We start from the raw sequence: 71,417 nt of genomic DNA on the forward strand, positions 1-71,417 counted from the left end.
AGTGCACAGCCATGATCTTTCTTTGTGCTTCATTGATAAGTGGATAACACACTATTTGCTTGAAGTTGGGAATATTCGAACTACAGCGTAGATCAACTCGGAATTACCCCTCCCTTATGACAGCAAGTGGCTACAGGCTACAGCTTATCATGCTCCCTGGCTGCGCTGGGCAGCCAAGCTCTGTGGAAGTCTAAGCAAAATCCGCTGTGGGGACAAGCTACGTATGGTAGGTGGTTGTAACTGGCAAAGTTCCAGTTTCTGTGCTAATCCATGGGGAGAGCACCAATACCTGGTAGCCATAGACCCCAGAATGAACAGTTCTACTGCAAGAGTAACGAGGTGGCTTCTACCTTCTGCCTCCCAGTCCAGCGTCCTAGGGACTGGCCCTTGCTGCTGGCCGTAGTTAATGTTGTTTGAGATCCTCAGAAAAGTGTCTGTAAAAACAGACCTCGCTGCCTCAATAGCCCAGCACCTTCAGTGTCCCCAGTCTGAGCAGCTGCTGGGTGCCTCACCGAGTAACGGAAGGTGTTGGCGCTGTAGAACCAACTTGCCATGGGGAAAAGGAACTAGATTTTCCTCTGGTTCCCACCTCCACCGAATTGCTCACTAAGTTCTGATGCACAGCCAGGTACCCCCTAGTGTGCCTTTCATATCCAGGTTGAGTTTGCTTGGGCTGCCAGTTAGAAAGCACATCACAGCGCATCTAAATGCAGGAAACAGGGCCGACCTCTGCCTTCATTAGTGTCACTTTCCAGACCATAACCATGATTTAAAACTAGCTTTGACAGAGCATTACAAACATCTGAAGGAGCACTCAGAGCAGTTGGATTAGAACGGGATCTTAAACTTCCTCCATAACATGGACCACTGTGTCCTTCTAAATGAGCTGTCATGGGGTAAGTGCTACCACAAGCTCAATGAGGATAGAGAAATTGTATCGTGGAGCATCTCTACTATTCATGACTGCACAGACCCCACCTTTCTTCCCATTCATGAGTGAATGGGCCTTACTCCCCCTCCTGCCATTCACCATCATAGGGGCCACCTGCCCACCCCCTTTACAAATATATAGTGAGCCTGTTGCTGCAACAGCAGCTGTTCCTTAAAGGGAAAAGTCAAATAGAGGCGGGGAAATGTATCCTCAGCTCCTCTTAGTGTGGTAAACAGCTGGAAATAAGGAAAACCACCATCATGGCATCAGCCAACTCTCCATCATCCATAGATGACAGCATCATGGGACCAGCCAGCTCTCCACCTATAGATCATAGCTGGGACCTTCCTCTGCCATTTAGATGACCTTAGACATTTCTTCCTTTCTCTACCATCTGTAATGTGGCCACAAGGTGGCACTGTCCTCTGGCTTGTTAGACTTCTTGCAATTGATGTGCTAGCTCAGTTCAGGTTGGCAGGCAGGATGCATTGAATAACTGGGATTTCCTAGCTGTAAATGTGGAAATAATTAGTTTTGTTTTGGCAACATTTTAAACAAAAGGAGCATTGATTCTCCATTAGCTACTGAACCTCCCATGTGAAAGAGTAAGAACATAAGAACGGCTATACTGGGTCAGACCAATGGTCCATCTAGCCCAGCATCCTGTCTACCGACTGTGGCCAGGTGCCCCAGTGGGAATGAACAGAACGGGGCAACTTATCGAATGATCCATCCCTTGTCCTAGCTTCTGGCAGTCAGAGGTTAAGGGACACCCAGAGCACAGGACTGCCTCCTTGCCAAGTAGCTGACTCTTGTTTGTTTGTGCAGTGCCTAGTGCAATCAGGCACCAATCTTGGTTGGCCTCTTTACACTCCCATGAGATGAACACTGAATAATAAGAGATGAGAGAGTTTGGTTCCAATGGCCATGTTTTTCAAGATGTGCTTTTTTCCAATGACTTTCCACATCTCCTGGCTTGACTCATTGTCACACGTGGGCCTAATCCCTAGGGACCCGCACTACAATTCTCAAAGGGAGGCTCTGAAATCTGGATTTAGGCACCCCGGAGAAGTGACCTGATTATTTTTTTCCAGCAGTGCTTGGCACGCCTGATCGCATTGCAGCCAAACAGGAACTGGGGGTGCTCACCAGCACTTCTAAAACCCAGTCAAGTCCATTGTGTTGCCTAAATACGAACTCCAGGAGCCATCTCTTAAGCACTTAGTTTTAAAAGCTTTTGCCCTGGTTTCCGAAGGGGCTGAGTACATCTAGCTCGCATTGATTTCTAGGGGGAGTGGTAGTTGCTAGTCCCCCTGAAAATTAGCTCAGGTGGTTAGACATCCCATACTGTCTTAGGAGGACATGAGGTCTGGTAGCTGGCTTCCAGCAGGAGCCTAGGCTGGGAGCAGACCTTGGCCAATGGTGCAGTGCTATGGAAGCCCTGCACTGATCAGCTGGTGCTGCGGAGGACGGCATGCGATCCCCATCTCTTAGCAGGTCTAACAGCACTGCGCTGCCGTCACTCCTGCCCGTTACAGTGTGGGTGGCTTGGCACAACTGGATTTTTTTCACAATTCTGAGCTAGATCAATGTTTATTTTAAGCATTTTTTAATCTGTATCCATTTTAAATTTTCACAATGGAGCAAAATTAAGGGTTTTAAGCATTATTTTGATCGATTTACGTGTTCACAGTTGCAGGAATCATGCAAGGCTCAGACAATGGGAGGGGTCAGACCATAATTATTTAATGACAGAAGAGGGTGGGAGTCAAAAAGTTAGTTTTCTAACTAACAAAGGGTAGGAATTAATGGTAAATTCTCAGAATGGAGAGGGGTAACTAGTGGTGTTCCCCAAGGGTCAGTCCTAGGACCAATTCTATTCAATTTATTCATAAATGATCTGGAGAAAGGGGTAAACAGTGAGGTGGCAAAGTTTGCAGATGATACTAAACTACTCAAGATAGTTAAGACCAAGGCAGACTGTGAAGAACTTCAGAAAGATCTCACAAAACTAAGTGATTGGGCAACAAAATGGCAAATGAAATTTAATGTGGATAAATGTAAATAGATGCACATTTGAAAAAATAACCCCAGTATACATACAATATGATGGGGCTAATTTAGCTACAATGAGTCAGGAGAAAGATCTGGAGTCATTGTGGTAGTTCTCTGAATCCATACAGTATGCAGAAGCGTCCAAAAAGCAAACAGGATGTTAGGAATCATTAAAAGGGTATAGATTAAGACTGAGAATATTATTGCCCTTATATAAATCATGGTATCCACATCTCGAATACTGTGTACAGATGTGTCTCCTCACCTCAAAAAGATAGTCTAGCACTAGAAAAGGTTCAGAAAAGGGCAACTAAAATGATTAGACGGTTGGAGAGGCCCATATGGAAAGATTAAGAGGCTAGGACTCTTCAGCTTGGAAAAGAGGAGACTAAGGGGGATATGATAGAGGTATATAAAATCATGAGTGATGTGGAGAAGTTGATAAGGAAAAGTATATTACTTATTCCCATAATACAAAACATAGGGGTCACAATGAAATAATATGGCAGCAGGTTTAAAACAAATAAAAGGAAGTTCTTCTTCACAACAGCGACAAGTCACTTGTGGAACTCCTACCTGAAGGAGGTTGTCCGCAAGGCTGGACGTAATGCAGTGAGGCTCTGTTTAAAAGAGAACTGGATAAATTCATGGTGGTTAAGTCCATAAATGGCTGTTAGCCAGGATGGGTAAGAAATGGTGTCCCTAGCCTCTGTTTGTCAGAGGATGGAGATGGATGGCAGGAGAGTTCACTCCCTCTGGGGCACCTGGCATTGGCCACTGTCAGTAGACAGATACTGGGCTAGATGGACCTTTGGTCTGACCCGATAGGGCCGTTCTTATGTTACGTTCTTAGTTTTGAAACACAAACTGTCAGCATCACGGGTCAAATTATACAAAGGAAATAGCCTTAAATCAAACTCTAAGAAGTTCTCAAGCAGCATTATTCTTACTTTGTCTCGCCATACATTTCAGTTATTAGTGATGAAAATAATTTTCGTTGGATTGTGTGTATGGTGAAACACATGTTGTGACACTCTGTACCCCACTGCAACACCCTGGCACCCCCATATTCACCACTGTCAGACTATTGTGATATGTTTTGTACAAAGTACGCCTTGAGAGGTATCATTCTAAAAGTCTTGATCTGTTGAACATTAATATCCTGTTGGATTGGCTGTGCTATCGTTGTTGTGAAGTTTTGCTGCGTGTGTTACTGAAATATGTTGTAAGATTGGAAACACCCACAACCAGCCTTTCAGGTACAACAGTGGAGAAACCAGACAGTCCTTGGTAGTGTGGATTCCCCTTAATGGGCCATCAACACTATCACAGGAGCTGTATACAATGAAGACTTCTCAGAGGGAGCACGTAGACAATGAACACTGATTGACTCAGGTCATAGCAAAAGATTTTCCAGCAAGCTGGAAGAATCTGTAAAGGAGGGGAAGCGACATCATCCCTGGTCCTCATTCCCCTTACAACTCAACACCTGGAAGCAGTGTCTGGAGGACAAACATTTGCAACAGGGGAGGTGGTCCCAGGCTGGAAAGGAGAACCCTAGCCTGTGTATGAAAGAACAGTCCCACCAGCATGAGACACTGCTTGATTCAAATCCTGTCTAGTTTATAGAACTCTGATTACAAGTCTACTTTTATTTCTTAGGTGATCAACTTTGATCTGTATGCTTACAACTTGTAATCACTTAAAATCTATCTTTCTGTAGTTAATAAATCTGTTTTATATTGTACCTAAAACAGTGGGTTTTGCTTGACGTGCTTGGTAAATCTGCTCAGGAGCAAGACCTGGTGTATGTCCTCTCTACACTGAGGGAGGGGCAGACTGGGTAATAATAAATTTACACTGAGCAGGCTTCTAACCAGGACAAGACAGTACAGCCCTGGGGTCCTAGGCTGAGAACTGTGGAGAATTGGCGGAAGCCTCTCTATTGTTGGTTCACTGGTGGCTGGTGAAAGCATTCATGTAACTCATCTGGGTGTGTCCCTGCCTGTGGATGTCTGTGTGAGTGCAGTTCCTGGAGACGTTTGCAGCTTGCCACAGCGTCACAGTGTGAGAGGGAGCCCAGGTTGGTAAGACAGAGGGCTCAGCAGTATCCCAGTTCCAGGTTGCATCCCAGGGAACCCCTCACAGACATTTACTGGCAAAACTCGGATCCTTCCAAGCCTACATGTAAGTAACAGGACAAGCGCATGGGCCTGAATGCAACTGGGCCCATCCACAGTGAGACACATGATACATGCAATGAAAGGTCCAGGCTGAGCAGCTGTCTTCTGTGATCAGTAAAGCTACAGCAGGCTTGAGTATAAATTTATTCTTGTAAAAATATCTGCATGAGAAGCAGCATGGCCTTGTGGACAGAGCACTTGGCTGGGAGATCTGGGTTCCAAAATAAGTGTTATTGTCTATTTGCCCCTAGCCCAATGCCTCCCTCTGTGGCTCAGTTTCCCTTTCTCACCCTTTCCCCTTTTTGTCTGTTTCGCCTGTGAGCTCTTTAGGGCAGGGTGTTTGCTCAGTGCCTAGCACAATTGGGCTCTGATCTCGGTTGGAATTCTACGTGCTCCTGGTTTTGAAAAGGGGCTGCGTCTTTTCAACCCCAGTTGTGTTTACACCACACATCCCTGACCAAGTGCTTTACCAATCTCTGGCCTAGATTCTTCCTTGATGCTTCAGTAGAATTACACCAGTGATGAAATAGACATTACTAAGCAAGCAGCCCTCCCATTGCTTCTGTGGTGGAGACAAATACCATCATCCCTGTGTACAGAGGGGCAGGGGCGACTCTAGGTATTTTGCCGCCCCAAGCACGTCAGGCAGGCTGCCTTCGGCGGCTTGCCTGCCGGAGGTCCCCAGGCCCATGGATTCGGCGGCAGCCTGTGGGAGGTCCCCCGAAGCTGCGGGACCAGCAGACCCTCTGCAGGCATGCCACCGAACCTGCCTGCCTCCCTCACCGTGACCGGCAGAGCGCCCCCCACGGCTTGCCGCCCCAGGCACACGCTTGGCATGCTGGTGCCTGGAGCCACCCCTGCAGAGGGGACAGCAGATCAAGAGAGGCCATGAGCCAGCCAGAGGGAGGCAGAGTCAAAGCCTGTTTGTTACCCTCTGGAGGATGGGGATGCTAATGAAACTGACCTCCCAGTCCTGTGTGATCCTTGGCTGCAGAACATCAAAGGCTGATTATCCAGCCATCTCCAGGGGCGTTGCAGGTGCTAATTAGTCCAGAACCAGCCCCAAGAACAAGTGCAGGGCTGCAGCAATAACTGCCAAAGGTCATGGAAATCTCTGATTGGCCTATTCAGTCACATGAGATATTGCAAACCATCTACATCATAGGCTGCAATTCCCACTGTCCAGCGGCAGCTCCAGGCACCAGTGCTCCAAGTGCATGCCTGGAGCGGCAAGTTGCAGGGGGCGGCCTGCCAGTCCCTGCGAGGGCGGCAGTCAGGCAGGACTCCGCAGGACTAGGGACCTGCCGCAGGCACACTGCCGAATCCGTGGGACCAGGGACCTCCAACAGGTGCAACGCTGAAGCCGCGGGATTGGTGACCTCCCGCAGGCAAGCCGCCGAAGGCAGCCTGCCTGCAGTGCTTGAGGCGGCAAAAAAGCTAGAGCCGCCCCTGCCACTGTCTCTCACCAGACTAAAGAATGCCAACAAAATGAAAGCGAAGACTGCGGGGGACGACCTGAAAGCAGAACAAATACCCCTGTGCTTGGAGGGGGAAGGACTGCTCTGCTCCCGGCTCACCTCTGTGGTCAGCCTGCAGCAGGCCCGGGGACCAGCCCACCTCTGAGGTGCAGGCACCGTGATCTCAGTCTACTGGGCCCAGCTTGCTGGTATCGGAGTCGTGCTGCCTGACCAAGGGAAATAAAGGGACCCCCTAAAGAACAGGCCAACCCCCCTGGTTTCTAGGCCAGTCCTGCAAGGAGAAGTTACTCTGTGAGACCTTGATGGAGGAGTAGGAAAAGCTCAGGAAGCCTATGGGCAAATGGGGTAATTAAGACCAGGCCCTCCAAGGAGCTGAGCCAGGGAGGGTACGTGGCAGAAGGGGAGGAGTTAGCAGAACAGGGGAGTGAGGCTAGGAGGGAAGGGAAGGCTGGAGAGGAACATGGGGGTGAGGGAATGGAGGGAGGGGGAGAGAGGCAGCAGGCAGACTGAGAGGGAGTGTGGCTGCTCCGCACCTTTGAAAATCAGGCCCCTTGTTTAGGTGTCTAAATGTGCAACGAGGAGCCTCAGCGCGAGCTCTGGCGTCTGAAAATTGTAGCCTAAGTGACTTGCCCAAGGTCCCGCAGTGCGTCGGTGGCAGAGCCAGGAGCAAAGCCCACTCGTCTCTGTCCCCTACTCTCATTATATAAATGTTACCGGAGCCTTTTAGCACCTGCCGACTTCCAGCTACTGGGGGCAGGGACAGGTTCGCCAATCGCTGCCTCTACCAGGGGAATCTTCTTGTGCTGGCTGCTGGTGGCAACAGCTTATCTGGACTAGATGAACCAGCCCCCGCGTGCCCATTCCTCTGCTCCTCTGGGGCTGCAGAGAGATCTCTGGCCTGGCTCAGGCAGGAGGCCAGATCCGGTGATCAGAATGGTGCCTTCTGGCCTTGATATCTATGGAGCGGGCCAGAGCAGGCCCTGTCATTGGTACTGTGCCTTATAGCAGCCTGGCTGGGAATCCTGAGGAACACAGATTTTCTGACTCTAATGGAACAGACACTCAGGACTACAGAATCGTATCCACTGACCCATCCCAAACCTCGGCCAAGGGCCGGCGCGAGCTTTACGCTGTGCTGCCGGGCTTTGACTGTAGTGATCAAGGGGTGAGCAGGATTAGCTGCCCTCTCTGTGCATGATGATAAACCCAACACCTTTTTCAACTTTCTTCAGTGCCCTCTAGTGTTTCCAAATATGCATTGCGCTTGCTCCCATCTGCTTTGTTCAGTTGACCCTGGACACACCACTTCAGGTGACGGCTCGTTTTATCTGAACTGGGACTGGTTGCTGACCACCTACAGCCCCCATTTCATTCCAGTGCAGTGGTAGTTGCCGGTCACCTCTGCAAAAAACAGGCCCACTGAGTCTGGAAAAACAGGGGCTAGTGAGGTGCTCCCAATCCCTCTCATCGGCCGGAAGCCAGCACCGCTCACCCCGACTGATCAACGTGCCTGTTGAGCCGGCTTGGAGCCCTGTGCTGCCCTGTGTTAGAGGGCAGCCCAGCCTCAGTGAGGGTTGATAGGCCTTCTGGGCGTGCAGGCAATGCAGGATGGGGCCCTTAGGAATCTGCTGCATTACAGCCAGTCTCCTTACCCAGTCACCAGATGCTGCTGGGGAACCAGCCTTGTGGCCTGCCTCCCTGCTGAAGGCTCTTTTACCTTCCAGCCACACATTCGCAGGTGCTGCAGCACGGGCCAGAGAAAGGGATCTTGTATCTGGAGCCCCGTGGGAGCTCAACTCTCATACAGGCAGCGTTGAATTCCTCTCCGGGCAGGCACAGAGCCAAGAGAGAGCCCGCGCCGCTGGAATGCAGGAGGAGCGAGTGCCTGTCTGGTGTCTGCTCCGTGGAGCGTCTCTGTTTCTTGATCCCGCTCTCACACACACGCGCGCACACACACACAGCCAGACTCAGGGCCAGCCTGGCTGCCCAGTTTCCCCTTGTGAGCCGGTTTGTGAGAAGCTATTCTCTGCAGGCTGTCTGATAATGGTTGCTTGTCAGGATTGGAGTGAGGGGCTAAGCCCCCCCGTCCTCAGAACGAGCACACATCTCCTGCTCCAGCACATGGTGCTAGGTTAGAGCCCAGAGCGCTGTTCTTCCTGGCTCTGCCACTGCTCTGCTGGGTGACCTTGGGCAAGCCACTCACTCTCCATGCCTCTGTTTCTTCCCCAACCCTTTGGCTGTCTTGTCTATTTGGATTGTAAACTCTTTGGGGGGAAAACTGCCTCTTACTATGTTTGTGTACAGCACCCAGCACAGTGGGGCCCCGATCTCCCTCAGGCCCTTTTTCAAACAATGTGCTAAGAGCTAGCCGCTGCTCACTGAGGACAAAAGACGGGGCTGGCTGGACAGCGGGGCTTGGGCTTGATCCAGCAGGTCCCTTCCAGTCCGGTGGAAAATGTGCCGCTTCATTGTCTAGTATTAGGAGGTTCTTATGGAGCATTATTATGTATATTATGGTAACACCTGCAGGCCCTGATTAGCATCAGCCCCACCCCCCAGTACTTACCCTGTGGCCCTAAAGCACTGTGCATACTCCAAGCTCCGATAGGCTCCACAGGTCTGATGGCACAGCCTTGCGCTCCGCCCGGCCTTACAGCCGCAGATTGCTGCCCAGGGTGATGCAGCCAGGTAGTGCCTTGGCATAGAGAGGAGACATTGGGGCACAGAGTCCCATGAAAGAATGCTTGTGATCCAAGGACCTAAGGCTGGGTTGAAATAAAGTTGCACGTGCTGTACAGGGGGGAATCTTAGTACCTACACCAGACAGTCCACTACCAGCGCTGGGGATACGTCAGCCACACACAGTGGTATCTAGCTGCTTTGATGAAGGGCAGGCCCTGGGCCCATAGTCTGAGACAGGATTTAGGATTCCCCTGTAAGCTCTTTCTGCTTGAGCTGCCCAGCTGTAAATTAGGGACGATAATTAACACTCCTCTGTTTCTCAGTGGACGCCTGAGGCTCTCTGGGCTTCATAAAGCCCTTTGTCTCTGGAGCGTCTTACGCAGCAGCCCAATTTAGGTAGTTATTTACAGCTCTGTGTCCCATTCATGGTAAGTTTTGGCATAGCCTGTGGCCATATCAAGCCAGCTCCCTGGCACTTCACAGATTGTCCCATCAGCCTCTGCAGATTCATTAGCAAGGGCTGGTAAGCATCTAGCCCTTCTGACTGCGAAGGAAACCTGAATGCAGTCCAAGGCCATGCTCTCCTGCTGAGTCTGCAAACAGCCTATTTAAACGGCCCCCATTCATCTCAAGGAGATGTTAACCCTGGATCCTACTGATTGGTATTGAAATGCATCCTTAACTATTTCAGTGCTGATCCTTTTAGCAGACACACACAGCTATTCTGGGGCTGGGGGGACAGATTTGGGGATTGTGGGTGGAGCTTGAGCAAAGTACTGCCTGCCTCTTTCTTTTCTTTCTTTTCTCTTTCTGAACCCTGACACTGAAAACATTCTATTACTCTCTCATGTACCAAGTGTTGGGTAATAACAGAATCACAGAAGTAGAGGACTGGAAGGGACTTCTATAGATCATCTAGTCCAGTCCCCTCCACTCAAGACAGGACTAAGTAGTAACTAGACCATTCCTGTTCTTAAAAACCTCCAATGACAGAGACTCCATAACATGCAAGGACTCCATGTTTCTAACTGGCTCTTTACTAAGGCCTGGTCCACACTAGAGAGTTAGGTCGACATAAGGCAGCTTATGTCAATCTAACTCTGTAAGCGTTTACACTACAGTGTTGCTTCTGCCAACGTAAGTCACCCACTGCACTGACCTACTAACTCCACCTGTGCGAGAGATATAGCACTTAGGTCAATATAATTAGGGTGACACAGCATCCATGTTGACGTGGGGCTGACAGTTGGCGCCAGAGACAAAATATGAACTAATAGCAGCTGTGAAACTGACAAGAATGTCAATTTCACCGCTGGTAGGTTCCCTGCTGTAAAATTGAGCCGGGTGCTGGGCTCACAGCTTGGGCTGTCAGCTCCAGCTGTGAGCCCACACAGCTGTCAGTGCCCCATAATGCCCCACTTCAATCAGCACAAGTGCTTCTGGTGAGCATGTGCACCACCGGCAGAAGGAGGGTAGTTGTGGACACCAAAACTCAATTTAGTTGCTGCAGTGGCTGTAGGTCAACCTAACTTAAGTCAGCCTAATTTTGTAGTGTAGACAAGTCCCTAAGAAAACTATTTACAGAGCTGCTGCAAATTCAGCTTGCATTCCAGCCATGTGCGCACAGACTGACTTCCTGGTGCTGTGCTCCTCCCTCCAGGTTCCAGGTTGATTGTTACAATTACTATGGTGGTGGGTATGCTGCAGAAATCTAGATAGAATAGACCCTGAGCTCAATAACGGTAAAAGCTGGTGCTGGACTGACTGGTGTAGTTATTGAACGTCCTACTTATGCACTGGACAGGACTTAAGACTCTCTGAAAATCTTTTTGGACGCACCGCAGAACAATCCCACTGAGCCACTGGTCTACCAGCTCAGCAGCTGCTATGGTGCCAGCTGGTCTGTTTTTTTAAAGGCTACTCATGAAGCAGCTTTTGCAGCGCAGGCTGAGCCATCAGTGCATTCAAGGCTTCCAGAACAACCATCACCCTCTCCTGTGATTGCTGCCAGAAAAAAACCCCAGTGTGTTATTATGCTGGGACAGGGGGTGGAGAAGGGAAATCCATCTCTGCGCTGGTTAACCACAATGGCCATTCCTCAAATATTAACTCAGTTGATTTCACACTGCCTGGGAGGTGGGTGTGTGACCCACAGCTCCATGGAAAATGCTCCTTTCTTTTCCTCTTCTGTGTCAGTCTGGCTGCCAGGGCTGAGTGCCAGAAAGATGTCGGACCTGAGGGCTAGGAAAGGCAGCTGAGGAACTGGAGAACCAGGGGTGGCCTACTGTGGCTTTAGAGGGGGCTGATGTTAGCGAGTGTAGGCAGACTGAGCACAGAGAGGGATTATTTGGAGTGGCGCTAGCAGGAATGGGATGAAGCTGAATGAAGAGAAGGATTCTGTTTAGGGTCCTATACTGAGCCCATCCCTGGGGTATCTGAGTGCTTGGCCTAGGCTGCAGAGCAGGGGAAGTGAAAGGTAAGAGACTGTGCAAGAGCCTCCCAACGGCTAGGGATGGGAGCCCAGTCACATGAGTAATTAACGAGAGCAGGCAGAAGACTGGAGGACATGCCATAGGGAACAGATCTCCAGGGCCTTGGGGCATGGACTGATTGAGTGGCCTGGTAGGGTGTTGCTCACCCCAGTGGATGGGTCTGCCTAGAAGGACCCCTGATTACTCTGGGGCAGAGACACAGGGCAGAGGAAAACAGTGGGAGCACAGCAAGTTGCATGACCCCAGCTCTGTTCCCCTCCCTGCAATGTGCTACCAGGGCTTCAGGATACCGTGAGGGGTTCCTGGAAATCCACCTGCCTGCTGCCTCCCGCCGTTCCTAAGGCCACCATAGAAGCAGCTGCAGGCTCAGGTGGAAGCCCCACAATCCCAAGCTTCTCTTTGCTCATACAGCACTGAGCTAAATGTGATCAGCCTGGCTCCCAGACACTAACCCCGCACAGCACACGGCTTTCTGCTGGTGGGGACCAGGACTGGGGAGCCATGGAACTGCAAAGCAAAACAGACCCAACAGCAGCAATTGGCAGAGAGGGAGGATGAGAAGAAGAGAAGCAGAAAAGGACAGACAGGAGAGAGAAAATAGAACAGAAAACTAAGCTTTTCCATGGCACTTTTCATCCCTAGATCTCAAAGCAAGTGTGTCATTATCCCCATTTTACCGATGGGGAAACTGAGGCACAGAGCGATGACGTGACTTGCCCACAGTCACCCTGCACAGCCAGGAGCAGAATGCAGCCCAATCCATCTCTAACCACTAAGCCACCCTGCTAATTCTGGGCCAGGGCCTGGTACCGGGAACCCACGTGGAGCTTGCACAGGAGACAGGTGAGAGCCGCTGGCCTAGCATAGCTGTTCCATTGTGGAACCCTATGATTCTCGCTAGCGACCAGTAATAGTGCATCTGAGTGGAGCAGACTGAGGCTGGGGAAAGGATGGCTGCACAGGAAACTCCTTCAGCCAGTGAGTCATCTGGGAGCCTATGCATGGGGTAGGGAAGCAGGAACTCCTGAGTCCAAATCCCAGCATTGAGAGCAGTTGGCTGCGTGGCCTTGGCTAAGTGATGTCACCTCTAGCTCGAGGCATCAGTGTGCCCAGCTAGCCAAGGAGACTGAAATCCTTCTCTGTCTCACAGGGCTGGGGTGAATTGACTATAGAGCATTACACAGTTTACTACGCTGATTGACTAGTCAGTGTGAGTCTGCTGTCCTCTGCTGGATGGAATGTGAACTGCTCTCCTATGTGTCATAGACCCTGCAATGCTAATGGCTATTCTCCTCTAGCTCAGCTCACTGGGGTCTGTGCTGTAGGATCTGAGTTCTAGCCCTGCTGCCATTTCCATCTGGCTGGGGTATGCAGTATAGTAACCGGCTGTGGGGTTTATTGTTATACCCATGCCAGTATGTTTAAAGGAAGTCTCTTGGGGTTTGTCCATACTGCAGCTGGGAGCTCTGCTAAGCTAGCACATTAAAAATAGCAGTGTGGATGGCACTGCCTAGGGGGGCTGCCTGGACTCAGGTGGGCTTGGATTCAGGTGGCTAGCCTGAGCCTCCACCCGGGGGACACGTCCACATGGCTACTTTTCGCAAACTATATCAAGAAGAGCTAGTGTGTGCCTGCCTAACTATGCTGGGAATCACTCCTCCCAGCTGCAGCAGAGACATACCGAATAAAACCAGAAAAACTGGCTAAGAGAGGAAGACATTTATACAGAGCCTTTGAGTATTTGTCCTAACTCCACAGCGTTCACTTCTGCCCTGGGACTCACCACCAAAGTGCTGGGTCTTCAGCGGCAATTCTGGGTGGCCCTGCAATCAATGAAGCTATGTCTGACAAGCGAGGAAGAAACACAATTGTGAGGCAAAGGAATGCTATTGTGAAAGGAATGCGATTGTAAGAAAGCAACAGCGTAATACAGGAAATACACTAAAGCTGCACATATCACAAGGATTTGACAGCCCCTTTCAAAGTTCCCCAGAACTTGCTTATTAGACTTGCTTGACATTTTTACAAATGAAGGGCTGGAGACTTGGCAGGAGGCGGGTTGCGAAATTTTTCTTTGCAAAAAAATGGCTGCTGTGTTTTGGTTTTTGTTAAAATATTTGTGACTTTTGTCAGCTTAAGTTTTACTGAAAAAAATCAAAATGTTTCACTTCTCAAAACCAGCAGTTTTTAAATGAAAAATGTCCATACTGTTTTCTATGTAAGCTTCGATTTCAAAATGTGTAATAAAAACAAACGACTAATGGATGCTTTGGAGGCTTTGAAAAGGAAACAACACTGAGATGTCGAACTTCTGGAGAAACCTACACCGCTACCCTGATATAATGCGACCTGATATAACACGAATTTGGATGTAACGCGGTAAAGCAGCGCTCCGGGGGGGGCGGGGGGGGCGGGGCTGCGCACTTCGGTGGATCAAAGCATGTTCGATATAACGCGATTTCACCTACAACGCGGTAAGATTTTTTTGGCTCCTGAGGACAACGTTATATCGAGGTAGAGGCGTAGTTTCCTACAAGCTCTATTGCTGGGCACGCTTCCTCTTTAAGGCAGGCGGCTTTCCTGGGACCTGCTGGTTCTGCTGGTGCACTGGAACCTTTGCATGCTGGGATAGAGCCAACACAGGCAACATTAGCACCGTCCTCTCCTCCTGGGCCGTGCTTCTTGGCAGATTGACATTTCACTGCAACAAGGGAACGGAGCACAGTCTTGGAAGTGGGAGCCAGCCCAAAGCTGGCATACAGGTAGCTGTCTGGTTGCTATAAATCAGTGGTTCTCAAAACTTTTGTACTGGTGACTCCTTTCACACAGCAAACCTCTGAGTGCGACCCCTCCCTTATACATTAAAAATGCTTTTAAATATATTTAACACCATTATAAACGCTGGCTGCAAAGCAGGGTTTGGGGTGGAGGCTGACAGGTCACGACCCCCCATGTAATAACCTTGTGACCCAGTTTGAGAACCCCTGCTATAAATTGAGGGTCTGCCAGCGGACACAGCAAATCAGCATCATTCAGCTCCCTGCCACAGCAGTGTTACTAGCAGTGACTTGCTCTTCTATCCGTTTATACCTACTGCCGAACAGTGGGCAATACAGTAAGACACCAGTGTTGCTCCTTAGCTGGCTGTGTTGTCAGAGGGTCAGTCTCCTTCAGTGAGGCTGTTTGACTAGGCAGAGCTACAGACCGGTGCTGAGGCTGTTTAGTTTTTGTTTGGGAATTTTACACCCGGGTAGTACGGTAAAACCTAGAGGGGAAGAAGCCCCCTTTGTATTACGTGCGCTATATGCACATCTCCACCGTGCTGAGAGGCTTCAGCTGGAGTATCGTGCCCAGTTCTGGGTGTCACATTTCAGGGAAGATGTGGACAAAATGAAGAAAGTCCAGAGAAGAGAGAGAAAAATGATTAAAGGTCTAGAAAAGAAGACCTAGAAGGGAAGATAGAAAAAATTGGATTTGTTTAGTCTGGAGAAGAGAGGACTGAGAGGGGACATGGTAACAGTTTTCAAGTACATAAAAGGTTGTTAGAAGGAGGAGGGAGAAAAATTGTTCTCCTTAACCTCTGACGGTAGGACAAGAAGCATTGGGCTTAAACTGGAGCAAGAGCAGCTTAGGTTGGACATTAGAAAAAGCTTCCTAACTGTCAGGATGGTTAAGCACTGGAATAAATTGCTGAGGGAGGTTGTGGAATCTCAGCCATTGGAAGTTTTTAAAAAGAGGTTAGAGAAACCCCTGCCAGGAATGGTCTAATTATTATGTAGTCCTGCCTTGAATGCAGGGGACTGGACTAAATGACCTCTCTGGGTCCCTTCCAGTCCTGCACAGCCAGGGCCGGCGCCAGGGGTTTTGCCACCCCAAGCAGCCAAAACAAAAAAAAAAAAGCTGCGATTGCAATCTGTGGCATTTCAGCGGGAGGTCCTTTGCTCCGAGTGAGAGTGAGGGACCCTCTGCCGAATTGCCGCCGAATAGCTGGACCTGCCGCCCCTCTCCGGAGTGGCTGCCCCAAGCATCTGCTTGCTAAGCTGGTGCCTGGAGCCGGCCCTGTGCAGAGTTATGACTCTCTAGCAAGAGACACTCTGTGTGTTGAAGAGCTAAACTGTTGATTCCCAAACTGTGGTACGTGTGTCACTGATGGCACGTGAGCTTGTTGGAAGTGATACACAGTAACAGAATGGTCTGTCCCCTTTAAATGGTGGGGATCCAGCCAACTCCTTACCCATCACATGGCTCTGTACATTTTTTGTCTTCTTCTGCAGCATTGGGCATGGGTCACTTGCAGGTTTAAACTAGTGTAAACGGTGGATTCTCAGTGTCTCTGCCGCTGGACTTTGCCCTTCTGAAGCAAAGAACATTCTTGATTCAACTGATGAATGTGCCTTTCAGTTAGAAATTGTAAAGCTCCAGAGCTCAGCTGTCTTGAAGGCAAAATTCAGAAAAGCAGGACATGGTGATTTCTGGACTCAATATGCTGCCCAGTTTCAGAACAGCCAAAATCCAGCCATCTATCTTTTAATGATGTTTGGATCAATGTACCTCTGTGAAACTGGGTTTTCTATCATGAACTTCATAAAAAAACAACCCCGGACAGAAGAGCATCTTGACTAGTCCCTGACCTCCTACAAACCACTCCTCATAAAGCCTGCCAGAGTCATCCATGTCTCCTCTCCCATTACAGACTGCCACAAACACAGGGAATAATGTTGATTTGTAGACTTGGTTAGAAGATAGAAACACTAATACTTGTGTTGCAGTCAAGGTCTTTATTTATTGGCAGCTGAAATTTTTTTTTTTTTTTTAAATGTCAGTCTTCTGCGCAAACGGCCTGCCTCAGGTCATAACATTCTCCAGTCAGCCTGGATCCAGGTAGATCTAATTGAGTACCGCTGCCTTACCCTCACCCAATGCAACACTGATTCCTCCAGCATATTGTTCAGGTCAGAGTCACCCCATTAGGGGACTGCCCCAGCTATTCAGTCTCCCTTTGCTTTATTTTCCCCTGATAGACCAAACTCTGCTCTAAATGACACTGGTGCCAACCAAGTGTTGAAGTCAGTGAATAACTCCAGACTCAACACAGTCAGTGTAACTGAAATCAGACTCTGGCCCTCAGCCTAGTTCCTCCCCCTTGGCCATGGAAACGTCTAGGAACGGCATCATGCCCTTTATGCTGTTCTTGTTCCACAGCTGAGCAGCCCCAGCGCAGCCAGCAGCCTCTCTCTCTCCTTACAAGTTCCCTGCTCCCCTCCCACAGTGACTTTTGTTCCATTCTCCCCTCCTAGATCCTTAGACTCAATACGCAGCAGAGGAAGCCTGGCTGAGACGTGCCTTGGCAGCAGGCCATATTCCCTTGCAGCCAACCAGCTGGCTTTTCCAGGTGGTCCCTGCTTCCAGCTCTGATAGCGGTGGGTTTCCATTCCCCACCTCCTCCCATGCCTTTGGATTGGGTGGGGTGCTCACGCTCTGCTCCGGCCCTTAGTCGTCTGGGTCGGGGCCGCACCGCCTTCGGAACTCCTGCCCATGTTCGTGGATCCATTTGTTTGCCACTGTAAGAGAAGGGGGAGACACACACTGAGAGGGGGCTGCCCTGGGCATCCAGACGTGTTAAACAGGAGACAGTCTCAGAGGGTGGAGGTGGAGGAGAAGCTAAGCCAGTTAGGCTGATCACGCCCTGCAGCAGACAGGCAGCAGGGAGTGGTCAGGATTAAGAGCCAGGGGTTTGTTCTAGTCCTGGCTCAGACACTGACTCAAGTTAAGCATCCAAAATTGCTCAGGGCCAGATATTCAAGGGCTCTGCCCCACAGCAGGCTGAGCTGTTTTTGAAAATCTGGCCATTTATTTGGGTGATTCCATAAGGGCTGAAAATTCTGGCATGAAGTGCTCCCTGCCTCAGTTTCCCCAGTTCTAAAATAGCGAGAGTAACAGAGATGCTAGGAAGGGATACGGCCCCTCCTGAGGCAGCCACCCACTGACTGAAGAGGTCAAAGGGAGAACTCCCCGATGAGCTGGTTATCTCTTAGGCCTTTCTTACCTCTTCTCCTGAAGCAGCCGGCTCTGGCCACTGCCAGAGATGGGATGATTGAGTGTAAAGCCACTAATGCTTGGAAAGCCCGTGGGGAGCCTCCAGCGGGAGGCATTCTCCCAAGGGCAAAGGGAGGGTGTGTGTTGCTGGATGAGCGCATGTCTGTACTGGGAGCAGCAGCGAGTCCCGGAGCCTGGGGCAACAGACTGCAGCTCAAGGGCTCAGGCTACAAAGGCCACATAGCCGCTGTGGCTTGGGCTCTGAAGTCTGGGGAGGCAGATGGCTTCAGAGCCCGAGCTCCAGCCTGAGGGGCTATTCTTAGGGTGGTAGACCAAGCCATGTGAGCCCCAGTCCACTGACCCAGGCTGCTTGTTGCGCAGAGACACCGAGACGGATCGGTCTGGGAGGGAGCTGGCAGCGCGGCACTCACTCCCCGGGCAGTGCCAAGCTGCTGCAGCGGCTGGTGCTCGGGAACCTGGCAGGCGACGCGCTCAGCGGCTGGAGAAAGCGGAGCTGGAGCTCTGGCGCCCTCCCTGCGACAATGCAGGACTGCTCCCTGACCGGAAAGCATGGCCCGTAGGATGGGAAGGAACCTTCTGGGTCACAGTCCCCTGCTAGCGCAGGCAGCCCCGGCACATCCTCCCTGTCAGAAACTGCTCCAGACTAAGGGAAGGTCCAGAGCAGGCTGAACTGAAGCCGGAGCAGGCTCCAGGCTGGGGCGCCAGGGGTGCTGGGAAGATGTGGGCCCCAACCTCCGGTCTGGCCGCCATCTTCACCGGGAGGGAGCTAGTTTGGCTTTTACTTACACCCCCAAACTAGCTTTATTTTTGACGCCTTCTTCCCACTTTGAAGGATACTCGTTACTATGGCAACAGGAACTGTCCCAGGCCTGGGCAGAGCCACAGGCCAGCATGAGGAGAAGCAGTAATCTCTGATGCTTTCCTAGCACGTGCCATAGGGCCATTGCCAAGGGCTGAATGAATCAGGCATGAACCCTCAGCCAGCCCCTCTGTCCCAGGGCAGGATTAGCTCTGCAGCTGGGGAAACTGAGGTACAACAGGGAGGTGAAGGGACTCATCCAAGGTCACAGACACAGCGGGGACTAGACCCCAGGAGTCCTGACTCCCCAGCCGCTCTATTCTAACCACTAGACATTGCTGCCAATTGGCATATAGGTCATTTCTGTGATTGTTTGCAGCTGAAACCATCCCACTTTTGCATGAGATATAAAATTTGCATGTTAGACATCACCCATCAGCAGGACTGATTCCCCATTGGCCTGAGCACCTGGTTCAGACGGCCTCAGTCCATTCAGAACAAGAGCGAATACTGCCCAGTGGGAGCATCCAATCACAGCTCAACGCTGACAGTCAGCTGAGCACTGGCCATGACTGACAGACACGGTAAATGCATCCAGGCGGCATTCTAGACGCACGTCTGCAGCTTGGGCCAAAGGCCACACGTGGGAGTCAGAGGAACTGTGTGCTAGTCTTGGTGGTGCATTCATGTTACATGGGTCCCCGTACAATTCATGTCGCTGCTCTGTGCCTCAGTTTCCCCACCTGTAAAATGGGGATGAGGCCCTCCTTTGTAAAGTGCTTTAAAATCCAAGAACATTATCTTTGCTGGGTTTAGTTTAATGTGAGCTCTGCGTGTTGTGAGCCTCCCTGCTCTCAAAAGCTAAGCAGGGCCAGGTTGCCTTAATACATGCATGGGAGACCTCCCTATGGAGCTAGAGCAGAGATCTGGCAATCCAGTAGGTGGTGCTCTGGTGCTAGAGGCACATTGTCTTCCTGGAGGTTTTGGCTATTGGAGGAAATGTAAAACTAAGGTCCTGACCACATCTGGGTGTTAAATGGTCTCAAGTCACTTTTCACAAGCGTCAGGGCGTGCTGGCCAAATTCTGCTTCTGGACTTTACACTGTAGTTCCCTAAATTCTCCCCATAGTGTCAGTCAGACACAGTATTCTCCGCATCCTGTCCTAAACTGTCATGCAGCACTGCAGTGAACAGTTAAACAGCTGCCAGGCTTCACCCCAGAAATGGCTGCTTTTCAGAAGGGGTGAAGTGATGTTTAAGTATCCCGCACCCGGACATCATTTTTTGCAAAGTGGCTGGAACTCCTGTTGCAGAGGATTATTAGTGATTTGAAGGTATCTCTGCCTGGTCCCTCTGCCCTGTGGCTATTTTGGCATTGCAGCACCATCTCATCCCTACTTCCTGCCTGAACTAGCATGCCCACCCTGGGCAGCCAGGGTGACTAGCTTGATGCCCTCTGCCAGGACATCCTTTGCCAGGGTTCCACTGCACCAGGGTTTCAAATAACAGAGCCCCTGACCCAGGAGGCTAGTGCGCTGTGCATTGTGACGCTCTTTGGCATCTCTTACCCCACTTGTCTCCTGCAAGCACTGGGCAGCCGGCATGGAGGGTGTCCCCGTTCCCAGCTCCGTTCCTGTGAAGGTTCCACCAAAACAGAGCTGCATTCTGGAAACGAGACAAGACGCGTGATGGATGGAGGGGTTCCCTTGGCACCACGCGGCGCCCACTGGGGAGCGCTTCATAGGTGTTGTCGCTGCTCATCCACAGCAGATCGGAGTCTGTTGCAGTCCCTTCTTGGAAGGTGTAGCGCGAGCTGTAGCAGTTAATGCTTTTAGCTCTGGCATTCCCCAGTTCCGTCTCCCAGCATGGCAGCTGTCCCACACCCAACCGCGCACTGAAATGACCTGTTGGTGCCCATGGTGCCCAAGGTACACGCTAGTTTCATTGCTCGAGAAGAAAAGTTGATGGAGGAGCAGTTTGTTGTATACACACCCTTGTTATTCAACCTGCTCCCAGCTTGCCCATTAAACTGGAGGGGACCAAGACAATCGCTTTGCAAAGCTGCAAACTGCTACGGCTGCTTAGCACTCCCTGGGGAAGGAGACTCCACTGCCCAATGGGGCAATGGCTATCTTGTAGCTAAAGCACTGAACCGTGGGTTGGGAGACCTGGCTTCTGTTCCTGGCTTAGCCACTCCCAACAGTGTAAAGGGGCTTTTGGGGCCCATGTGTCAGTGAGCTGCTGGCCCACTGAAAATCTTCTGTATAAAGAGCTAGAGACTGGAGAAACTATATTGCTGGAGCTCATGCTGGAAAAAACTCCCACTCACCTTGACCACAGGCACGCTGAGGTTTGCATAGATAAAGGCAGTGGATCCTCCGGCATCTACTGAGCTCAGCTGGAAAACAAGGGCAGCGCTCACTGTCACACTGTGTGTCTACAAAGCCTCTTTCACAGGAGGCACTTTACTGAGGAGGCTGCTTTTCATGTGGGGAAACTGAGGCACAAAGCGACACTTCGATTTGCTTGAGGTCAGATGGCCTTCAAGGCCCTGCACAATTCTGCCCTTCCCCGCTTGTCTGTTCTTGTCTTTTATCACCCTGCTGCCTTGCGCTGCCAATGCTGCCTTTAAGTCAATTTGTTGGCTTCTCTCACAGACGTCTCTGTATTTTTTTAACATCCCCTGGAATGTCCTACCTGAGCTAACTCATACCCTGGTGCACATAATTAACACCCACAAGGGCAGAGCTAGGCTGGTGTTAGCTACTGACTGGCTCATTGTATCAACCCTGTGCCGAGGTTCTGTAGAATCTGAGCTTTGAAACCATATGTCTAGCCCTAGTGATAGGGAAGAAAACCTCTTGCCTGTGACTTGATGTGGGGCTGTAACCCAGAGCTCAGAGAGGTGTGGACTGCCTTAATCCATCTCAATTGGGTGTTAACCCTGAACCCTATTGACATCCTGAAACATTCTTAATTCTTTCACTGCTGATCCTTTTAATCAGGAACATCCAGCTGGTCTGGGATTGCAGACAGAGCTTGTATAGCATACATTCACTCCTAGTCCAACCCCTGCAGCTGGGAATAGAAACCAGGAGGCTCCCTGCTTTAACCACTAGCCCACAACACATCTCATTGCCTGACAGGGTTGCAGCTTAGCGTGGTCGAGGCTCCCTGCGAATGGTATGCCCAGACATCTTTTACCCACCCTTCACACGCACTAAGAAACAAAAGCCTGTCCAGGCCCCAGCTGGCAAGGAATACTCACATAGATCATGACTGTGGCTAGTCTGTTACCCGACTTCATTCTGTAAAGGGGGCTCTTTCTCGACTGCATCAAAAGAGAACAGTTGTTCATTCACGGACCCAGCACTGCTGCACTATTCATAACAGAGCTTAATGTTACCAGTGCTATGGGACATGGCCTTGCACTCAAAGGAAGCAGTTCAGGCCAAAAGCACGATCTACCTTAATAAGATCCACCGTGCCCAGTTGCCTGCAATCAGAAATTAGAAATTAACAACAGGACAGACCAATGGACAAGGTCACCTATGCCACCCATTCGCATCTGCCACCTCGGGGCTGATAAGCAAATAATCTTGTAGCAGATTCCTAAACACGGCTGCTATTCGAAGCATAGGCAATGGATTCTTCTATATTTACCATCCCTTACATCAAGACCTGCAAGTCTTTACTACGATGGAAACAACGGACACAGGGCAGATTCTGATCTAAGTTACACTCATGTTAATCAGGAGTCACTCTAATGAAATCAGCCGTCACTCAGGTGTAAACAGGTGCAAGGGAGAGCAGAACCCAGCTTACAGTATAATACAGGAACTCCTCACTTAAGGTTGTCCCACTTAACGTTGCTTCATTGTTATGTTGCTGCTCAATTAGGGAATGTGCGTGTTTAAAGTTGTGCAGTGCTCCCTTATGACGACATTTGGCAGCCGCCTGCTTTGTCCACTGCTTGCAGGAAGAGCAGCCCGTTGCAGCTAGCTGGTGGGGGCTTGGAACCAGGGTGGACTGGCAGCCCTCCATCAGCTCCCCACTGCCCTATGTTCCCTGTGCGGCAGCCGCCCAGCAGGCTACCAATTGCCAGCAGTTCAGCTGTCCCTCCCCCCACTGCCATGTGCTGCTCCTGCCCTCTGCCTTGGAGCTGCTCCCCGAGACTCCTGCTTGCTGTGTGGCGGGGCGGGGGGGGGCTAATGTCAGAGTGTCCCCCTCCCCCATACTCCTGTCCCCGCTTACCCTTTCTCCATAGAGCAGGGTGAGACGCAACAGGACTCAGGACAGAGGGAGCATGCTGGCAGCAGCTGCTGTCTCAACTGCTGGATCTACTTAAAAAGGCAGTGTACTTAGAGTGGGGCCAGCATACTTAAAGGGGCAATGCACATCTCTCTCTCATGCATAGTGTGTGTCTCTGTCTCCCCCTGCCATGCTGTCTCCCCTCCCTCCATTTGTGCTGCCTTCTAGAGTGTGAGGCTACATGAACAACAATGTGCTCACCCTTGAGGGCTCTGCCGAATGCTAGTTTGTCATTTAGCAGTAAGGCATTCCCTTACTGGGGAAATATCCCACCCTCTTCCACCCTCTGATTTCAACACCTCAGCCAAGCTTCCCAATCATCATTGCTGTGTACAGTATTAAACTGTTTGTTTAAAACTTATACTGAGTGTGTGTATATATAATATAGTTTTTGTCTGGTGAAAGAAATTTCCCTGGAACCTACCCTGCCCCCCATTTACTTTAATTCTTATGGGGAAATTGGATTCGCTTAATATCGTTTTGCTTAAAGTCGCATTTTTCAGGAACATAACTACAACGTTAAGCGAGGAGTTACTGTACATGTAGAACTGGCTTTAAAATACCAATTATTTTTCACTGGAAATGTGAAATTTTTTCATTCTTTCAAAATGTCCCATGGAAATGTTTTGCCTTTTCATTGAAATATCCCTATCCCAAACCCAAACCAGGAGATTTTCCAGTAAAACGTTTCCATTAAAAAATGCTGACTTTTTTTAACCCCAAATCAAAAATTTGTTTTACTGAAAAAAATTTCCATTTCCATTTTTTCAACAGAAAGCCTGAAAACGTCAACCAACAAATGTGCCAGTGATTTTTTTCATTGTGGTTGAAAAGCCTGTTTTCATCAAACAAGGGTTTCAGTGAAAACACATCATCCAGCTGTAATTATGTTACAAAACGCCCTTCTGGCCGGCTATGCTGTGGCTGGCAGATTCATTCACAGGAGCAAGGGCAATTAGAATATGTTACAGGGCCCCATGGACAAGTCCAGCCCCAAGGCACCGTTGATTACAGATGAGTTGGGCGTTGGTGCCTCTTTGGGCATCTTCTCTGTTGTAGAGAGACAATAGCCCTTGGAGTTCCGGTCAGGTGGGAAGGATCATGCAAAAGAATCCTGTGATAAATGAAGGCGGGGGGGTTGCTCTCTTTTTTGGACCCAGCCAGCCAGTTAGCTATAAAATCCCTCTTTGTTACTGTTTTCTACTTGCTTTACTTTTAAAGGGTTAAAAAGTCTGACCATGCATAGGTAAAAGGAAGGGAGTGGGCACCTGGCCAAAAGAGCCAGTGGGAAGGCTAGAACTTTTTAAAATTGAGGAAAAAACTTCCCCTTTGTCTGTCTGTCTATGTTGTTTTCCAGAGATGGGAGACAGAGCAGCGATGCTGTAAAAAGCTTTGGGTCAGGTATGAAACGTCATCAGATCAGACCTAGAAACTATTCGTTTAAAACCCTAGATATGTAAGTAGCTCAGGAAATGTCTAGGGATGACGCGATTAGGTTTAGCTCTGTTTATTTCTTTATGGCTTGTGAACTCTTCTGTGCTAACCCCAAATGCTTTTGTTTTGCTTGTAACCTTTAAGCTGGACCTCAAGAGGGTTATTCTTGATGCTTAATTTTTGTAGGTAGGTTTTTTAAATCTAGCAATAGCCTAAGTTTCCAGATGTATTTTCTTTCTTTTTCTTTTGTTTTGTTCGTAATAAAATTTACCTGTTTTAAGAACAGGATTGAATTTTTGTGTCCTAAGAGGTTTGTGCACATGTTGTTTAATTAGCTGGTGGTAACAGCTGATTTCCTTTTTTTTTTTCTTTTTTCTCCTTTCTCACCTCTTCCCCGGAGGGGGTGGGTGGGTGAAAGGACTTGAGGGCACCCCACAGGAAGAAATTCCCAAGTGTGCCTTCCTGGGCTCTCAAAGGGGTTCTGCACTTGCGTGGTGGCAGCATCTACCCATCCAAGGTCAGAGAGAAGCTGTGACCTTGGGAGTTTAATACAAGCCTGGAGTTGCCAGTATTAATTTTTAGAATCCTTGCGGGCCCCACCTTCTGCACTCAGAGTGCCAGAGTGGGAAATCAGCCTTGACAAATCCCATGGAATAGACTGATCAGTGCAACAGCCCTGAAGCGATACTGAAACACAAGAAGCTGCTGCGTGGCACGGTGAACCCCATCCAGTGCCAACAGATGCCAATGGAAAGCCTCCTGTTGAGTTCAGTGATCATTGGTTCAGGCTCTATGTGAAAACTACCCTTTGTGATCCAGTCTCACAGGCTTTGTTACTTACAGTGGCATGATCAAAATGAGGCTCGTAGTGTCCACCTATCCCATAATTCACCACTTGTAGGTACTCTGCATATGGTGGCCGAATGTTCAAGCCAGTCAGGGCTGCGATCCTCTGATCTAGCGACACAATCACTGGGTCGACGGTATCCTTCAGCCAGGCGCTAGAATGCATAGCAGACAAGTTCAGAGGGGTCACCAAGAACAGCTGGCAGCAGGATCCTCATAGGTGGAATCTTTCTAAATGCCCAACTAGCCAGAGTCAATCGGGTTCCACCAGGGAAGAGATCCCCAGGGACAAATTTGACCCCATGTTTGTAAGGTGCAGTACGGTAGGGGTTATTATCCTTATTGGACGGATAGGGAAACTGAGGCACGGAGAGGCAAAGAGCCAGAATTTTTAAAAGGGAAAATCCAGTTGTGCCAAACCCCTAATTCACATGTGCAATATGACCATGATCTACAGCCCAATGGGCATCTTTTCATTGACTCAAATGGGCTTCAGTTTAGGCTCTAACGGCCAGATTTGGAAAGGTATTTGGGCACCTATCTACATCTTTGGGCACCTAAACCCCTTTCAAAAGCTAGTGCGAGGTGACTTGTCCAAGCTCACAGAATGGGTCTGTGGCAGAGCCAGGAAATCCCCCCACCCATCCCCAGGGCTCCTGTTCCTGAAACAAAATCAGCTTTTCTCCTGGCTCTAACTTGCTGCCAGTGGCTGAATGCCTCACTCAGAGCAGAGGCTGCTTCAAACAGAGATGGGTGCATGGCAGGGGGCTTAGCTGCTGTCTGAAGGTTGGCAGGTAAAATGCGTCCAGCAAAGAGATCTTTACTTTTCTGGAGCTGGTTTCACTGGGCACAGCCCTGGAAGCTTCTTGCTGTGCCTGGAGTATTTGTGTTGAAGGCCTTTGGTTTTGGCATAGTCCTGGAGGCAGCGTGTTTTGGATCAGTGCGTGGAAACCGTATTCTTCTACCGGATCTGTTTGCTGACATTGGCGCTGCTGTCGTCTAGCCTTTCAGAGCGTTCCAGCATCTAATCACCGGCCAGATTCTGTTCTCCACTTTAGCTAGAAACAGGCCAGAACCAGCACCCTGGATCCAAACACTACGGGGTGGGGGTGGGAGGTATGAAATCTAAACCCAATGCTAAATTCCATGAATGGCACCTATTTTATTACTATTATATGACATTGGTACCTAGAGGCCTCAAGCACAGTCAGTGCCTCATTGCGCTAGGTGCGGTACGTGTGCACACAGTCAGCCAGGTCCAGATCCTCAAAGACACCTAGGCACCTAATTCCCTTTGATTTCAATGGGAATTAGATGCCCAAACACCTTTGAGGATCTGGGCCATAGTCCCTGCCTCAAAGCGCTTACAATAGAGAAGACAGACAGAAGGTGGGGACAAGGAAGAGGTATTGTATCCCCATTGTACGGAAGGACAAACTGAGGCTCAGAGAGGTTAGGGTAGATCTATACTGTGATGGAGACCCAGGGCACGGCTGCAGCTGGCCCAGGTCACCTGACTCAAGGGGGGAGAGGCTCAGACATCCGTGAGCTAGAGTGACCCTGGCAGTCCAAAGAGAGAATATTGCAAAGGTGCAAAAGCCACCCTGCTCCCCACTGCCTGCCCTGCTGGTCCCAAGGGCTCGGTGCCAATGTTGTCAATGAGAACCCAGAATGGCACTGGCTGCCAGAAGAGTGCCCACACTGGGGCTGGCACCCGTTTCACTAAACTGCAAATTCTGTGCGCGGACCAAGCCTCGGGCTGAGCTACGTAAACACCGAGGATCCTGCCTTAAGTTGCTGCTGCAGCCACTTTGGGGTTTCGGGGAATGTGCAGAAAGGCGGGGGACTGGCCCAACAATTCTGAGAAGGCAGGAAAGAAAATCATCTCATTCAACGGCTGCCTCTTGCCGATGGCCATGTATTGCTGCCTGCATGGTGGGGTCACATTACACAGCGCGGGCGAGTCATGGGAGCAGAATGTAGCTCGCAGAGCCCCCATAAGGAATAAATCATCTGCTAACTGAATTCCGCCCAGACGTATGTCTGAAGAGTCTGATTTGTTCTGTTGTTTTTCAGCTGGAGGGATTTTTGGTGTCATTACGAGGTTTGGAGAGAAACCAGGTTCACACCCAAAACGTTAAACCTGGAGACAAATCCGGTCTTGCTTTTTATATTGTACCCCAATTGTGACGAGTGGGGTCTGCTGGTTTGTGCAGGGGTTTAGGAGTTAGTATGGCTGGATTCAGTCTTCACTCTGCCACTGACTTACTGTGCCGACTTCTCCAAGTCTCTGTGCCTCAGTTTACCCCATCTGTACTACAGCAGTAATTATACCAACAGGTACCTCATTGCAGAGGCGGTGGCTAGACTTAATGACTGAATACGAAGGGCTTTCAGATGCTTGGCGGGGAAGTGCTGTGTGCAGTCTGGGTTTCTCTATCAGACACTGTGAGCACTGGAGGTGAGTTCATCTGGTTAGGGGATCTAGGTCATTGTCTTTTAAATTAACGTATCTAGTTACCATTTCCTTCTCCCCATGGTTTAATCCCCCCTCCCTTTTCTGGGTCCTGTCATGACAAACACCTTCTCACTGGCAATGGGGTGACCTCTGCCAGTGCCCCTTCTGCCTTCGTTAGCAGACCCCTGGAGTGGCAGGGGTTAAAAATTCACTCTGTCCTGCTGGCTCTGGGCCTGGGAATGGAATTCCATTAAACGGGGCATCTAGGGATGACGCTGGGAGGCTAAGCCTGGAAATATTTACTGGAATCACTGCAAAGCCACACTACTCCGGGCCTGGATTCTGGATTTAACTCTTTCCTCCTCTGCAGGGGGCCAGGATAACTGTCTTTTCGGTCTCAGCAAAGCTTCCCCAGCAAGGGATCGTCTGAGTTCCAGCAATACATTCTCTTCCCGCTGCAGTCTGAAAAGCCTGTCACTGCAGAGAAGCTCAGAGACCAGGGATGGGATCTGGAGCCCCACATTCCGATGATACTGGTTTAAACCCAGCCGAAGGTGAGAATGGTCTAATGTCCCTCCCATGTGAGATTAGTCAATATCACTCCCATCTCACAGCTGTTCAATCACCCTGCTTTGCGTCATCGTGGAACTGTCGACACTGGAGCTGGAGGTGCAATTTCCAGCCAGAGTGACTATACCTGCGCTAACTCCGATTGAGCTAGTGTGCTAAAAATAGAAGCGGTGTTGCTGCAGTGGGATGGCCTAGAACTGCCCGGAATACAGACCTAGGGTCTCAGACAGGCTCCTACTCTATTTTTAGTGCGTTAGCTCGATTGGCGCTAACGCAGGGCTGTCTCCTCGCGCTGGGAATTGCCCCTCCAGCTCCGGTGTGGACACACCCTGGGACACAGACGTTCCCAGCTCCTAGTGAGAGGTGACTGCAGAGGCCTCGGTCCCTTTCATTGTTACCCCAGCACATTTCCTGGCAGGGAGTCCTTGAACATCCAGGTCTGCCCCGGACCGTCTAAGTCTGATTCCCCGTCTTGCACCCAGGTCAATCGGGCGTGACTCCTGGACTGAGTTACACCAGGCAAGCGAGGTACAAAGAGGGTGTCCTGTGTGCATTTGGGCATAAAAATTCCTCAGTCCCTCATCTGTACAATGGCAGGGGAGGGGATAATCCTTCCCCTGTCCGCTGTGTCTATCTGCAAACGCTTCAAGGCAGGGGCGCTGTCTCCCTGGGTGTGTCCACGCTGCAATCTGTGGCTGCAGCACGTGGAACTGTAGCCTGGGTACCAACAGTAGTGAGGCCGCAGCAGCACAGACGAGTCACCCAAGTACAAGCTCGCCAGGGAGCCTGGGTACGTAATTGGGCAGCTAGCTTGGGCTGCTGCAGCTTCCTTGCTGTTAGTATGGGAGCTAGCTAAGTCAAAGCTAGCTCGGATAGGTCCACACATGCTGCAGTCGCCCCATTGCAGTGTAGATGTACACTGTGTGTTTGTACAGCGCCTAGCACAATGGGACTCTGCTCTAGTCAGGGGCCTCTAGGCACTGCTGTAATACGATTAACAATAAGATGGGTCAGATGCTGTGGCAGTGAAACCATTTCCCTTAGGCAGCCCTGCAAGGTAGTTTGACCAGGCGTGGAATTCTGGCTGTGAGAATCCTGGCGCCCGAACGTCCCAGGGGTTAATTACCTCTTACTTATCCGGTACTCGGCTTTCTGCTGCGTCTCTTCCGAGGCAACCACTGATCTCTGTAGCTGAGCAACAGGGAGACAAGAGATAGACAGAGGATGTAACGAACATGGGAGCTGCAGTGGCATGTGGAGGCCGGCAGGCACATACACTCCTGGGTGGATTAAGGCAGGAGCTATGGATCTGTGCATTCAGGCTTTGTGACAGGATGGGACCCACAAAGTTGGGGTGCTATTACCCAGCTACAGCAGGGCATTGAACTGCCCGCTGCTGGCTGGTGTAGCTGGCCTAGCAAGTTCCCTCCCCACTGATGCTCAGGTGTGGCCATGGCAGGAGGGGAATCATAGAATATCAGGGTTGGAAGGGACCTCCTCCTCAAAGCAGGACCAATCCCCAGGCAGATTTTTACCCCAATTCCCTAAATGGCCCCCTCAAGGACTGAACTCACAACCCTGGGTTTAGCAGGCCAATGAGCAAACCACTGAGCCATCCCTCCCCTCAGCGTGCACAGTCCTCCCTGTAACAGTGATGCGCTGACACTCCGCATATACCAGACAGCAGGAGGAAGAGGCGAGCTGGGCCCAGCAAGAGGCTGAGCTTGGGCAGCTCTCGTACAGCCCCAGGCCTGCAGCGCTGATGACTTGTCGGCCCTGGATTCAGTTACTAATCTCCACAGGGGCTGGTTTGCTCCAGTACCGAGGCAGCAGATTTTCCTCCAGGAGCCCAGAGAGGCAGCTAGAGCCATGCGGTTTACTTCAGAACAAAGCGTTTAAACTCAGGGCTGATGAGTGGACGGTTCCATCCCTCTCTTTTTGTTACCTCTAGATAGCAGCTTCTTACTCGCGTTCCTCTGGCTGGGAGACCATCCGCCACTAGCCCCCTGCCCTCCTAAAGAACCAGCCGCTCGACAATCTCACGCCGCTGTACGATCGCTAGTGACTGTCATCGCCTGTTCCAAGTGGTGAGCTGGCAACCAGTGCAGGCAGCCAGGCCGTGAACATGCCACCAGTGTGTTAGGCCAGACACTCGTTTGTGTTTCTAAGACGGCTTCTGTGTTGAGGAACTTAGCTGGATTCGTAGATTTTAATGCCACACCGAACTCTGGGTAGCTCGAAAGCTTGTCTCTGCCACCCACAGAACTTGGGCCAATGAAAGATCTGACCTAACCCCCAGTGTCCCTCTCACATTCTGGGGTCAGCAGGCTACAACAACTCCTGCACAGCACAGGCCAGAGAACGTCCCTGCCACAATACCTGGCTAAACTAAAGCAGATCTTCTAGAAATCACCCAGTCCTGAAAAACACTTCAGCTCTCGGCCACAGTGCTGCTCGGACCCACGTCCTTTGGCACGGAAGGAACAAGCCCCTAGCACTTAAGGCTAAAATCCCAACACAGGGTGCAGGTGTAGGTGGAGCTGGAGTCACAAAGGCCTGACCAAGTGCCGAACTATCTCGTGGGTTATCTTTGGGTGTGTGGATGGGATTCAGACCCACCTCTAGCTGTCCAGACGCTCCCATTTGTCTGCATTCAGATCACATCCCCTCCCCGCTTGCCCTGGAAAGGCAGCTCTTGTGGCTGCTAGGTGATTGACAAGTGGTTCTCTGCTGCATAGAGCTGCATGAGGACAGGTGTGTGCATTAGCTCTGCAAGGAGCCTTGTCTGATGAACTCACCCAGGGAGCTGCAAGCCCCTTGATCTTCTCCGCCTCCAGGTCGCTGATGAAGTCGTGGTACAGGGCTACGTACGGCTGCAGCCAGAGCAGCTCTCTTTTCACCGGCTGAAGGATCAGGTAGGGGCTGTCGTTCGTCTCGTACGAGCAATGGAGGGCTGCGATCTTATACTGGGTTGGCTGAAAGGAAACCAGTCCAAGGAATGTGTGAGGAGGCCACGCAATAGTGTAGCTGGGGGAGCAGAGGGAGCGGCCGCTCCCCCGAGCACATTCCCCAAAAGTGGCGCCTTTTTAACTCACTCACAAAAAAAGGTGCCATCTGCTGTGGCGCTTTTACTGATGGGGCAGCACTCCAGGTCTTCGGCAGCAGGCCCATCACTTGCTCCAGGTGTCTTTGGTGGCACTGAAGGACCCACCGCCGAAATGCTGCCGAAGCCCTGTGGAGCGAGTGAAGGTCCCACCGCCAAGGTGCCGCCGAAGCCCCGCAGAGCAAGTGAAGGTCCCGTCGCCAAGGTGCTGCCGAAGCCCTGCGGAGCGAGTGAAGGTCCCGCCACCGAGGTGCCGCAGAAGACCCAGGTGAGGACAAGTGCCGCAGCAAGTGGCACCTTTTTTTCTGATCGCTCCCCCTGTTCCATCCACCTGGCTACCCCACTGAGGTGGCAGCTGGAGACTCCAGCTTGTAGGGGACTGAACCTCATCTAGTGCTGGGGAAAGGGGCAGCATCAGGTGCCCTGAGCTGCATGCTCCCTCTTTCCCAGAGGGGTCGTGCTTAGAATTTACCCAGGGCTGCAAAGCCTTCGCCTGCAGTGCTGACGAGGCAGGACCTTGGATCCCGGGGGCTGGCAATGGGTCACAGAGTCAGCTTAGGGATATTGGCTCAAACCTGGCCTAGGCTGACAGTGACCCAAAGCTGCTATTATGTGATGGCTACTGGGGCCCTCCAGAGACAGAGCAGGGGACCTGCAGCACTCAAGGGCCTGAGTCTAGAGCCAGGCTCCGGCGCTGCGGGCTAGGCCAGCCCCAAACTCTCCGGAGAGAGGGCACAGAGGCGGGCACACAACAAACACTAACCAGCGGGTTATACTAGCACATGTGCATCTGTCTCACAACAGGACTGCCTGGGCAGTGGGAGCTACCTCCCCGGGGGTGGAGCTGCTAAGCCAGGTGTGAGGCGCACACCGGGACTGTCCTGGGCAAGAGGACGTGAGTGGGTCTCGTTCACCATCACCCCCAAACCCTGCATGAAGGCTCAAGGATCCATACCTGTGACCCCAGAGTCTGGCACAGCTCTTCATAGAGGTCCCTAGTCTGCAGGTGAGTCACATTTGGCCTCTGCAGGCCCACCTCAGCCTTGGCGTGCTCTGGACTTTCCACCAAGAGCTTTTCATACTTCAGGATGTTCCTAGCAATTCTTTTGTTGTTGGGGTCTGTTGGGAACAGTACAGTCACGTTACCCCTCGGCAGGTGGCTTTGGCTGTGTTTCGATACTCCACGGACACAAACACCACTGACTTGAGTTCATCTGCCAGCTTTCATAGCATTTTAACAGCTATTTCTTTGTCTGCTCTGGCCTTCTTTGCTGAAGACAAGTAAAATCAGCAGCAGGCAGCATTGTTTTAGCTGTGTCAGTCCCAGGATATTAGAGAGAAAAGGCGGGTGAGGTTGTATCTTTTAATAGGCCGGCTTCTGTTGATGAGAGAGACAAGCTTGAAAGTTTGTCTCTCTCACCAAATAACATCAGAGGAGATTGTAACTCATTCCACTGGAACAATTTACCAAGGACCATGGTGGATTCTCCATCACTTGCGGCCTTCAAGTCATGACTGGCTGTCTTTCTTAAAGGCACACGCTAGCTCAGACACAAGTTATGGGCTTGACCCAGGAATGACTGAGTGATGTTCTCTGGCCTTTGCTATGCAGGAGATCAGATTAGATAAGTGTTCTCAAATGTTTTGTGCTGGCGACCCTTTCACACAGCAGGCCTCTGAGCACGACCTTCCTCATAAATTAAAAACACATTTTTTGATATTGAACACTATTTCAAACGCTGGAGTGGAGCAGGACTGCGGGTGGAGCTGGGTGGGAGGGGCTTGGCCTCTCCGCCATGAATGGAGCTGACAGGCGGATCCCCACCATGTGTGGGGCTGACAGATCACCACCCCCCACATAATAACCTTGCGACCCGCAGTTTGAGAACCCCTGGATTCAATGATCACAAAAGTCCCTTCTGTCATAGACTCATAGACTTTAAGGTCAGAAGGGACCATTATGATCATCTAGTCTGACCTCCTGCACAACGCAGGCCACAGATTCTCACCCACCCACTCCTGTACCAAACCTGTGTTGGAGCCACTGAAGTCCTCAAATCATGGTTTAAAGACTTCCTTAATTAAAACCTAGAATCCACAGTCACTAAGGGATTTCCTGGTTGTCACCAATTCCATGCTGCATCCCATGGCCAAACTGAATTTCATGGGGAGTGTGAGGACAGAACACAGATCCTTCTGCTCTAAAAGCCATACCCTGGGCCACTTGAGCTAAAGTAGGGCCTCTATCACCTGACCCGATATGATACCACGGAGCAGTTCTAATTCTAGCCAGTAGAGGTCAGTGGTGCACATACACAGTGGTCAGTTGGTTATGAAGTTTACCAATTCAGGTAGCAATTTTCAGGTACTTAGAAAAGCGTGTAACAACTAGATACACATGAGAGTCAGACCAGTAAATCCTTAGGCTTGATCTGCAGCCTGAGTTAAGGTCCCTTTGTGCCACTCCAGTGGTTCAAAGAGAATAAATGCTGCCTTCATCAGGCAGCGAAGGATTGCCTGGGGACCGGGCCAGAACCTGGACCGTACACTGCAGCCAGGCTGATGTGACAGAACAGTGCAGCCAGCCTACATTAAAGCAACCCTGGGGCTGCTCTAATTTGCACCTGGAGCCAGTTTGGCCCTGGCTACCCAAGAATTGGAGGAGGGGTGAACTGCTTCCCCCCACCTCAGCTGTGGTGAGCATGAGCTCAGCACAGCTGGTCTATAAACCTGGCGCTCATTTAGCTCAGCAGTTTAGGAGTTTTACAGCCTGCCGTGTAGGAAAGAGCGGCTCTCCTGGACCCACCCTTTCCAGCCCTTCTCCCTGTACTTCCTTGCCACCCTGTTATATATTGCACAGCATGGGGAAGGGGCTCCATGGGCCACAGCTGGAGAACCCCTAGTTTCCCCAGAGCGAAGGGAAAAGTCACTGATTTCCCACTGACAATCACATACCATAGTGAAGAAACTCTCTGGAGAGGCTTAAGGCATGAGAAACATTTCCTGCCTAGGAGAGAGAGAGAGAGGAAACATGGGTGTCCCTGGTACGATGGGTGTCCCATATGCATGTGCTTAAGCCAGGACCCTCTACCCCCTGCTCCTTTTCAGCTTCCACCATGCACCAGAGAAATGGGTCCAAACCTCAGGCACAAACAAAGCCAGATCAGCTGCAGGAATCACTGGCGTTGTCAGTCCCTGACCCACACTCACCAGGGGCTGTGTACAAGCGCGCTCCGAGGTCTGATTCTGATCTGAGCATCACGGCTCAGGCTGATTCAGAGTCATAACAGCGATGACTCTGAACCGAAGCACCACTGAAATCAGTTGGGGGCCCGTTGGCTTCATTGGGCTTTGGCTCGGGTCCGGTGTGCGCATGCTCCCGGTGCCCTGGGCAGGGTGGGAAAGACACTTCCCCTAAGGATCGCACTAGCTTTGATGAGCGATTGGGCGCCATTAGAAGCTGCCCAGTAGAGGCTGACGCAAGGGTGTTCAGGCCACACCCCCTCTCCAGCCAGCACCACCCACTTCTGGAGCAGTGTGGCTTGGCTGTGGGTCCAGCCAGAGAGCAGGCCATGCTGACACCTTACATCATCACCACAGCATGCCATCACTGGGGGCCCAAGCCCTGCATCACACTAGCTTATCCGAGCCTGAATCAAACTCAGCAGCGTAGCAACAGCTAGACAGCCAAGCGGCTGCTGGTGGTACCTGGAAGTGGGGTGAGGGAGGGAGGCTGCCCCTGGACAGAGGATTTGAGGCTGAGTCATTCTGGCTGGCCAGGATGAGATTCCCCCAGTGCTAGGAGCTTGCTGCTGGACATTCAGTCAATTGCAGTTACTGGAGCAGGGTCGAGGAGGGATCTGGGGAGTTAGTGGCTTAAAGGATCAAAGACAGCGTCCAGGCTGGCTGCAGGGGCAGGTAGGATGCCAGCAGAAGGGGCTTTCTTCCATAAACTATAACACACCGCTCAGTCAACAGGAGGCGTCTGAGCAAAACAACCGAAGCCCGGGTGCAGGCAGGGAAATGAATGAGATGAAACAAGAGTTTTGTTATTGGAGGAAATGGAGGGAGGGGAGCTGGCCGGCAGACATAGGGCAAAAGCTCTGGCTGGCTGGAGGGTAGCTTGTTACTGAGTGGGACGAGAGGCTCCTGGGGGGGCCAGCACAGGTGGGGAGATGAACTTGTAACTGATGCACAAATAAGCAAAGCCACCGGAGATGGGTCTGCGCTGCAGCATTCAGCTCCGCTGTGGCCCACGAACCCCACGCAGTCTGGGGAGAGCAGATTCGGCTGTCATGTCACCCCACTACAAAGATAGGAGCCAGCTGCAATCTGGGCTTGGAAACGCAGCCAAATCCCTGAGGGCTGGGCTGTGGCTGCCGTATGCCGGGCTGCTGGTGCAAAATGTCCTGCTACTGGGGCAGTCAGCCCTAGGGGGTTGGGTGGGGTCAGCCCAGCATAGGGGGATCTCCTGGGCATACAGCCAGCATAGTGGTTCCTACAGGACCTCCTCCCATGTGCTGGTATAGAGGGTGTGGCCAGGAAAAAGGAAGTGTGGCCAGCATGTCTTGGTGATCACTGACTTGTGCCCACGTGCCCCAGGATTAGGAGACCACAGAGGTGGTTTAAAGACCTGGCTGGCCAGGTCCCCCTGTCCCCAGTCTGTGCGATCCCTAGTCACAGCCCAGGAGCTGGGCCCAGGTGTTTGCATCTGGGGTGTCAGTTCAGGTCTCGTTTCCATATGCACCCAGTGGAGAGCCCCTCACGTTACCCAACAGAAACAGCATGACCAGCTTTGACTGCCAACTGCCCGTGTTCCTAGCTCAGCGTGATCTGGAACGCAGCCCTGCTGGGCAGGTGAAGGTTGGCCCCATGAACTTGCCTTGAAATAGGAAAAAGCCAGATAGTCCAGCGCATCCTCTAGGCTGCCCTCGTCCTCTGTGTTCCACTCCCCGTAGGAGACGCGGAAGAGGCTGACGGCTTCCTCCAGCCACGCAATGGAGTGGTAGTAATCCGCCCTGTCGTACGCCACCTGCAGGGGATCAGATGAGATGCCGCAACCACCCGGAGGGCTGGAGCAGGGCATGGGGCAGTGGGGTGGGGAGGAGGGGAAGGAAATGCATCTGTGGGCTGTGTTATAACACAACTTGGCCTCAGGGCAGCAGCACAGCAAAGCTCAAACAGAAAGCAGTGGGCCAAATGTGTCCCTGGTCTGACTTCCTGCTAGCTATCTTACTGTAATTTGTTCTCCCTTCGTGATCTGTGCCCCATTGTGCAAGGTGCTATACAGACCCAGGGTAAGAGGCAGCCCGTGTCCTGTAGAGCTTGCAATCTACATAGACAAGACTGACAAAGGACGTATTGTTACTTCCTGAGAGGCAGCGTGGCCTAGTGAATAGACCACTGGGCTGGGACTCATAGGTGCCGACTCTGTGGGTGCTCCGGGGCTAGAGCACCCATGGGGAAAAATTGGTGGGGGCTCTGCACCCACTGACAGCTCCCAGCTCCGCCCCATCCCAGCTGACCTCCACCTCCACCTCTTCCCTTGAGCATGCTGAGTGCCTGCTTTTTCCCCCTGGCAAGCATGGGGAGGAGGGGGGACACAGAGCACTCGGGGGGAGAGGCAGGGCAAGGGTGTGGATTTGGGGAGGGGTCCAATAGGGGCAGGGAGGGGGTGAAATGGGGCGGACTTTCGGAAAGGAGTGGACATGGGGGTGGGAGTTGGGGGCGGGGCAGGGGTGAAGTCAGTGCAGGGCGGGGGCGGGGGGGCGCGAGCCACCACCGGCACCAGGAAAAGTTGACGCCTATGCTGGGACTCAGGAGAGCTGACTTTTATTTGCCACTCTGCCGCTGGCCTGTTATGCAAGTCACTTCACTGCTCTGTGCCTCGGTTTCTCCAGGTATAAAATGGGGTTGATGCTGCTGCTCTCCTTTGCAAAGAACTTTGAGATCTACTGAGGAAGAGTTCTGGATAAGGATTAGGATTTCTCCATATTTCATACATGCCTTTTGTACATAGGGGAACTGGGAGGTTAAGTGACTTGTAGCCCAGCTGTGACCTGAACCACATATCCTGAGTACCTGCTTAGTGCCTTATCCACATGACCAGCCTTCTCTCCCTGGTGATGGGTTTGCCTGTCCCTAAGCATCTTAGCACCGCTGATTCCAACGGGGCTAGTGGCTGAGTCAGACATGCAGGGTGGGACCCTGAGTAATGTCGTTGCCTGTGAGGGTGGGCATAGCTCATGTTCCATTGCTGCTGGGGCTAATCCAGTCAGTGATAATTGCAAGAAGTGAGCTTTCCATCCAGGTGAAGGACTAGCAGAGGCTAGGCAGGGATTGCTGTAAATTCAGCTACTTAAAACACTACAGTGGAACAGCTGTAGTGCTTCAGCGTAGACACCACCTATGCCAACAGGAGGGGTTCTCCAGCTGGCGTAGGTAATCCACCTCCCTGGGAGGCAGTATTAGCTCTATTGCAGCATTGTATTAGCTCTGCCAATGACTTGCTGTGTGTCCTTGGGCTGGTCACTTAATTTCTCTATGACTCAGCTGCATCCTTTGTAAATGGGGACGAGTGATACTTAACCTAATTCCCAAGGGTGTTGTTATTAATTTGTATTTTCATAGAGTGTAGGAGCCCCAGTCATGGCCCAAGACCCCATTGTTCCAGATGTTGTACAAACACAGGCCAAAAAGTCAATTACTGCTCCAAAGAGCTCACAACCTAAGTATAAGTCAAGAAGAGACAATGGGTAAATGCAGAGGGCCTGGGGAATACACAGAAACAATGAGACAGTACAGGCCAGCATGACAGGCAGCGGTCTCAGCACATCCACAGTCTATCTATTTTCAGGATGTGGGGCTTAAGTAATTGATCATAAAGCACTTTGTAATGGCTGAATGATCGCCTGTGTGCCCTAGATCTACTGCAGGGAATGTGGAGTTCTCCTAAATGATGAGGAAAAAGAAATCAGGAAATCTGAGTTACATCTGTGCTGCCCCAGCCCTTCCCTTCCTATAGCCACGGGCAATGAGAAAACCTGTTCTCCGGGCTATAACTGAACTCCCAGAATGTTGTAATAAATCACAGACAGAGGTCGGGACCAGACATCTCCTTGCCCAGTGTGACTGCATGAAACAGGATCGCAGCGCTTGCTGTCACTGTCTGCCAGGAATATCTACGAGATGAGTCAGAAAGGGTCTCGCGATATTTGAGGAAAGAAATATCCAATGTAATTTCTTATCACTGTAACTTCATAATTTCCCCCAAATGGTCAAGGTCACATGCATCTGAAGAAGTGGGTTTTTTACCCATGAAAGCTTATGCCCAAATAAATATGTTAGTCTTTAAGGTGCCACCGGACTCCTCGTTGTTCTTGTGGATACAGACTAACACAGATACCCCTCTGATACTTGTGCACTTTACAACATCCAGCAACTCTTACCCTTGCAAGTCTGATTGTCCCCATTTCACAGCTGGACAGACAGAGGTACAGTGGGGTGAAGTGCCTCACCCGAATTCACATAGCAGAGCTGGGAATAGAACCCAGGTCTCCTGATGCTGCGGCTGGTGCTTCCTCAGGGTGAAGAAATTCTGGGCTAGACTGGAGAGAGACCCAGCTGTTTCTGACAGAGGCATTCAGAACTCGCTTCCTGCTTGCGTGCCTGAGTTTGGGGCCCCCAGCTCCATCTGGGGGAGCTCAGATGGGACCTAGCTTAGCCATCACAGCTGGGACTGGGGCTCCCTGGGCAGCCTGTGCTGCTGTAGTTGGTTCAAAGAGTGATACTTGCTCCGGATGAACGGGCCCCATGAAGGCAGTGTGCACTGGGTCCGGCAGGCCCGTTGTTTAAATTGCATGTGGAGGCTTTCGTAGCAAAGCGAGCTTTGAATTTGTGACAGCGCGACATGAACCCGACGGCGGCAGAGCATCATTATCCGGCCTGGCACACTGACGAGGGATGTATCCCCCTTATATTAGGCTGGCTTCTGCTAATGCTGCATCTCCTGGTACCAGCCCCTGCTCTTCAGCAGGGTGTGCTCCAGGGGGACTTCCACCATTTGTCTTGGATTCCTGACAGTGCTGCTGTGTGCCTGCTGGAGGCTCAGGGCTTTTCCTAGTGGGGGGGAGAGGGCGGCTGATGTGGGTCTTAGGCCCCCTCACCATGAGGCTCTGCCCCCTGCTGTTCCTCTTCCCCCTGAGGTCCCTCCCCTGGCCAGGCCAAAAGCCAGAGCCAGGCAGTAGCAAGAACCACCCAGGGAGCTGTGGGAAGCCCCAGAGTCCTGGACTCTCTACCTGCTCTGGGCAACTTGCCCCAGAGGGTGGGGACACAGGGCAGGGGCTGCTCTTGGGCACCCCAGTTCCCAGCCCAGGGCAGGTGGAGGGTCTGAGGCTCCCCACAACTGCCCAGGCTCCCTGGGCAGCTCTTACGACTGCCCAGCTCCAGCTTCCAGCCTAGCCAAGGGCTGGAGTCCCTGCATGTGGCTCGTTTTCACACCCTAACTGCCCAGCATGCAGCCCAGTCACTGCGGAGTGAGCTGGGGAGACAATTGTGTGGGGAGACGGGTTTAGCACAGACTAGATTAGAAAGAGTCAATCAAGGGGCACTGAGTGGAGGCTGTGGACTCGCTACCAGTCATTTCACTGGTGTCTTCTGTGCCTGAAAAGACAAGGGGCCTACACATAACACATACTCATGGTATCCTAGGCTGGCTTAGTGCATGCAACCATGTTTCCCCACAGTGGCTGGCCCCAGTGGTGACAAACTCTGCTCCTTACAGTGGAAGGGAACTCTTTAGGGCTTATGCTGAGGGTCCTGAGTTCAATCCTGCCAGCACAGCTAATGCTCTAGTTTCTTACACGCACTATTAAACTGACCACTGAATTTGTGGCCAGGAAGCAAATTTCTTCCAGGGCCTATTGACAATGAGCCTGAGGAGAGGGAATTTCATCTTGCGTTGGCTGCCCTGAGGTGGGATCGGGTGGGCAAGTCTTGTCCCATCAGCTGAGGAGGGGCAGGGCATTGATGGATCTGGGAGCTCTTACTAACCCACAGGGACTTCAAGCCACTGCAGTCAGCAGCCCCACCAGCCTTCATGATACATGCAACCCATGTTAACACAGCCTGGCTCTTTGTACCCCTCTAGTGGCTGGAGTCCCTGCAGATGGCTCTATAGGAGATGCTTTTACAAACAGGTTGAGTGACAGCCTGGTAACCCCTTTGCCCATGTCCCTACAGTGCTGACCCTATGGCTCCCCCTTACCTTGCCGACGAGGAAGCAGTCATCAGCGGAGAGCGGGAAGAGCTGCCCCGGGCTGTAGATGTCGGGGAGGTGGGTGCCACTGGCTCTCTGGAACACGCCTTTCACCAGCCCATTCACACTCAGAGCATAGACGTCCTGCAGCCTCATCAGTGCCCGTGCTGCTCCCTCCAAGTCCTCGAACTCGGGCAGGTCCTTCTCCACCTGCGTGTAGCCGTTCTTGAGAGCTGTAATGTCAGTGGGGGGAGGAGGAGAGGATCAGCTGGGCTACGGAGAACGGAAGGCCAGTGCCCAGCTAAGTGCTTCCATTGGCTGGAGCTAAGGAGGGATTCATGAAGAAGGCGCTTGCCTTGAAACACTATCCGAGCAAACGGGACCTTCCCCTTGTTTGCCCATCCAGGGATACCCATCCTGCCCGGACTTGTGCCCCTTGCTCTCACTCCTCTCCGGCTCCAGAACTCACTCTCCCCTATTGTCTGCTGTTATTCCCTTCCCATTTCCTCTCCTCACCTTCTTCCCCTTCCTGGCCATCACCTTCCAATTTCCCCTCCCCTCTCATTCCCCATCACCCCCTTGTCTACTTCCTTCCCCTCCCACTTTCAATTCCTCCTTTGAGCATCCCCCTCATTCTCTCTATATGGAAGTGATGGATCCAGGCCAGGTGACACCAGCTAAGCCTCTGTCTCCAACCCCCAGCTCCTCTGGACACACGGTGGGAGATTCACAAAGGCATGTAGGTGCCTAACTCCCATGGGGATCAATGGGAATTAGGCGCTCAAATACGTCTGTGAATCCCACCCACTGCGCTCGTCTGATGATTCAAAGCAGGTCAAGCGCTGGGGATATGCGGCAGCTGTGGGTTCGGCACACCCCCCTCTCCAGTACCTTGAGTGTTCTCACTGGCCTCCAGGCTGTGCACCACATTCAGCCAATCGGACTGCAGCCTCTTGATCAGCGTGTAGGCGAGTAACGGGTTCGCCGCAGAGCCCCCGGCTCCTAGGTGCAAATCCTGCACCTTGTTGTAAAACCTGGAAGGCATGAGTAGGGCAATCCCTCGCAGACACTGGAACCAGCTAGCGTGGGCCATTGCAGCAGGTTGGGCAGTGGGCTGGGGAAACTCCTCAGCAGTGAGATCTAGAAAGACTGGGGGATGGCAGTTTGAGGGAAGCGCCATCAATTGCAACTAGACAGGACAAAGCAGGGGTCAGGTGGACTGGTCCTGCTTCCTCAGCTGGAGGAAGGGCGGGGCTCTGATGGATCTGGGTAGATCTCGTATGATAACAAGAACAGAGCGGCTCTTAGTAAGCCCTGGAGAACATAGCGTGTAGCGGGAATCAGCAGGATGGGCCTAAGCTAACATCTCAAATGACTTTCATTCCCCCGGCTCCCCTCTACTTGAGTTCAGATCAAACCCACTCAGAAATGCAAGGGGTAGAAGGGGTCACTGCCTACTGTTCACATGAGCTTGTGGTGCCTGGTACTTTGTCTTTTCCATGGGCATATCAGCCGTTGCAATGGCCTGTTCCATTGTCTGGCTCATAGATACCCAAGCCCCAGATCTCTGCTTTGACTCCAGCTTGGATATAATGTTAGATTTTCTGTTGTACTCAGCTGAGCAGGGGAGAAAGCCATAAAATGGTGCCTAGAGCATGACTCATTCCAGATGTTACTCATGTGACCAGTTCTCATAAAAAGGTATTTTCCACTGACCTCATTATTAGACTTCTGAGCTCAAATCCAGATCCTGAGATTATCTCCCTGCAGTAAATGCCTCTGTGTGAGGAGTCACATGGCCCTGACCCCTCCATAAACAATGATGACTGGAGGGTGTCACCTGGTCAGTCAGAGGGGCCAGAATGAACCCCCCAGGTCTGCACACCATTCAGCTTTGGGCTGTTACAAAATCTGAACCTGGAACTGGGTATATTACAAATGGCCCCTGTCATTCTAATGAGATGAACCAAAGCCCCAGAGCCAAACTCCCTTTGTGGTTGAAATCTAGATCCATAGCTTGCGCCCATCTCCAGTCAAATGCAAAGGATACTCCTGAGGGAATTCTGTGCCAAAAATTAAAAATTCTGTGCACAATATTTTAAAATTCTGCAACGTTCTTCAAATTTTGTCTATAAATGTGGAGGCTTCAGCCTGGACAGTGGGGAGCACAGGCCACTGGCTGCACAGAGGTGGGAAATCACTGTGCAGCTCCCCTCCCCAGGACATGGACTCAGCGGTGAGGCTGCACCCAACTCTGACACAGCACAAGGACCAGGTGCACCAGGAGGGGAAAGGCAGGCTCAGCAAGGCAGGATCCAAGTGTGGAGGGGCTTAGTGTGGGGGGATCCAGGTGTGGGTTGATAGGGTTGTGTATGAGCCAATCTGGGTGCAGGTGGCTCAGTGGGGGATCTGGGTGTGGGGGGGAATCTGGATGGACAGCAGCTTGTTGGAGGGTTCTGGTGCAATGGTAGCAGAGGTCCAGGTGAAGGTAGTTGGGGATCAGTGGGAGGAGTCTGGGTATGGGGAGGGTAGAGCTCAGAAGGGGAGTCTGGGTGTGGGGGGCTCAGTGGTGAGTCCAGATGCTGGAGGAGTGGGGCTTAGTGGGATGGGGATCCAGGTTCAGCTGGCTAGGGCTCTGTAGGGCAGGGATCCAGGTGCGGGTGGCTCATTGGGGTGGTCCAGGTGCAGGGGGAGTGGGGCTTATCAGGGGGAGTTCTGGGTGCGAGGGCAGTGAGGCTTGGTGAGACGGTCTGGGTATGAGAGCATCTGGATGCACGGGGGTAGGCAGGATGGGGGAGCAGCTCCCTGTACAGTGATCCCTCCTCCTGCAGCTGAGGAGCAATGGGTGGGGGAGGGGAGGTGAAGTTTGCAGAGCTTTCTACAGATGGGGGAGAAATCTGAGGGTGGGTCTGGCACGGCCCCAGATGCTGTGCAGGGGAAGAGGAAGTCCCGTCCTCTCCAACCCAGTTGGGACTAGCAGCTGAACTTGGTGCAGGGTAGGACCGCCCAGCCAGGTCTTCCCCAGCCCCGCAACCTGCCCCACAGTGATTTACCTCTCTGCTGACTGATCTGGGCTCCTGAAACATACTGCTGGGGAGGGTGGTCATTTTTCTGTGGGGAAGCAAAGAAATCTGCTGGAGACATAAATTCTGCATGTGCACAGTGGCGCAGAATTCACCCAGGAGTAAAATGAGCAAGACATATTTCACCTACTCAGATCTCTCTCTCACTATTTTTATTGCAGTAGTTCCTTGCAGCCCCAGTGAAGATCAGCACTTCATTAGCTAGGCCAGTGGTCCCCAAACTTTTCACACTGTGCCCTCTCATACCTCTGCCGGTGCCCTGTCCCCACAAGTCACCATCAGCAGCCGGGGCTGGGAGTGGACCCGCGGCCAGAAGCCTAGGCTGGGGGCAGGGCTGGGGCTGGGGCTGGGGCCGGGACCACAGCTGTGAATCAGGGCTGAGACTGGGGCTGCAGATGAAGGCAAGGCCGAGGCTGGAAGCAGAGCGGCAGCTGGGAGCCAGGGTGGTGGCGGAGCAGAGCTGGGGGTGGAGTGGGCCGGGGTGGCACTCCCTCCCCAACCTCTTTGGGGGCTGGCCCATGCCCCGCCATGCCCCACACTTTGGGGGCCACTAAGCTAGACATTATACAAACACAAAGTAAGACAGTACACAGAAAGAGCCAGGTTGCTGTGACCAAAGAATAAATGTGAGACTTTCAAGATCTATTCATGGACAATTTATAATGAGAAGAGAAACCTGTAGAAAAATATTTTATTGTGAGTGAACTGCTGAGCTAATCGCTACACTACATTGCTTACACACTGCAGGGGTAGGTGCCACAGAAGTCAGAGGGGAAAAGATCCATGAAAGCCCTGGGTTCTAAAGACAACAGGAATGTATTTAAAATGACGCAAGCGTGTGGTTGATCAAACACTTCCTAGGCAGATACCTCTGGCAATGTCTACAAGACTCATCTTGTACGGAAGCCATACAAGTATCTTTTATTGCATCTGTGTTTTCCCTGTGTGGAAGGTAGCCACAGATGTAACACAAGGAAGCAACAGTCCAAAGAAATAACAGAGGAAAGGCGTATTCCCTGGTCCTTCATTGAGAAAACCTATCACTGACGCCCATGTAAGTTTAGCCCCAAGGAGCACTATGTTGAAATTAAGTACGGATCTCAAGATCTGGTCCATATTCCTAATTTTTGTTCCAGAGCCTGGCTCTCCTCTCACACTAATTCGGTTCAACTCCACTGATGTCCAGGGAGTCACTCCTGATTTCGGCCAATGCTGTTCAGCAAGGTACCTACACACACGCCCGACTTAAGCCAGTGAGTAGTTAGTGCCACTGGAGTTGGTGGGAATGTTCTTGTGGTTAAAGGTACCTTGCTGAATCAGGCTCTTAGGGTTTGTCTACACGGAGCAGCAATGCAGACTGTGGGGTCTAAGTTCTAAAGTGCATTCACACCCCTGTGGCTCACACTGCTGCTCTGTGTACACTGGCCTTAGTGCTTTTCAGTCTGATGAGAATTATAACCCATCAGACAGTAATAACTACCCTAGAATTAGTTCTCTGTCTGGAGATGAACCAGTTCTGTCTGTCTTCTGGGCCTTGAGCTGCCTATTTACAACTGCTTGCAATCCTGAGGCCCAGCGTTCATTGGCCTCTCAGTGAAGCACCACAATCCGCACGTCATTATTCATTTGTATTTAAGGCAGGGGTTTTCCCAAGAGCATAACGACACAGGTGTCTAACTCCCATTGAGTTCCAGTGGGACCCGCCACCTCCACGCAGAGCTGCCAAGGTATTTTGGTGCCTAACTCTCTTAACCTCCCTGGAGAATCCCAGCCTAAGTCCTTCCGTGGGTAAAACTCCCTTTGATGCCAATGAGCCAGATTTTGACTCCCTAACTCCCGCTGGTGGGAAGTTACTCTGCTGAGGTCAGTGGGAGTTTTGTAGGCTCCACTTTGGACCAATGAAAATAGAGTCTACGGCTCAGGCTACCACCCTCACCCATGCCAAGAAGCACTGGCAGCACCCAGGAGTAAGTGCTACTCAGCGTGAGCGAATGCTGCAGGATCAGGCCTGAAGGACAGCCTGGGGGATGACCTCAGACAGAAGCTTCATCCAAGGAAGGGCTGAATTAAGATCTTGGGATTTGGCCCAATAGCTGGATCTAGTCTGTTTACGGAGGTCCCTAGATCCGAGGTGGAAAGGACAGCCCAGGTCATGGGATTCATCCCACTGGAGCCATGGGACAGATGTGAACTCCCATTGAAATACCTTTGAGGAACTGGCCCTCGGATACTGCAGTGATGAGTGCGTGACAAGAAGCTGCATAGACCTGAACAGAGCTTCATTTCAACCCGTTCCTTAGTCACACGACGCAGTTTACTCCTTTAGGTTTAATTCGGTCCCAACAGTCTCCTTTCCCCCACCCCCGCTAGCTCTAACAGCTCAGAACCAGTCCTTCCAGCCCTCCCATTTTTAACAGCAGCCCTTCCCTGGGCACGTCACCCTGAGATTTCACAGACAAGCTGCAATTTCCTGAGGTTCAGGAAGAACCCTGTCCTGACTCACAGCAGAGCATGGCCCACTGCACGCTGGGCTCAGGGGTCACTGTCCTGACCTCCCCACAGCAGGAGCATGCTACTCACCTGGAAGCCAGTTTCACTCTGATCGTGGCAAGTGGCACTGACGTAAGCGGTTGGCTTGTTTGTAGGGCCTTACTAAATTCATGGTCCATTTTCATCAATTTCACAGCCACAAGATTTTAAAAATTGTAAATTTTGTGATTTCAGCTGTTTAAATCTGAAATTTCATGGTGGTGTAATTGTAGGGGTCTTGACCTGAAAAGAAGTTGTGGCGGGGGGGGAGTGTTGCAAGGTTATTGTAGGGGGAGGGGGCTGTGATACTGCTACCCTTACTTCTGCACTGCTGCTGGCAACAGCGCTGCCTTCAGAGTTGGGTGGCCAGAAGCGGCAGCTGCTGGCTGGGATCCCAGCTCTGAAGGCAGCACAGAAATAAGGTTGGCAATACTGTGACCCCTCTAAAATAACCTTGTGATCCCCCTACAATTCCCTTTTGGGTCAGGACCCCCAATTTGAGAGTCACTGGTCTGCGCCGTGAAATCTGTATAGTATGGGATAAAAGCACACAAAAGACCAGATTTCATGGTCCATGATGCATTTTTCATGGTCGTGAATTTAGCAGGGCCCTACTTATTTGTATGTGTAATGCGCTGTGGCATTACATTGTGATCAGAGGCCCCATTGCGCTGTGTAGCCCTAGAAGCAGACAAGGCCCTTGCCTCAGAGAGCTTCCAGACTAAGCAGTGAGACTACAGCAGGCCTCAAATCCAGATACCAAATGTGCAACCCCTCACCTTGTTTTACTCACCCTCACTGTTAACAGCACAGATCAGCCCTTCAACCAGAGCTAGCGGTGACACCAAGCACCTCCCACTCTTCTGAGGTCATCGAAGGCCTTGCTAGGCTGGAGGTTTGCCCCGGTGCCGGCCACCATTGCAATCCCAGTGTAGACAGGCAAAGCTGCTATGAACTGTCATTTGCACTGATGTGTCGAAATCCAGGAGCTCATAGTGGTGCAAATCATGTCTACCCTTGGGGTTTGCACTAGTGCAGTTACACCAGTGGCTGGCTCTCAATGACTGAAAGCCCCCGTGTAGACAAGACCTAAGTGTTACTTAAAGTCAATCAATCTATGCTGATTTACACCAGCTGAGGATCTGAACATGAGCTCCCAAGGTGGTGCTGTGGCCCAAAGGGCTAATGCAATCCTCAGGATTTGGCAGTGTCCCAGTCGTGGGAGCCACACTTCAAGAAGGATTTTGATACATTAGAAAGGTTCAGAGAAGAGCTGTGAGAAAGATTAGAAGATTGGAAAGCAAACACCTAAGGAGCTCAGTAGTGATACATCCAAGGAGCTCAATCTAGTTAGTTTATCATAGACAAGGTTATGGGTTGACTGTGGTCACTGTCTAGAAGTAGCTACACGGGGAATAGAAATTTGATAATAGAAGGTCCTTCTTTGATCTAGCAGACAAAGGCATAACAAGAGCCGAAGGCTGGAAGTTGAAGTGAGGCAAATTTCATCTCGAAAGAAGGCCCAAAAGAAATTAACATTGAGGGTAATTAACCATTGTCACTACTTCCCAAGGGTGGTGGTGGATTCTCCATCACTGGCCATTTGCAAATAGGATGGCTATGCTCTAGGAATTATTTTGGGTGTGTTTCATGGCTTGTATTATGCAGGGGGTCAGACTAGATGATCACAATGGTCTGTTCCAGCTTTGGAATCTATGACTCACAGAAGCCATTCAGCTTCCCAACTCTCATGATTTGATCACCCGTCTCACACTATGTGAGGTCTGTCTCAAAGCCCCAGCTCCCGGGATCATGAGAGATGCTTTTTATCTGAATGTAACTTTCTAGCTCTCATGATATCAGAGCAAAGCTTGAAAACACATCCGCTAAAGGCTCAAATGAAATGACCCAAAATGTGTTGTTTTGAGTCTCGTGATTATTTTTTGGGGGGAGGAGGAGAGGCTGATTCATGAGTTTTGAATGATTGGGGTTGGCAATAATGAAGCTGGGAAAATCTCCAGGAGCACAGGAATATTCTGTCTCTGACAGTGGCCAACATCAGATTCTCAAGGAAGGGGTAAAAACCCCACAGCAGAAGCAGCTGTGGGACAATTTGCCTCATGTCTCGTTGGCTTATGCACAGAAACGTGAGGTTTAATATCCATCCCATCACATTTTTGTAAGCATGAGTTAGGATAAAGCTAGATATCCGTGTTATCCCCCTGCCTGGGGCTGCAGATCTGACCCTGCTGCCAACCTGACTGCATCCTGCTTTGTTATTTCACATGTTAGGGCAATAATTCTGAGTCATGTTTGTTATTGGTGGAAAAGCAGTTGCATTTGGGGGCCAGGTCCCACAGCTGTGCATATGACCTGCTCCGTGTCTGTGCCAAATAATGCCACAAGGTTCATTGCTAATGAAATACATCATTCCTGAAATGTGCTTTTGTTTCCAGACATTTTACACTGCTCCATGCAGGAAACCGCAGAACGGCTGAATGCTGCATTGTTGGGATTGGAGGCTTTCCACCACGAAGCCTCAGGCTGATGGGCTGATGTGGGACTCCGTAGTTAGCAAAGAATGGAAAGGATTATTGCACAATGCTCAGACTCTGGGTTTTCTGGGCAAAAATTTCTTCTGCACTACAGATGACTTGGGAAGTTTCTCCTCTCACTTACGCCAGTTTTACATCGGTGTAACTCCAGTGACTTCATTGGAGTTATTCTGCATTTACGCCAGAGCAAACGAGACCCAAGTAGGTCCTTTGGCACAGCGTCACCCCTGATTGCAATGGCATGGCCCTGCTTGCACCAGGAATAGGCTTGGACCTTTGCATGTCACACACACTACGAATGAGCAATGCAAGTGCACTGCTGCTGACTCCTGTCCTGCCCAGCTGGGTCTGTGCAGATGCATGGTAAGACTGAGCAACAAACACCACAGCTGTGACATCTAGTTTATCCAGTTAGCCTGGTAGGCCACCTACACACACACGCACACAATCCCTGATGCACGTGTCACACACACACACAGGGTCACTCACATGCACACCCCTACATATGCATGCTGCACACACACTGATACTAATGCCTAGACATCCTCATTCACTTGCACAAACACAAAAACAGGTACACATTCACCCATGCACTCACTGGCACACTTACATGGGACACTCATATGTATGCATGTGCTGTACATACAGACACAAACACACTTAACACTGTCAGCCCGGAGATCATGAATCTCAAACCCTGTGTAAAGTAAAACAGGGGCTACCCCTTTAGACCAATTAACAGCCGACACAAATTAAAATTCCAGTACTGGGCTTGGTGAGGCATCTTGCAGGACCCCAACTGCACCTGGGAGAGCTGGGTAGACACTGACAGACACATGCTAGCTGGATTAGAGTGAGCACGCTGAAATAATGTGGCTGTTGCAGCACAGTGGCCTGGGCTTGCCGGCCGAGCACAAGCCCACCTGACCCCTTGGGTCTGTATTCTGGTGCTGTCCATTCTGCTATTTTCACTTACTCTTGGGGGGATTCTGCGGGACTGCGCACCTGCAGAAAATGCCCCCTACCGAATTTCTGCGTTTCCCTGCAGAAAATGTCAGGGAAGCAGCGGGGGGGGGGGCGGGGGCGGGGAGGGGGTGTGGAGACCATGTGCACGGGTGTTTTGAGTGAACTGTCCCCCAACCAGGTGAGCATGGGGGGCCACGGGTTACGTCCCACTGCCTCCCAGCATCCTTTTCATTTTCTGCAAGCGCAGAGCTGCCAGCTGAAGGAGGCTGCGTTCCCTCCGCGACTCTGCAGCTGAACGCTGCTCCTGGGTCTCAGTGCATCGTGCTCCACTTCTGTTGGTTGGGAGCCTTCCTGTTTCTGTGCAACATGTATGCCCCTGTGGGGGCTGGTAAGGCATGGGGGAAATGAGGGAAGGGGGTCAGGGTGGGGGAAGAGGCAGTGGGAAGGAAAGGGTGTGGAACAGGGCAGGGGAGGGAATGTTGGAATGAAGGAGAAGGATGGAGAAGAAAAGGGTTGAGGAACTGTAGAACTGATAAATGAAATTGTTTTTAATTGTTCACTTATTAATGTAATTCTGTTCACCATTCACTACACTTGCCTGCATTGTAACTTCTGTTCACTGTTTGATTTGTATTTCATATGACTTGGCATTGTGCTCTCTCATACACTTTGTATTAGAAAATTGGTAGAAAACTTGTATCAAATGTTATAGCCCCTAAGATAGTATACTAAAGTGAAAGAAACATGTGCCTTTTGCTAGAGGTGGATAAGATCTCCCCCCTCCACCACTCTATAATCAATTTCCCCATTGACTGAATGAGGTGTGAATGAGTGAGGCTTGGAAGACACCACCTCCAGACAGCTACAACAGTTAAAGAGGAATGGGAGCCAGAGCAAAAGACAATGCAATTGTCAAGTGGGCCCAATGGAGGGAGCAGACATACTGACGACCTCAGGGATTAGAGACCTTCTTTAGAAAACGCCCTCTTTGAGCAGCATTGGACAACACCCAGAAAAAAAGCAGCACAAGACAACAGACACAGACCCAGATTTTGAATCTAGTCTGGATTTGCATAAGAGGGAAGCTGCTATAAATACGAGGTGTCTTGCAGAAGGACCCTGGGTCTCCTCTTGTCACCGTAGGAGCATCGATCCGGATCGGCAGAAGCCCGGCTCCACCCCTCCCCCATCTAACTCACCTGGCCAGTGCAGTTAAGGGGAGCAACGTGTTGGTAACAACAGCAAGACGAGTGTGTTTGTGTCTGTGTGTGTGTGTGTGAATGCATGACTGTAATATATCATATGCATATGATAGAGTATTAATTAATACCTGTATTACTAAATAAATGTGGCGTTTTACCTTAATCCCCCTGAAGAGATCCTGTATAGTACTTTGAGTACAACAGAACCACAGGGGGAAACGGGAGCCCAGCACGTGGTGTCCCCTCAGCAGCAACTGGGGCTCCCCCATTAAGCAGGTCCATTGACCCCTCATCCTGAAAAGCCGCACCCTCCTACACCTGGACCCCTCTGACAAGCCGCTCACACCCAGACCCCCACCCACTGAGCCCCAACAAGCTGCAGCTGGACCCCCATCCCCATAAAGCCCCACTCCTCCAGCACCCAGACCCCCGCAGCCCCACACACCCAGATCCCCCTGCCAAGCCCCATCTCTCCACACCCAGACCTGCCCTCTGAGCCCAACCACCATCACCTGGATCCCTTGCAGAGTCCCATTGCTCCTGCAGCTGCAATCCCCCAACAAGACCCTGTGTATTCAGATCTCTCACTGAGCCACCCGCACCCAGATGGCCCCACACAGAAACCTCACCCCTCATACCTGGATTCCCCCCTCACCAAGCTCCTCCACACTTGGATCCTGCTGGGCTAAGCCTGCCCAGCTACACCTGGTGCTCAGGGCCCTGGGGTGTTTCTGGGGCAGGTTCCGCCCTTGCACCGTGTCAGGGTCAGGTGCAGCCTCACTGCTGAGTCCCTGTACTGGGGGCTGAAATATTTCAGCCTGATTACAGTCCTGGGCTTAACACTACGGTATTTGTGTCAAATTGAACAGCCTGTGACAGACAGGAGGTGAGAGGATCTAATGGTCCCTTCCAGGCTTCAACTCTATGAAAACACACTCACTCACACACACACACGTATCATACACACACAGTCCTGGGCACACACACTCACACACACACACGTATCATACACACACAGTCCTGGGCACACACACTCACACACACACATGTATCATATACACACAGTCCTGGGCACACACACTCACTCACACACACACACGTATCATACTCACACAGTCCTAGGCACACACACTCACTCACACACACACGTATCACACACACACAGTCCTGGGCACACACACTCACACACATACACACACGTATCATACACACACAGTCCTGGGCACACACACTCACACACACACACGTATCATACACACACAGTCCTGGGCACACACACTCACACACACACATGTATCATATACACACAGTCCTGGGCACACACACTCACTCACACACACACACGTATCATACTCACACAGTCCTAGGCACACACACTCACTCACACACACACGTATCACACACACACAGTCCTGGGCACACACACTCACACACATACACACACGTATCATACACACACAGTCCTGGGCACACATACTCGCACACATGTATTGTTACACACACACGGTCCTGGGCACACACACTCACTCACTCGCACACACATGTATTGTTACACACACATGGTCCTGGGCACACACACTCACTCGCACACACGTAGTATACATACACAATCCTGGGTGCAGACATTCACTCACTCACACACACATGTATCATACACACACAGTCCTAGGCACACACACTCACTCATTTGGACACATATATTGTTACACACACACAGTCCTGGGCGCACACACTCACTCACTCGCACACATATATTGTTACGCACACACACAGTCCTGGGTGCAGACATTCACTCACTCACACACATGTATTATACACAGAGTCCTGGGCGCACACACTCACTCACTCACTCACACACATATATTGTTACACACACACGGTCCCGGGCATGTGTAGAACTGATGAATGAAATTGTTTTTAATTGTTCACTTTATTAATATAACTTCATAAGTAAAGTTTTACGAATGAAACAACATTCATTCATAAAACCAGTTACCCTGATAATTGGCTAATTGACAATTAAGATGCTTGTTAAGAGCCACAGTTGTTCAACCTGCTGCCTTTGTAAATTTCACTATCAGTCCAATTCCTGCTTAAATCACAGAGACTTGCACTGTTTCAGTATTGCAACTTCTGCTCACCATTCATTACACTTGCCTACATTGTAACTTCTGTTCACTGTGTCATCCACTACACTTGTCTATATTGTAACTTCTGTTCACTGTTTGCCATATTGTTATTCAAACCCCATTTTAAAATGCTCACTCCATTTTGTGAAAGCTTCCTCCAACCTTCATTTTTGCAAACCCTGCTGCAATCTCATTAGTTTAGGTTAAATGTGTGAATGAGGTATATGTATGGATGATGGAATCAGCCTCCACCAGAGTTCAAACACCAACTGCTGAAGATGCAGACAAGAGCCCTACCAAAGTAAGAAGAGTCCACCCTAAAAAGAAACAAACAAAGGTACAATAGAAGGAAGATCAAAGCCAGATCCCAGGCTGAAAGTCACCTCTGCCATTGACAGGTGATCAGTCACCAAACTCAGAGGCAGCGTGACACAGCAAGACCTATAGACTCTGGATTCAAACTAAAGCCTACAAAAAGGATGGGTGCAGGAGCGGCGCCAGAGTTTCTGGCGCCCTAGGCAGAATTTCAGGGGCGGCATTTTGTGTGCTCCCCACAGGGCGCGTGGGAGCTTCCGGTTCCACTCCCATTGCACCGCCGAAGAAGGATCCTCCGCCGAAATGCTGCAGGTGACAGTGGCAGTCATTGAGCTGCTCAATTGCCTGCCGCTGTTTTCCGCAGCACGTCAGCACAAGGTCCTTCTTTGGCGATGCGACAGGAGCAGAACTGGAATCTCCCGTGCGCCCCATGGGTAGCGCACAAAATGCCACCCCCCGAATCCTGGCGCCCTAGGTGACCGCCTAGGATCACCTAATGGAAGCACTGGCTCTGGATGGGTGAGATGGAAGACTTTGGAGGGTAACATTCTGCTGCCAATGTGGAAGGGCATCGGTACATGCCCAACGGAGACCCAGCCCTTCCTTGTGCCCGGCTGTCGTGGCCAGTTAGCAGCTACAAGCTACAAACCCAAGCTGCAAACTCAAGCCACAGACTCAAGCTATGTTCAGAGCTGCAGAACATCTGATGGATGTGTATGTGTATGTATAAGTATTAAGTATTAGTTATTGATCATAAATCAAATTGTGTTATCATCATAAATGTGACATCTTTGTCTTGCCCCCTAAAACGATCCAGTGTAGTTTTGTCTGCATAACCCACGCACACTCACTCACTCACACATGTATTGACATGCACATGGTCCTGGGCACACTCACTCACACATGTATTGTTACACACACACGGTCCTGGGCATGCACACTTGCTCACTCGTACACATGTATTGTTACATACACACACACACAGTCCTGGGCACACACATTCATTCACTCATACACATGTATTGTTACACACACACGGTCCTGGGTGCACACACTCACACACGTATTGTTACACACACACACACATGGTCCTGGGCACACACACTCACTCACTTGCACACATGAATTGTTACACACACACAGTCTGGGGCGCACATACTCACACACATGTATTGTTACACACACATGGTCCTTGGTGCACACACTCACTCACTAACACACACGTATTGTTACACACACACACACACAGTCCTGGGCATGCACACTCACTCACTCACACACTTGTATTGTTGCACACACAGTCCTGGGCACGCACACTCACTCATTCACACACATATTGTTACACACACACAGTCCTGGGTGCACGCACTTGCTCACTCACACACTTTTTTTTTTACACACACGGTCCTGGGCACACACACTCACTCACTCACACACATGTATTGTTACACACACACGGTCCTGGGCACACACATTCACTCTCACACGTATTTTTACACACACATGGTCCTGGGTGCACACACTCACTCACACACCTGTATTGTTACACACACACAGTCCTGGGCGCACACACTCAGACACGTATTGTTACACACACACACACACAGAGTCCTGGGCATGCACACTTCATTCACACCCACTCACATGCCCTCCCTGCCTGGGAACCCTCAGCCTGTGAGCAGGGACCATCCTTCTCAAGTGTCTGGAAGGGACCTGGCACATAGCAGCTACTACTGCAAACCAGCATTACTGCTAATAACAAGCACAGCTGCATCCATCCCTTCACTCCCCGCACAGGCCCTTTGCTAGCACATCCCTGGCTGGCGCCTCCTGTGTTTGGTTTGCTCACCCACCAGCCCTAGGTGACTCTCCAAAGCCCATCTTCTGTGGCACCCGGGACTCTCTCTCCTGCCTCTTATCGGTTTGTTTTAAACTCGCCTCTCCTGCCGCTCTAGGCGCTTGCACACCGACGAACAGAGACGCAAACCAAATGCAAAATGCTCTCTGGTTCCCTGCTAATCAGGACCACACGAGCCCAAGGGAGTTAGGTGCCTGCATTCAGCGGGAGTTGGGCTTTGGAAAATCCCAGCCCCATTGCTCTTTGGGGCAGGCACCGTCTTTCATTCTGTTTGTACAGCCCCTAGCACGATGGGGTCCCGCTCCAGGCCTGGGGCCCTCCGGGAGCCAGTGAGCCACCTTCTTAAATACACGGGCTCCGAGGCGCCTCTGGATCAGCTGTCCTGCCACTGAAGCTAATGGGGCTGCACTGGAGCGACAGGGATGGGGTGGGCAGGCAGGGAGGGTCCCTTCTGCAAGGAAAGGGATTGTGCCCAGCCACGTGCTTTAACCAGGGGCCAGAGGGGACCCCAGCGGGGGCAGCTGACCACTGGGAAAGTTCATCGCTCCGTGTCCTGGCTGCAGCCCGTGGGGGCCTCTGTCCAGCTGCCTCCCTCCCCCAGTCCTGCCCGTCCCGTGTCCGAATGGCCCGGCTGATCCAGACTTTGCTGGGAGCCGGGTCCCGCGGCAAAGCCAGGCTGCCGACTGCAAGAATCCGGACTGACGATCAAGGCTGCGGACACCGCGGGTAGTGGGGGTGTCGCTGACGGGGGGCGGGGGGGGGGCGCAGGGAAAGCCAAAGGGTCCCGGGTGCCCCAGCTCAGGCCCCTCTCCGGGTGCCGGTCCCGTTACCTCCGCAGGTCCTTTAGCCGGTGGGTCTCCGCCTCCAGGTAGGCTGCCAGGTGCCGCAGCAGCCGGGTCTCGGTGGCCAGCGCCTGCCGCACGGTGAGCATGGAGGTGAAGGTCTCGCCCTGCGCCCGGCGCAGGCAGCCCAGCCACAGACCCAGCGCAGCCACCTCCGCCAGGCGCATCGCTCCGGCGCTGCTGGGGGGGCGCCGGGGAAAGCTCCGCTCCGGCTGACCCCCCCGGCTCCCCAGCTCGCGGCCCCGGCTCCGGGATCTTCCCCTTCCAGCGCCCGGGCAGCGGCACGTTCGCCCCCAGCCGGCAGAACCGGAGCCCGGCTCCGGGCGCTCCGCCTTGGCCAGTGGCAGGAACCGGCACTGGGGGAGGAGAAGAGCCAGATGCGAAGCGGAGAGGAAACTTCCCGGGGGGGCCGCGGGCTCCGGGGCGGCTCTGGGCCAGCAGCTGGCAGCGGTAACTGGCAAAGGGGGGAGCTTAGGCAGGATCAAATCACTGGCCCCATGACTCGAGCCAACTTCTAGCTAATGGGGCAGGAGGCAGCTCTCCCGGGGGAGGGATTTATTCTCCCACCGCCTGAGCGCTTCATGCAGCTTCCCCGGAGCAGCGTGTTAGAGACACGGGCGGGGTCACAGTTCCCCGGAGAGAGCAAGGAACATACAAGCAGCGGGTGATGTGCGGCTCCAGGCAGGGAGCTCACCTGATCTCGGTGAGCACAGAGCAGGGCTGGTCCACACTTCCTCCTTAGACGCATTAGGTCAAATTTGTAATGTGTGGGTGTCTACACTACAGAGCACTTTCCCCCGACCTAAAGGGCTCTCAAAATCGACTCCTGTGCTCTACGTGGAGGAGAGGAGTAGGGCTAGAGTCGACTTCCCAGGTCGAATTATGGGTAGTGTAGACACAGCACAGTGTAATTGGGCGTTTTGGCCTCCGGGAGGTGTCCCAGAATGCTCCAATGTGACCTCTCTGGACAGCACTTTCAACTCCACTGCACTTCAGCCAGGTACACAAGAACCCCCCCGCCCCCGGGACCTTTTGAATTTCATTTCCTGTTTGAGCAGCGTGGAGAGCTCACAGCCACAGCTGACCATGGCTGCGCAGGTACGCAAACGTGCTCCAGCCTTTAGCACACAGGAGACACTGGATCTGATTGCCATGTGGGGAGAAGAGCTTGGGGAGCCAGATGTCTTTGCCAAAATCTCACAGCGCATGGGGGGAAAAGGCTACACCAGGGACGCACAGCAGTGCCGGGTGAAAATAAGTGCACTCAGGCAAGCGTACCTGAAGACCAGGATGGCGAATAGTCGCCCCGGTGCTGAGCCTCAGACATGCCGCTTCTATGAGCAGCTGCATGCCATTCTAGACAGGGACTCCATCAGTTTCCCAATATTCGTCGTGGATAGCACCTGCGGCTGCTTTTATGTGGAGGACTTTGTTGATGAGGAAGAGGAAGAGGAGGAGAATGTGCAGCAGTCAAGCGGAGGATCCATTCTCCCCAAAAACCAGGACCATTTCCTAACTCTGGAGCCAGTCCCTTCCCAGGACCCACTGCTGCAGGGCTGTGATGGCGAGGAAGGCACCTCTGGTAAGTACACGCTTGTAATAACATTACAGGGATTAAATGCAATCAGGCTGCCTGGAGGAGGGGGGGCATTGGGGCAATTTGCCCCAGGCCCTGGACCCCACAGGGCCCCCCACGAGAATATAGTATTCTATAGTATTGCAACTTTTTTTTATGGAAGAGGCCCCTGAAATTGCTTTGCCCCAGGCCCCCTGAATCCTCTGGGCGGCACTGAATGCAATTGTGGTTAATGGTTAATTGGAGGTAAACAATTGGGATACAGTGATGGCCAGTCCAGCCATGCAAAGGATGCTCCCCAGAAAACCCTGTTCATGTGCCAAGACTTTCCACACCAAAAAATGTCCCTAGGTGTGTCCTCACACCACCTACCCTTTCTTGTGTGCTAACCAGGCCTGCCTGAAAACCGAAATCTGCTGCCCAGCGCTCTGCCATGTGTTGTACCTTACTGACAGGCGCTTCTTTTAGAAGACAAAATTTGACCAGGTTACTTGGGGGCATGTATTTCCTGCTGTGAATTGTTTCATTCATTGTAACAGTTAACTCTTTGTTTTCAACAATGTAAGTTTTTCCCTTGTAGCTGCAACACTGTCTCTGGCGGGTGCTTCCTCCACTCCAGCACAAAGGCTGTCCCAGATTAGAAGGCGAAAAGAGCGGACAAGGGAAGCAGGGCCGGATCTAGGTTTTTTGCTGCCCAAATCAAAAAAAATTTAACCCCACCCTCCACCCCCCCCCACCCCACCCCTGAGCTCTTCCCCTCACCCCACCCGCACTGCTTGCAGCCGCAGAGCTGGGCTCTCCCTCCCACCCCACTCTCATCGCCTGCCGCCCAAGCGCTAGGCTCTCTCCCTCACCCCACCCACACCCCCTGCTGCCCCAGCCCTGGGCTCCCCCCTACCAGTGCTGACTCCGCCCACTCCCCCCTCACCTCCAGCCAGTCAGGCAGTGGCAGGGTCAGGGTAAGCAGTGGGGCTCCCAGGCTGCACCTCAGCCCATGGTCCCTCCAGCCAGGGCTCCTGCCTCCAGGACTGGCTGGGACATGGGAGGGCAGAGCCAGGGGACCACCACGGCAGGGGGCTGAGGAGCCAGGGCAGGGTAGCCCCAAAGGGAGCGGAGCCCCGGAGAGTGGGACGCGGGCCCCGCACGGCAGCGCCCCACCTTCTATGGCCCTTCTGCTGCTTCTGGCCACCCTGCCTCTGCTTCTGGCCGCCCTGCTGCAGACCCTGGGTGGCTCGGGCTGCTTCACCCAGCCCTGGCTGCGGCGCTATGGGGGCGGCCTCCCTGCAGTATCTGCAGGCAGCTCTATGTGCCCTGAGGGGCAGCCCCTAGCCCAAGTGTCCCCCACTCAGACCCTGCCCGGGCCAGCCACAAGGTGTGGCACTGCTCTTCTGTGGCGTGAACCACAGCGGCCCCAGGGCACCCCCCGCACTGCTCCTGCCCAAAGCAAAAAAAAAAAAAAAAAATAGATGGCCAGAATGCCGCCCTTGAAAATGTGCTGCTCCAAGCACATGCTTGGTTTGCTGGTGCCTAGAGCCAGCCCTGGAGGGAAGACACATTCTGTAATTTGATGCATTCCTCTGAGGCTGACAGGGCCCAGTTGAATGCATGGAGGCTTACAGGGTCAGAAAACATGAAAGCATGCAGGGAACAAGCATGTAACATGCAAGAGGTGATGTTGTGGCTTACGCAGGAGCAAACAGACCTATTGAGGCGTCTGGTTGAGGTGCAGGAAAGGCAGCTGGACCTTAGAGTCCCGCTGCACCCAGTGATGAACCAGCCGCCCTCCTCCACAAGTTCCATACCCTCCTCTCCCTGACGTCCTAGAATGTGGTGGGGGTGGAAGCTCCCTTATCCCTTGAACTCAACTCCGGGGGATGGTTCATGGAGCAGAAAGCTCTCATTCCCACAGCTTTGATTGCTAGACAGTGCAATGGTAATAAGTGACGTGTCCTGGCCCCTCCCCGCTGTGTTATCAGGCCCTTAGACCCTGGTTATCATTCTCTTCATTGCTGTCTCTGGTCACTGTTTGTCAGCGTAATAAAAATGCATGAACTGAGGACAAGAGGCTCTTTATTCACTGTGCACGCTGTGGTTGTTGGGGGTTTAGTTTACAGGGCAGTACATGTGAAGAAGGGGGCAGGCTGGTGAGGAACAACACACCGAACTGTCACATCAGGGTTGGATCATTCATGAAGTGGGTTTCCAAAGCCTTTCGGAGACGCAGTGCACCTCGAGATGCTCGAACTGTTGCTCTGGTGTCTGGCTGCTCAGAATTGGCAGCCAGGCGATCTGCCTCAACCTCCCACCCTGCCAGAAACCAGAGCTGTAACTAGCTAGTTTTGCGCCTAAGGCAAGAATATAAAATTGTGCCCCCCCCAGCCCTCCCGAAACACCCCCCCCCCACAGCACCACCCACCCCATGGAAACAACCCTTCCCTAGTGCCGGTTGTCCCATGGAAACAAACCCTCCTTCCCCAGTGCTGCCCCTCTGAAACAGCTGTGGGCCGAAAAGAAAGGTTTGGGGCAGAGGGAAAGAAACAGCAAACATAGGGTGACCAGATCACAGCAGTAAAATAGGACTCGCCCCCTCCCCACTCTGCCCCACCATCACACCCGTCTTCACCCCCTAGCCTCCCACTGGCCTGCTGTGTCCCTCCAATCAGTCCCCCACCCACCACTCGCCTCCTTTCACCTTCTCCCTCCCCTGCCAGAAACCCCCATGCCCACCCCTAAAACCCCTGCTGGCTCACTGCTTACCTCTTTGCCCACCTGCCACTTGCCCACCCGCTTGCCCCTGACTTGCCGCTCACCCCCTCACCACCCCCCAGCATAAAGCCTCATTCAAAGACCCAGGGGTCACTATATTACTGCACACAGCAGTCACTCAATGCAGTTGTAGATAAATTTCTGCTTTATGCATTTTTGTATAACTTTTATATGACTTTGTATTGAACCTTGGTAATATGTTATAGTGGGCCCCTAAGGTAGTGTAATTAAGGTAAAAGAAAAATGTCTTTTTGCTAGAAGTAGAATAAGATCTTCCTCCCACAACAGGGTAATCAATTGCCCTGTTGAATGAACAAGGTGTGAATGAGGAAGGCAGCAGCAGCTTTCGTTCTGGCAGGGATGATCTGGGGGCTTTTCTGAGCCCCTCAGCTTTGGGCGCCCGAGACAGGTGCCTCACTCTCCTTGCCCTTGTTACGGCACTGCCAGAAACTTTCCCCCCTTACTCTCACAGACACTATGTAGAACATAATAAGCAGCAATAACAATGGGAATATTGCTTTCGCTGAGGTCTAACCTAGTGAGTAAACTGCGCCAGCACCCCTTTAGACATCCAAAGGCACATTCCACCACCATTCTGCACTTGCTCAGCCTGTGGTTGAACTGCTCCTTACTGCTGTCGACGCTGCCAGTGTAAGGCATCATAAGCCATGGGAGCAAGGAGTAGGCTGGGTCTCCAAGGATAACTACTGGCATTTCAAGATCACCAACAGTAATTTTCCATTCTGGAAGAAAGTCCTTTCTTACAGCTTTCTGAAGAGACCAGAGTTCCTAAAGGTATGCACGTCATGTACCTTTCCTGACCATCCCACACTGATGTTGGTGAAATGGCCCCCGTGATCCACTAGCATTTGCAACACCATTGAGAAATAGCACATCTGGTTTATGGCTGCTTAGTCCACCCTGGGGAGATTCCTCTTTTCTCTTTCCCCTTGTGGCTGCTTCTCCCCTGCACCTGCTTCTCCCCTGCTCCTTCTCCCCTGCTGCATGCTTTCCCCCTTCCCAGCAGGCTTAGTTCATGCCAAGGATTGAAATTTAAGGAATTAAAGCTATAGGCTGGAAAAATCAGTTAAAACATCTAAACAGTGAGCTCTCTCAGGTTGCAGAATAGCCTCCCCAAGGAAGCGGTATGATCACCATTGCTTGGGACATTTCAAACAGGACAAAGCAAATCAGTGGAGTATTAACTACACGCAGCATTTCTAAAAATGGGGGTCCTGATCCAAAAAGGGGTCACAAGGGGGGGTTGCGAGAGCAGCAGCTTCTGGCCAGGCACCCAGCTCTGAAGGCAGTGCTGCTGCCAGCAGCGCAGAAGTAAGGATGGCAATACCATAGGTCCAGACCATGCCACCCTTACTTCTGTGCTGCTGCTGACAGCAGCGCTGCCTTCAGAGCTGGGCGGCCGGAAAGCGAACATGGAGGATGATTTAAGGGTCTGTTTCAGTTCCCTGGAGCCACGATTGAAAAAATTGTGTGCTTCAAAACAGCAGCACCCCTCGCATTAAGTGTCCAGATCCTGGTTTGTATATAGTTGTGTATAAAGCCACAATCCGTGGACAATGTTATGATTATTACCAGCAATTGGACTATGTCATGATTGTTGCCACAATCACTGGAAAAGGATTCCAGCTCCTCAAACTGTATCCTGTTGTCTTTTTCCCAGGAAATGTATTTCTTAAATGCCCACGTTTTTATTCCTGAAAGCTGTTGCTTTACACTTTTAGAAAGGCTTCAGCGCCTTTGCACGGATAATGATTACCTGCTTCTTTTAATTCTCCTATGAGTATGTACAGTAATTTGCTATCACTTTTGGGGGGGTTGTCACAGCCTGAAATATTTTCAAAGGGGGCCCCAGCAAGAAAAGTTTAAGAACCCCTGAATTACAGGGAACAATCCTGCACCAGCAGAGGGATGGACTTGCTGATCTAGCTGGTCTTTTCCATTTCTGCCTTCTGTCATTTCTGACTGCACAGGATAAGTGCATTCGCTGGATGTTTCTGCCAGAACAACCAGCTGTGAAATAGTATGTGTAATGGTCATCATTAGGTTCCAGGGTGAATAACCTAGTGAGATGAATGGGTGTAGATCACACCTCTTTGAGTGAGTTTCAGGCTGCATGCAGACTCTAGCAAACCAGAGTGAACCAACCTACACTCAGTTCCCATTTGTGTGGTTACCTTAAGGCTAGAAAGGTGATTTTATTTGTAAAAGGAAGTTTTGATCACAGAGTCCAATTCTGTGGAAAGGGCTGGATTCCACTGCCACAGAACTACAAAATCCATGGGGCTTTGCTGCTGTTCTGCTCCTGGCATTTTATGTGTTTTATTAATGTCTCCCTGGTGGCTGGACTGGACACATACTGTCTTTTTGGTGTGTTTTTGTACAGCACTTAGCACAAAGCAGTCCTGGACCATTCTTGGAGATCCTAAGATAATAATAATAACAATTAATTATAATAATTCATTAATAATGAGGAATCGCATTAATAACCTTGTAACAAGCAGTTTGTCTTAGTCCATCTAAGACCATTTTCAATTTTTGGTTTAGGCACCACATAAATTTTATTCCCTCCAGTGATTCATTTGAATTGTGCACCATGGATGAAAAGTGAGTTTGTGGTTGACAGTAGATCTATTAATTCAATCCCAGTGATTGCCCTCTGAGTGCTCTAGTTGCCACCTGGATAAGCTAGTGAACTGAAGGCAGGAAATGGGAAGAACTGTTTATTTCTCTGTCCATAATTTATCACTGAATATTTTTCCTATCAGGTATGTAGGATGCTGCCACTGTAACTGCCAAGATATAAAGAGTCACTGGTCTTATTAAACAGCAGGTGTTTATTAAAGGAAACAACACAAATTACAGACATGAATAAACAGGCTTCCACACAGCTTGAGTTCTAACTTTGTCTGCTTTGTTTACCCTGGCCATACTCAGGGCTGGCTCCAGGCGCCAGTGAACGAAGCAGGTGCTTGGGGTGGTGAATGGGAAGGGGCAGCACATTTGGGTCTTCGGTGCCACGGCCCCTCAGTCCCTCTCAGAGGGAAAGAACTGCCACTGAATTGCTGCCAAGGAATGAAGCAGCATGGTTGAGCTGCCACCACTGTGCCACCAGTCATGGCTTTCTCTCTTTTTTTTTTTTCCATTGTCACTTGGAGCAGTAAAAAAGTCTGAGCCGGCCCTGGCCATACTCAGGGCCAGCTCTTTAGCTTCTCATTGGAGCTATGTTGATTTCAGCTGAGGGACAAATCCCCTATCTGGAACTCTGTATACAGCCTGCAGAGACATTTAGTGGCTGAATAAGATGTTGCAAGTATACATACCATAGCAGCAAGATAAACCATTCTGGATGACATTATGCTTTTCCTATTGGGACCTTCCATGTCCTTTATGGAGCTGTGAGGATCCTCCCCCATCTCCTCCTTCCTCCATCTAGTTTAACATCTTCAAGGTCCTCATTATGGCCACAAACCATCCAACAGAGACAGCCTAGCCAGAGCTCCTCCAGACCACTCTTTAATAACCTGATGCTGAATGGCAAACAGGGAAGCAGTATGGGCTAGTGGACAGAGCACTGGACTGGAACTCAGGAGCCCTAGGTTCCATTCCCAGTTCTGCTGCTGGGTGACCTCAGGAAGCAGGGCCAGCTCTAGCAATTTCGCCGCCCCAAGCACGCCAGGGGGGGCGCTCTGCCGCTCACCGGTCCCGCAGCTCCGGTGGACCTCCCGCAGGCGTGCCTGCGAATGCTCTACTGGAGTCATGGGACCAGCGGACCCTCCGCCGGCATGCCTGCGGCAGGTCAATTGGAGCCGCCTGCCACCCTTCCAGCAACCGGCAGAGCACCCCCCTCGGCATGCCATCCCAAGCATGCGCTTGGCGTGCTGTGGCCTGGAGCTGGCCCTGTTAGGAAGCCATTTCACCTTTCTGTGTCTCAGTTTCCCCAGCTGTAAAATAGGAATAAAGTGCTATCCGATCTGCTGATGAAAAGTGCTGTATAAAAGGTATAGATTATTATGACTCCAGTCCTCTTCCTTCCCTGCCAGGGGCTCAGCGAATGCCAGATGACTGAGCAGATCCACACCCAGGGGAGGAGGGGCCAGATCTGTAGCTCCAAGCACAGAGCCTTCCCTTCCCCATGACCGGTGCCCATGGAATGATCTCTGCAGCAGTCTGCTTGCTCTGGCCCAGCTGCAGTCGCATCATACACAGGGCTTAAATTCTCACACAGTATTTCCTGGAGCCTCTCAGCCCCCCCCCCCCCCCCCCCCCCTTCTAAAAATCCCCCGGGGGGGGGGGGGTGTTTGAAAATATTTACCAGAGCTCTGCTCCGGGCAGCTCTGGCTGAATTTAAGCCCTGATCACACATGAAGCGGGCTACGGGGCCAAATCTCCTGCGAAGTGCAGAGCACCCACAACCTCCTATTGCAGTGGGAACTGGGGGTGGGGGGAACTCTGCACATGTCAGGATCTGGTCCATCACTTTGCGTGGAAGTTGCAGGTGCAACACGTTCCTCAAGGTTTGGCCCTAGAGAGGCCGTGCTCTATGCTTCACGGGGTTTCAGTGCACCCAGGGGCTCTGCGTTAACTCTCAAGAAAACCAATGCACCCATCTAGTGGACAGTGAGCAAACCACCACCACAACTGCAAGGGGAATTGGACGTCAGAGCTCATGCGCAGCTGCACTGTTTGGTAACATTGATACTGGGGCAGGATGCAGGTGTGGGGATCATCAGATAGCTCTAGACTTTAGTGACCCGGCTCCTCAAAGGTATTTAGGCACCTAACTACTGCCATTGATTTTAATGGGAATTAGGGACCTAAATACATTTGAGGATCTAGCCATGTTGGGATAAGTGGGCCGGCAAACTGACTCTGATTGTGACCTCAGCTGTAAAAGGTACGGGAAAGTTCACAAGTTGTCACATTAACCCACACTAACAAATGTTGATGGGAAAAGATACAAAAATGAGACCAAAAAACGGAATTAGTCCAAACAAAAAGGCCCCCTGATATAACTCAAGGCCTGTGTTCAACTCCTGCTTGGCAAAAAAAGCTGACGTAGAACCAGAAATTAAAGAATGAAAATTGGTGTGTCACATAGTAGGTATAATTTGATGGATAAAATAATGAGGGACTGGGCATTTTGCGGTCCTTAAAGGAAGACTTTGGGGGGAAAAGAGGGAAGAACAGATGGAGGCTACTGGAATGAGCTTCACCATGATAGCCCTCATCCTGCCCTCTCCTGGGACCCTGGACCTTCTTAGTCCTAATCCCGAGAGCTGTCCTGACCAGACTGGGCCAGAGAGGGAGATCCACATGACATCACCCAGACGAGCTGCAGTTTAGCTGAATCCCAAACACCACCTGAGATGAAACAGGATCCAACTTTAACAGCAGCACCAATAACAGCTCCAGCTCATCGCTGCTAACTTTTCTCTTGTCCCCAAAAGGCCGGTTAGTATCAGCTTTGGTGCCATCTAAGAGACAGTCAAACAAGGGGGTGTTCCTGTCTCAAAACTCTCCAGCTGAAGGGAAAGGCAAGTTGTTAAAACAAGAGGCTTATTTAACACTTTACATTGCAGATGCTTCAACTGTTTGTCCTTCTTGCTGTCTCTTTAATAACGGATTAAAAGGGTGTTTAATGGTGTGTTTGCCATGGTACTAAGCAGGCTGAGGTCTCTGTAGACCCAATCCTGAACCTGATTTAACCCTGTTTAATATTGGACAGTGACTGGGTTACATTCACATCTTTGGCCCATATATTCCATCTAAATTAATACAACTGTTCATTTCCTCTGAAGCATCTGCCCAGTGTCGGAAGAGAGGATACTGGGCTAGATGGACCAGTGGTCTGACCCAGCATGGCCATTCTAAGAGACTTTAGGCGCTTTGTGAGCCATCGTCATGAACTGTAGAGACTTGTCAATTCTCTTTAATAAGAAAGTTTGCATACATTTGGGCCATCTATTAAAATTCAGTATTAGCAATGCATTTACAGATTCCTCCTGGATATGTTTCATCACACACAGAAAGGAGCGAAGATTTCCCAGTACAGCCCCCAGGCCAGTGGGGCATCATTTCACAGTTAAAGGTAACCTGCAAAGGAATATGTAATGGCGGGCTTGTGCCGCTCCTTTATTTTTGGGCTTTTTTATGATTCACAGAAAAGGCCTAGTTTTTCCCTGTTTGTTGGTTCTTTTACTTCAAAAACATAAAGACTATCAAACTGGTTTTCCAGGAGATCTCACACAGTGTTGCCAGCTCTGGGAATATTTGGTGTTTTTCTTAAAATCACACCTCCTGGAGTCAGATTTTTAGGTGAAAATATCTTTCATAAAAAAAGGTAATTTTCTAGCCCATGTGGCTGCAGAGAAAAAGCTTGAAAAATGTGACCCCCTAAAGGCTCAAAATCCAGAGGCAAATAAAAAGACTATCTATTATTTTTAAGATCTTGTGATTATTATGTTGATCTTGGAATTTTTGACTACATGGGGTTAGTAATATTGCTGATGTGGCTTATGAGCTTTCTTGGCCCCTAATTGGAAAGATAGGGTATAGAATATTTAACAGTGACATCTCTTCTCTCATATGTTTCTCAAGCATTTGAGTTAAATATATAAAAAACTGGAAGTATTTATTAATTCCTTCAGCTGAGCTTTTGAAAAAATGCAGAGATGTCATTAGTTCAAAGGCTCAATAAAAATAAATTAACAAAGTTTAAATCAGTCTGAACAAAACTTCACTTCCTGTCTCACTAATCAGCTTTCACTTGCTAGATGTCTCTGAGGTCATAATACTATCTGAGTGAGTTTTTCAGTCATCCAGAAAGTCTTCCAGGGAAAACAAGGTGAACAATTTTTAATGTGAAAAAACAAGCAGAAAGAAAACCTTATAAAGGAAATAGACTCCCCTCCAGGCTCTCTTTATCCACCAGAAAGCAGGGCCCAGATCCATTTTCTCCCCTGCTTATGAGGTCACATTTAAAACCAAGATAGTCTTTGGCCCTCCTGCATCCACAGACATTGTACAGCAGTGTTCACTTGTCCAGGGCAGCAGCTGAAGAGTTAAATACACAACAGATGCTTTCATGACTGGGCATGGTGGCAGTCACAAGACTGCAGGGGTGCTGATGTTCTCACCATTTCCATATCTGGCTGGACAAACTCTAAGTGCACAGTGACAAAGAGCTCTGCCTAATGCCCTGGGCTGAGCTGCATTCAAACAGAACAAACTAGCTCACCACGGGGATTTGCAGGAAGGACTGACACATACGCCGTGGGCCAGATTCTCCTTTCCAGCTGACTTCAGGGACAGAGGGGTGAGGCCACGGTGGCTCGAAGCCCGCTTTGCTTCTCCCTGCATTTGAGGTTCAGCCCCTGGCGTAACTTACAGCAGCTTTGGGGCTGATCTAATTTATGTTCAGCTTCAACCGCCTGCAACAATAGCCAGAGCACAATGGCACCCCAGGAACACACTCTCCCCTGGCCCTAATATACTCCTCTGCCAGGGCAGCGAGTGGGCAGTGAGCATAGAGCTGGTTCAGTGGTGCTACCCATCTAGGGCACTTCTTACACCAGGGATATGCCCCCGTAGTCCGTTTTGCCAGCTCCATGGCCTCTTTGTGCCAGCGGGTAACTAAATAAAAGGAAATACCAAACCACACAGTGTGTGCTGTTGCCATTGTACTGAGATGCAGGAGCAGGGAGCAGCAGCCACGTCAGTACCATGCGGGCACGTGCTTGAACAATCAGCACATTTAGCAACCTGCTGTAATAAAACCTACCTGCTGGCCACAGAGTGGCACATCCCTAAATGACTAATGGTGTCTAAAATTAAGATTGCTGAGTTGGGAGGTGAGCCTGAGAGCTGAGGGGGCGAGTCTCTTCTCAGGGAAGATAACAACTGTTTACTGTCCCATAGGAGCCATCCTAAACCACACAGCATACGGCAGCATCTTCCCCGGAGGATCACAAAGCACTTTACAAGCATTAAAAGGCACCTCCTCCCAGCAGCCTAGTGCCGTACTAGATAAATGGGGGAAACAGACACAGATAATTAGTGTGACTTGCCTGAGGCCACGCACGGAGATTGTGGCAGAGTCAGGAGCAGAACATGATCCTCCTGACCGTCCCATGCCTTCACCACAAGCCCATCTTGCCTCTGCCAGCAACACAGCCTGCACCCTGTGCTATGCCTCGCCCAGGGAATGACACACTCCTCTGGCATGTAGTGCCAACCCCATCACTGTCAATGGCTGAATGCAGTGAGAGAACAACTTCATGGTATAGAATCTGGATTAACAGGATACTTTGGTGGAGAAAGAAATATCCTGATTTTCCAGGCTTCCATAGCCAGGGATAAATTGAGTTTTCATGGTTTACCCCTTTAGGCATGACTGATACACCTCGGGTAGGCACAGCACTGGTACTCTCAGTTCATAGACAGTGCTCACCACAACATTCTTTGCAAGTAACCAGTGTTATCACACTGCTTCCTATCATCTCACACTATTTCACTGACACAGGCAAAATGGCAAGGACTTAATGGCTTGCTTGGTTCTTTATTGCTGCTAGATCTTTCTAGGTACCTGCTGTGGGAGCAGCCAAGGGCATTATGTTCACAGCATACATGCTGAGATGTTAGGAGTATAACACTACTTAGAATCCAGAACCCTAGCACAGAAGAACCAAAACCAGAGAGAGACAAAGCAGGCTGCTCCCCAAACAATGGAGAGATATCGCTCACCTAAGTTCCTTGTAAACTGCACAGCCATGCAGCAGCCTATTTAGTGCCACACAGGCACTCAGGGAACCCACCCGGGGACCTGCCGCAGCCAGGGACTGGCTGGGGGAGGGGTGTCCCTTCCCCAGCCTAGCCCAGCCCCCAACCTGCTGCGGCCAGGGTGCCCCAGCCCCTCGGCCAACCCCAGCTCTGCTGCAGCCTGGCCCTGCCACGGCCGTGCGGCGCAGTCCCAGCTGTGGCTGGAGTGGCCTCGCCCAAACCCAGCCGCAGGAGTGCGGCCCGGCCCCAGGTGCGGCTGAAGCGGCTCGTCCCAGCCCAATGATGTCACCCAGCACCTCCATAGCGGTGCACATAATAAAATTCATTCTGCACACAGGTGGAAAAAATTAGAGGGAACACTGGGCACTCACCCTACCTTGCTCCAGGCTGGCTGGCTTGCAGACAGACTGCTGAAGACTCCAGATCGCACATGTCCCTATGGAGCCCCCTAGCCTGGAAGCAGGACCAGGAATCTCCTTAGAACATTAAGTGATAGCTTGTGATTTCGGCTAAAGTAGAGTGACTCAGCAGAGCAGGAGAGTAGAGGGTTGCATTGTGTTTATTAGTGGGATAACTGCCCCATACCTGTCCTAGTCTCTTTGAATGCACCCCCTGGGGGTCTCAAGTCATCACCTCTCTCGCTGTACTCCAGTCTTAGACCAGGCCCTTGGCTGCAGTCTCCTGGGCAGTGCCAGATTTAAGGGCAGATGATCCAGGTGACTGTCTGAGGTGCCAGGCTCGGGGTGCTGTTTTATGTGGTTAGCAACAAAAGGGAAAAGAGAATGTTTGAAGTAACCTGTTTCAGGTATTCCGCACGTGGATTCATTTTTCACTAACCTCCTAGAATGTTCTGGACCTTTCTAGAAACTCATGGAACCTTCCAGACTTTATGAGAACTTCATTTTCCTCGAAGCTCCTAGAATGTCATCAGCCATGTGCAAACAGCTTGGAAGATTCTGCTCACGCTGCTAGTCACAGTCATGAGTGGGGAAAGCATCTTTCCGCAGCTCAGGCTCATTAAAACATATCTTTGATCGACAATGGCCAATGAGAGCCTACCATCACTGGCTATTTTATCGCTTGGAAATGCCATTGGCCAGTCTTTGGATCTGTGTGTCAGTTTGTGAGGGCAAAAAGGCAAGAAAAGGGACTTTTTGAACTAAAGAACTGGGGTTAACATTCAAAGGTTGTCACCTACTGTGACACTAATACTGGCCTACCCAATGTTTGGGCAGAGTTCAATTTCTTGATATTAGTACATTTCAGTTATTCTTCAAATTAAAAAGTTTCTATAAGCTTAGAGGAAATTATTTTATTTGATTTCCTTATGTATGGCATGAATAAATGCAGATTTACAGATCCTAGCATGCAAATGTATATGACGGGATAAATCATGCATGCAAATCGTGCATCAAAGTCATGAAATAGGCTGCAAATGCAATAAAAAATAAGGTATCCACAAGTTTAAGAAATGGAGGGGGCACCAAAGGTGCTCCTTGCCCTGGTCACCATTTGGTCTAGGGCCAACACTGCCACTGGGATCCACTGATACGACCTCAGCAGCCCTGAATTAACTTCAGTGCCTGCAGTTCTGCACCCTCTAGGAGCAATGACAGAGCAAAAATCAGCAGCCAAACAGCCTCTGTCCTTAATGCAAAGTATTTCGAACCAAAGCACTTAAGAGAAAATAGATCTTAAACCAGTCTACATGCCTACCTGCCTCTCCCTATGGCTTGCCGTTCTCTGGACCAGGAAAGGGACAACTCCTTCAGACTCCCTTTGCAGAGCTTGTCCCCCTGGACAGCTCCTGGCAAATCATCCTTTCTTCTCCTGTGTGGAGCTTTGTAGCTGTTTAGAGCCCTTTGATCTTAGTTCCCAGAATTAGCAGGACAGCAGAGTCATATTAGCTTGGAAGTAGACCACTGTCCCATAATTGCCCTCCCCCGCCCCGACCGCCTCCCCGATGTTTGCTGGGTGGTTGCTTATCTAGAACTCTTGTGTGGTTTTCCTGTTTGCTCTCCCCACAGCTCCTGCTGAAGCTAGGTCAATGCATTCCTACAGGAAAGACTTATAACCCAATGTGCAATAACTGCCCCTCACTGCCCAGTCCCAAACAGGGTTCAGAACACTATTACATCAGTC

General features: G+C 51.1%; 1 protein-coding gene across 1 annotated transcript; it reads right to left on the minus strand.

Moving 5' to 3' along the window:
- Window positions 1–16,664: 16,664 nt before the first annotated feature.
- Window positions 16,665–56,301, minus strand: P4HA3 (prolyl 4-hydroxylase subunit alpha 3). Its single transcript, XM_032781147.2, has 13 exons — window positions 56,123–56,301; window positions 41,547–41,689; window positions 40,665–40,888; window positions 36,282–36,431; window positions 34,355–34,406; window positions 32,355–32,518; window positions 31,095–31,271; window positions 29,423–29,487; window positions 25,264–25,423; window positions 21,946–22,008; window positions 21,007–21,075; window positions 20,246–20,342; window positions 16,665–17,382 (listed from the first exon to the last, which is right to left on the minus strand). Exons 1-13 carry the CDS (start codon window positions 56,299–56,301, stop codon window positions 17,312–17,314), a joined length of 1,614 nt encoding a protein of 537 aa, XP_032637038.1. The 3' UTR covers window positions 16,665–17,311.
- Window positions 56,302–71,417: the final 15,116 nt, after the last annotated feature.

Source organism: Chelonoidis abingdonii, chromosome 1, assembly GCF_003597395.2.
Source record: "Chelonoidis abingdonii isolate Lonesome George chromosome 1, CheloAbing_2.0, whole genome shotgun sequence".
In the NCBI taxonomy this organism is placed as follows: Eukaryota; Metazoa; Chordata; order Testudines; family Testudinidae; genus Chelonoidis; species Chelonoidis abingdonii.

Excerpts from the sequence above, each read along its gene's own strand:
- P4HA3 (XM_032781147.2), bottom strand. The coding sequence starts at position 56,301 with ATGCGCCTGGCGGAGGTGGCTGCGCTGGGTCTGTGGCTGGGCTGCCTG. Across the intron at positions 36,432-40,664 it reads ACTGCTTCCTCGTCGGCAAG|GTGGCGTACGACAGGGCGGA; the intron begins GTAAGGGGGAGC and ends GATCCCCTGCAG. Across the intron at positions 34,407-36,281 it reads TGGCTTTTTCCTATTTCAAG|GCAGGAAATGTTTCTCATGC; the intron begins GCAAGTTCATGG and ends TCTCTCTCCTAG.